The following is a 72,089-nucleotide window of genomic DNA, read 5'->3' as shown; positions in this document are numbered from 1 at the left end:
TAGATGCATGCTGGATAGCGGTCGACATGTGGAGTAATAGTAGTAGATGCAGAAAGTATCGGTCTACTTGTTTTGGACGTGATGCCTATATGTATGATCATTGCCATAGATAACGTCATGACTTTGCGCGGTTCTATCAATTGCTCGACAGTAATTCGTTCACCCACCGTCTACTTGCTTTCATGAGAGAAGGCATTAGTGAACACTACGCCCCCCGGGTCTATTCACAATTATCATCTCCGCTTTTACTTTTACTTTGCTTTGTTTACTTTTTGCTTTCAGTTCTCACTTTGCAAACAATATATAAGGGATTGACAACCCCTTCATAGCGTTGGGTGCACGCTCTTTGTGTTTGTGCAGGTACTTGTGACTTGACGCGATCCTCCTACTGGATTGATACGTTGGTTCTCAAACTGAGGTAAATACTTACCGCCGCTGTGCTACATCACCCTTTCCTCTTCAAGGGAACACCAACGCAAGGCTCCAAGGCCGCGGGGGAATCCTTTGCATATTTGACAAGGAAATCCCTATAGGCGTAGCCAGCAGTAAATACCTTGTGTCCAGTTCTATCTCCCGCCTGGTGTCCTCCGTAGGCCTCGGAGTGACACTTCTTTAGGATCCGTCCTTGTTCATGTTCAGGTACACAACGTCTAATAACACCATATACTCCTTCCTTATAAAGGTGAGGATCATCCCAAAAGTAGTGTCTCAAGTCAAAGAAGAATTTCTTCTTTTGTTGGTACGTGAAACTAGGTGGTATGTATTTGGCAACGATATAGTTTGCATAATCAGCACACCACGGTGCACTACGTGAAGCATTGATGTCATTGAGTTGCTCATCGGGAAAGCTATCATCAATAGGTTGTGGGTCATCAAGAACGTTCTCGAGTCTAGACAAGTTATCTGCTACGGGGTTATCAGCACGCTTTTTGTCGACAACGTGCAAATCAAATTCTTGTAGCAAGAGAACCCATCTGATAAGTCTAGGTTTAGCATCCTTCTTCTCCATAAGGTACTTAATAGCAGCATGATCGGTGTGAATAGTGACTTTGGAATCAACTATGTAAGACATGAACTTTTCACATGCAAACACGACTGCTAAAAATTCCTTTTCCGCAATGGCATAGTTTCTCTAGGCACTGTCTAGAGTTTTACTAGCGTAGTGAATAACATTCAACTTCTTGTCAACTCTTTGCCCTAGAACAGCACCAACACCATAATCACTAGCGTCACACATGATCTCAAAAGGCAGGTTCCAATCAGGTGGTTGAACAATAGGTGCAGTTATTAAAGCCCTCTTAAGTATTTCGAAGGCTTCCTCACAATCATCGTCAAAGACAAAAGGAATATCGTTTTGCAAGAGATTGGTAAGAGGCCTAGAAATCTTAGAGAAGTCTTTAATGAACCTTCTATCGAAACCAGCATGACCAAGGAAACCTCTTATTCCTCTGATATCTATGGGGTATGGCATTTTCTCGATTGCATCAACCTTAGCCTTATCGACCTCAATACCTCTTTCAGAAATTTTATGTCCTAAGACGATGGCTTCATTAACCATAAAGTGTCACTTCTCCCAATTCAAGACAAGATTGGTGTATTTACATCTCTGCAAGACTCGATCAAGGTTGTTGAGGCAATCATCAAAGGAAGATCCGTAAACGGAGAAGTCATCCATGAAAACCTCGACAATCTTTTCACAGAAGTCAGAGAATATAGCCATCATACATCTTTGAAAGGTGGCAGGTGCATTACATAAGCCAAAAGGCATACGTCTATAGGCAAAGGTACCGAAAGGGCAGGTGAAAGTGGTTTTCTCCTGATCAGATTGTGCAACTGGTATTTGGGAGAAACCAGAATAACCGTCTAGAAAGCAGAAGTGTGTGTGTTTTGATCTTCTTTCTAGCATTTGGTCGATAAAAGGCAAAGGGTAATGATCTTTCCTAGTGGCCTTATTCAACTTCCTAAAATCAATCACCATCCTATAGCCAGTGATAATCCTCTGTGGGATCAACTCATCCTTATCATTAGGGACAACAGTGATGCCTCCCTTCTTAGGAACGCAATGCACCGGACTCACCCAATCGCTATGAGCAACAGGATAGATAATACCCGCTTCGAGGAGCTTTAGTATTTCTTTTCTTACTACTTCTTTCATCTTAGGATTCAATCTCCTTTGATGATCAGCAACTGGTTTGAATTCAGGATCAGTTTTGATCTTGTGTTGGCATAGAGTGGGACTAATGCCCTTAAAATCATCAAGAGTATATCCTATAGCAGCACGATGCTTCCTCAGAGTCTTTAGTAACTTCTTTTCTTCCTGCTCTGAGAGGCTAGCACTAATAATAACAGGATATATCTCCTTTTCATCAAGAGAGGTGATATGTCTCAAACGTATCTATAATTTTTGATGATTTCATGCTGTTATCTTGTCATCTTTGGATGTTTTATGTACCTTTTATATCTTTTCTCGGACTAACTTATTAATTTAGTGCCAAGTGCCAGTTCCTGTTTTTCTGTGTTTTTGGCTCTTTTCAGATCTGATTTTGGAACAGTGTCCAAACGAAATAAAATCCCCGATTTTTTCCCGAACGGAAGAAGATCAGGGGGCCTCTGGGCCAAGCGAGGAGGGCTGCAGGGAGCCCACAAGCCCCCACTCCGCCAACAGGGGGAGGCGGCGGTGGGTAGGCTTGTGGCCTCCCTGAGTGCCCCCTGACCTAGATCTTGCGCCTATATATTCCCTAAATATCAGGAAAAAAATCAGGGGAGCCTCGAAAATACTTTTCCGCCGCCGCAAGCTTCCGTTTCCGCGAGACCTCATCTGGAGACCCTTCCCGGCACCCTGCCGGAGGGGACTTTGGAGTTGGAGGGATTCTTCATCATCATCATCGCCCCTCCAATGACTCGTGAGTAGTTCACTTCAGACCTACGGGTCCGTAGTTAGTAGCTAGATGGCTTCTTCTCTCTCTTGGATCTTCAATAAAAAGTTCTCCATGATCTTCATGGAGATCTATCCGATGTAATCTTCTTTGGCGGTGTGTTTGTCGAGATCCAATGAATTGTGGATTTGTGATTAGATTATCTATGATATATATTTGAGTCTTTGCTGATTTCTTATATGCATGATTTGATATCCTTGTAAGTCTCTCCGAGTCTTGGGTTTTGTTTGGCCAACTAAATCTATGATTCTTGCAATGGGAGAAGTGCTTGGTTTTGGGTTCTACCATGTGGTCAGCTTTCCCAGTGACAGTAGGGGCAGCAAGGCACACATCAAGTAGTTGCCATCAAGGGTAAAAAGATGGGGTTTTTATCATTGGTTTGAGATTATCCCTCTACATCATGTCATCTTGCTTAAGGCATTACTCTATTCTTATGGACTTAATACACTAGATGCATGCTGGATAGCGGTCGACGTGTGGAGTAATAGTAGTAGATGCAGAAAGTATCGGTCTACTTGTTTCGGGCGTGATGCCTGTAGAAATAATCATTGCATATGTATCGTCACGACTTTTGCGCGGTTCTATCAATTGCTCGATAGTAATTTGTTCACCCACCGTCTACTTGCTTTTATGAGAGAAGCCACTAGTGAACACTATGGCCCCCGGGTCTATTCACATCCATCGTTTACACCTCCACTTTTACTTTGCTTTGTTACTTAGTTGCTTTCAGTTCTCAATTGGCAAACAATCTATAAGGGATTGACAACCCCTTCATAGCGTTGGGTGCAAGCTTTTGTGTTTGTGCAGGATCTTGAGATACTCTTCCGCCGGATTGATACCTTGGTTCTCAAACTGAGGGAAATACTTACCGTCGCTGTGCTACATCACCCTTTCCGCTTTGAGGGAACACCAATAAAAGGCTCCAAGGCCACGGGGAAATCCTTTGATACTTTCCTAGGAAGTCCCTTAAGGCGTAGTCGTAGCTGAAGGATTCCTGGTGCCGTCGACACAACTATTTCCTGGCGCCGTTGCAAGGGATACACAACAAACATCAGAAGCATTTCTCGCGCCGTTGCCGGGGAGGAGAAATCAAGATCTATCGAAGTAGGTCCCACAAACTCTTCTCTTGCATTTACTTTTGTTGCCAGTTGCCTCTCGTTTTCCTCTCCCCCACTTCACATTTGCCGTTTTCATTCGCCTTTCTCCTTCGCCGTTTTCTCTTGCCCTTGCCGTTTTCCTTTGCTGGTTTCTTGCTTGCTTGTGTGCTTGTTTGTTTGTTGAAGACATCATGTCTGAAAACACCAAATTCTACGACTTCTCGAGCACTAATAATAATGATTTTATTAGTACTCCGATTGCTCCCGCCACTAGTGCGGAATCGTATGAAATCAACGCAGCTTTGCTGAATCTTGTTATAAAAGAGCAATTCTCTGGCCTTCCTAGTGAAGATGCCGCATCCCATCTCAATACCTTCATTGAGCGTTGCGATATGCAAAAGAAAAGAGATGTGGATAATGACGTCATTAAGTTGAAACTTTTTCCTTTCTTGTTGCGAGATCGCGCAACAAACTTGGTTTTCTTCTTTGCCTAAAAATAGTATTGATTCTTGGGATAAGTGCAAAGATGCTTACATATCCAAGTATTTTCCGCCGGCTAAGATCATCTCCTTACGTAACGATATCATGAATTTCAAGCAACTTGATCATGAACACGTTGCACAATCTTGGGAGAGGATGAAGCTTATGATTAGAAATTGTCCCGCTCATGGCTTGAGTTTGTGGATGATTATACAAATCTTTTACGCTGGCTTGAATTTCGCTTCTCGCAATATCTTGGACTCCGCCTCAGGTGTAACGTTCATGGAAATCACGTTAGGATACGCTACAAAACTCCTAGACAATATCATGACCAACTACTCTGAGTGGCACACTGAAAGGTCGCCTGCTAGCAAAAAGGTGCACGCTATAGAAGAGATTAACTCGCTTAGTGCTAAGATGGAGGAGTTGATGAATTTGTTTGCTAGTAGAAACGCTACCATAGATCCTAATGACATGCCACTATCTTCTTTGATTGAGAGTAGCAACACTAGTTTGGACGTGAATTTTGTTGGTAGGAACAATTTTGGCAACAACAATGCTTTTAGAGGAAACTATGTTCCTAGGCCTTTTCCTAGTAACTCCTCTAACAGTTATGGCAATTCCTACGGCAACACTTATGGAAATCACAAAAAATTACCCTATGATCTAGAGAGTAATATCAAAGAGTTCATCAACTCTCAAAAGATTTTCAATGCGTCCATAGAGGAAAAACTACTAAAAATAGACGATTTGGCTAAGAGCGTTGATAGGATGTCTTGTGATATTGATGCTTTGAAAGTTAAATGCGCTCCTCCCAAGATCAACTTGGATGAAACTTTGAAAGCTATGCGTATCTCCATGAATGAGAGCAAAGAAAGAGCCGCCCAAATTCGCGCTAGACATGAATGGTTTAAAAGGGTGCATTCTAGTGATGCAAATCACGAAGATCTTAAAGTGCTTGGTGTGTCTCCTCTTGAATCTTTGTATTCGCGTGTCAAACCTACTTATGGAGGGGCTGGATATGAATCACTTTGGTTGAAAAATGCCCCAATAATTCGGAGTCCACCTATCTTGATGATAAAGGTGTGGAGAGTGGAGTAGAAGAAGTCAAAATTTTGGGTAGTAATGAAACTCCCACTTTGGATTTCAAGGAATTCAATTATGATAATTGCTCCTTGTTTGAATGCATTTCTTTGATGCAATCCATTGCAAACTCTCCACATGCTTATAGCCAAAGCAAAGCCTTTATCGCACATATCGTAGATGCTATGATGAAATCTCTTGAAGAGAAGCTCGAACTAGAAGTCTCTATACCTAGAAAACTTCATGATGAGTGGGAACCTACTATCAAAATCAAGATAAAAAACTATGAGTGCAATGCTTTGTGTGATTTGGGTGCTAGTGTTTCCGCGATTCCAAAGTCTTTATGTGATATTCTTGGTTTTCATGAGATTGAAGAGTGTTCTCTTAATTTGCATCTTGCGGATTCTACTGTCAAGAAACCCATGGGGAGGATCGATGATGTTCTTATTGTTGCAAATAAGAACTATGTACCCGTGGATTTTATTGTACTTGACATAGATTGCAATCCTTCATGTCCCATTATTCTTGGTAGACCTTTCCTAAGGACTATTGGTGCTATCATCGATATGAAGGAAGGGAATATTAGATTTCAATTTCCTTTAAATAAGGGCATGGAGCACTTTCCTAGAAATAAAATAAGATTGCCTTATGAATCTATGATGAGGGCTACTTATGGTTTGAGCACCAAAGATGACTATACGTGATTCCATCACTTTCGCCTAGCTAAGGGGGTTAAACAAAAGCGCTTGTTGGGAGGCAACCCAACGAATCTATTATTTTTCTTTATGTTTTGTGTTTTTCACACTTTCATAATTCTGTTATGATTGTGTTTTTTGTGTTTCTTTTTGCGGTTGTGCCAAGCAAAACCGTTATGATTAGTCTTGGGGATGATCGTTTGGTCATGCTGGAAAAGACAGAAACTTTCTGCTCACGAAAATAATTTTTATTTTTTTTATGTAAGAGATTTTGAGTTGATTCTTTTTGCTGCTGATTGCTACGCAAATTATTCAGACTGTCGTAATTTGTCAGAATTTTTGAAGTACCAGAGGTATATGAAACATACAGATTTCTACAGACTGGTATCTTGTTAATAGATTCTGTTTTTGTTGTGTTGGTTGCTTATTTTGATGAAACTATGGATAGTATCGGGGGTATTAGCCATGGAAGATTGAAAGTACAGTAACCCAACATCAGCACAAGTAGAATTTAAGTTTGCTACAGTACCTAAGGAAGTGGTGGTTTGCTTTCTTGTACTAATGTTATCACGAGTTTCTGTTTAAATTTCGTGTTGTGAAGTTTTCAAGTTTTGGGTGAAGTTCTTATGGACAAAAAGATAAAGAGTGGCAAGAGCTCAAGCTTGGGGATTCCCAAGGCACCCCAAGAGATTCAAGGATGTCGTAAAAGCCTAAGCTTGGGGATGCCCCGGGAAGGCATCCCCTCTCTCGTCTTCAATCCATCGGTAACGTTACTTGGGGCTATATTTTTATTCACCACATGTTATGTGTTTTTGCTTGGAGCGTCTTGTATCGTAGGAGTCTTTTTTTTTGTCACAATCATCCTTGCTGCACACCTAGAGAGAGAGACATGCACTCACCATGATTTTGTCGAGCTTCACTCATATCTTTTGGTAGACAATTCAGCTCACATGTGCTTCACTTATATCTTTTGAGCTAGATAATTTTGCTCTATGTGCTTCACTTATATCTTTTAGAGCGCAGCGGTACGTGGCTTGGTAGTTGATCTATGCTTTGAAAGTAGTCTCAAAAGGGGTAGTTATCCAAAGGGATACGAAAAGTTCCACCTTCAGGTGCATTGAATAGTTAGAGAAGTTTGATTCATCTCAATTAGTTTTGAGTTGTGCTTATGGTAATATTGAAGTCATGCTAGTAAGGTGTTGTGGATCTAGAAATACTTGTGTTGAAGTTAGTGATTCCCGTAGCATGCACGTATGGTGAATCGCTATGTGATGAAATCTGAGCATGATTAGTCTATTGATTGTCATCCTTTGTGTGGCGGTCGGGATCGCACGATGGTTTATACCTACCAACCCTTCCCCTAGGAGTATGCGTTGAATGCTTTGTTTAGATTACTAATAGAACTTTTGCAACAAGTATATGAGTTCTTCATGACTAATGTTGAGTCCATGGTTTAGATGCACTTTCACCTTCCACCATCACTATCTTCTTAGTACGGTGCAACTTGCGCCGGTGCGCAAAACCCACCATTAGCCTCCCTCAAAACAGCCACCATACCTACCTACTATGGCTTTTTCAAAGTCATTCCAAGATATATTGCCATGCAACTACCACCATGACATGTGCCACCACGTCTACATTGCCATTGCATGATCGTAAGATAGCTAGCATGATGTTTCCATTGATGTCTATGCCATGCTAGATCATTGCCACGGTACACTACCGAAGGCATTCCATATAGAGTCATAGTTGCTCTAAGTTTTGAGCTGAAAGTGTGATGATCATCATTAATGGAGCATTGTCCCATGTGAGGAAATAAAAGAGGCCAAAGAAGCCCACAAAAAAATAAGAGGCCAAAGAGCCCACCAAATAAAAAAATGAGAGAAAAAGATAGAAGGGACAATGCTACCACTTTTTCCACACTTGTGCATATTGAGCACCATGATCTTCATGATTGAGAGTCTCTCGTTTTGTCACCACCATATAGCTAGTGGGAAATTTTCATTATATAACTTGGCTTGTATATTACAATGATAGGCTTCCTTAAAATTGCCTTAGGTCTTCATGAGCAAGCAAGTTGGATGCATAGCCAGACTATATGCTTTTGTAGGGATAACTTTCTTTTGGCCTTGTTATTTTGAAAGTTCATGATTACCTTTGCTAGTTTGCTTGAATTATTATTGTTTCCACGTCAATAGCAAACTATTGTTTTGAATCTAATGGATCTGAACATTCACGTCACATAAGAGGAATTACAAATGACACCCATGCTAGGTAGCATGAAAGCATCAAAAATTCATTCTTATCACTTCCCTACTCGAGGACGAGCAGGAGTTAAGCTTGGGGATGCTTGATACGTCTCAAACGTATCTATAATTTTTGATGGTTTCACGCTCTTATCTTGTCTTCTTTGGTTGTTTTATGTATATTTTTATTGTTGGGGAACGTCGCATGGGAAACAAAAAATTTCCTACGCGCACGAAGACCTATCATGGTGATGTCCATCTACGAGAGGGGATGAGTGATCTACGTACCCTTGTAGATCGTACAGCAGAAGCGTTAGAGAACGCGGTTGATGTAGTGGAACGTCCTCACGTCCCTCGATCCGCCCCGCGAACAATCCCGCGATCAGTCCCACGATCTAGCACCGAACGGACGGCACCTCCGCGTTCAGCACACGTACAGCTCGACGATGATCTCGGCCTTCTTGATCCAGCAAGAGAGACGGAGAGGTAGAAGAGTTCTCCGGCAGCGTGACGGCGCTCCGGAGGTTGGTGATGATCTCGTCTCAGCAGGGCTCCGCCCAAGCTCCGCAGAAACGCGATCTAGAGGAAAAACTATGGAGATATGTGGTCGGGCAGCCGTGAGAAAGTCGTCTCAAATCTGTCCTAAAAGCCCCATATATATAGGAGGAGGGAGGGGGACCTTTCCTTGGGGTCCAAGGGACTCCCAAGGGGTCGGCCGAGCCAAGGGGGGGAGGACTCCCCCCCCCCCAAACCGAGTTGGACTTGGTTTGGTGGGAGGAGTCCCCCTCCCTTCCCACTTCTTCCCTCTTTTTTTTTCTTTTCCTTTGATTTCTTTCTCTTGGCGCATAGGCCCCCTTGGGGCTGTCCCACCAGCCCACTAAGGGCTGGTGTGCCTCCCCAAAGCCTATGGGCTTCCCCGGGGTGGGTTGCCCCCCCCCCCCCCCGGTGAACTCCCGGAACCCATTCGTCATTCCCGGTACATTCCCGGTAACTCCGAAAACCTTCCGGTAATCAAATGAGATCATCCTATATATCAATCTTCGTTTCCGGACCATTCCGGAAACCCTCGTGACGTCCGTGATCTCATCCGGGACTCCGAACAACATTTGGTAACCAACCATATAACTCAAATACGCATAAAACAACGTCGAACCTTAAGTGTGCAAACCCTGCGGGTTCGGGAACTATGTAGACATGACCCGAGAGACTCCTCGGTCAATATACAATAGCGGGACCTGGATGCCCATATTGGATCCTACATATTCCACGAAGATCTTTATCGTTTGAACCTCAGTGCCAAGGATTCGTATAATCCCGTATGTCATTCCCTTTGTCCTTCGGTATGTTACTTGCCCGAGATTCGATCGTCAGTATCCGTATACCTATTTCAATCTCGTTTACTGGCAAGTCTCTTTACTCGTTCCGTAATACAAGATCCCGCAACTTACACTAAGTTACATTGCTTGCAAGGCTAGTGTGTGATGTTGTATTACCGAGTGGGCCCCGAGATACCTCTCCGTCACACGGAGTGACAAATCCCAGTCTTGATCCATACTAACTCAACTAACACCTTCGGAGATACCTGTAGAGCATCTTTATAGTCACCCAGTTACGTTGCGACGTTTGATACACACAAAACATTCCTCCGGTGCCAGTGAGTTATATGATCTCATGGTCATAGGAATAAATACTTGACACGCAGAAAACAGTAGCAACAAAATGACACGATCAACATGCTACGTCTATTAGTTTGGGTCTAGTCCATCACGTGATTCTCCCAATGACGTGATCCAGTTATCAAGCAACAACACCTTGTTCATAATCAGAAGACACTGACTATCATCGATCAACTGGCTAGCCAACTAGAGGCATGCTAGGGACGGTGTTTTGTCTATGTATCCACACATGTAAATGAGTCTTCATTCAATACAATTATAGCATGGATAATAAACTATTATCTTGATACAGGAATTATAATAATAACTATACATGTATTATTGCCTCTAGGGCATAATTCCAACAGTCTCCCACTTGCACTAGAGTCAATAATCTAGCCCTCACATCACCATGTTAATTACATTGTAATAAATCTAACACCCATACAGTTCTGGTGTCGATCATGTTTTGGCCGTGGAAGAAGTTTAGTCAGCGGGTCTGCTACATTCAGATCCGTGTGCACTTTGCATATATTTACGTCCTCCTCCTCGACGTAGTCGCGGATGAGGTTGAAGCGTCGTTTGATGTGTCTGGTCTTCTTGTGAAACCTTGGTTCCTTTGCTAAGGCAATGGCACCAGTGTTGTCACAGAACAAGGTTATTGGATCCAGTGCACTTGGCACCACTCCAAGATCCGCCATGAACTACTTCATCCAGACACCCTCCTTAGCCGCCTCCGAGGCAGCCATGTACTCCGCTTCACATGTAGAATCTGCTACGACGCTTTGCTTGGAACTGCACCAGCTTACTGCACCCCCATTAAGAATAAATACGTATCCGGTTTGCGACTTAGAGTCGTCCGGATCTGTGTCAAAGCTTGCATCGACGTAACCTTTTACGGCGAGCTCTTCGTCACCTCCATACACGAGAAACATCTCCTTAGTCCTTTTCAGGTACTTCAGGATATTCTTGACCGCCGTCCAGTGATCCACTCCTGGATTACTCTGGAACCTGCCTGCCATACTTATGGCCAGGCTAACATCCGGTCTAGTGCACAGCATCGCATACATGATAGAGCCTATGGCTGTAGCATAGGGGACGGAGCGCATATGCTCTCTATCTTCATCAGTTGCTGGGCACTGAGTCTTGCTCAATCTCGTACCTTGTAACACTCGCAAGAACCCTTTCTTGGACTGTTCCATTTTGAACTTTTTCAAAACTTTATCAAGGTATGTGCTTTGTGAAAGTCCTATCAGGCGTTTTGATCTATCCCTATAGATCTTAATGCCTAGAATGTAAGCAGCTTCTCCTAGGTCCTTCATAGAGAAACTTTTATTCAAGTAACCTTTTATGCTCTCCAGAAGCTCTACGTTGTTTCCGATCAATAATATGTCATCCACATATAATATTAGAAACGCCACAGAGCTCCCACTCACTTTCTTGTAAATACAAGATTCTCCAACCACTTGTATAAACCCAAATGCTTTGATCACCTCATCAAAGCGTTTGTTCCAACTACGAGACGCTTACACCAGTCCATAAATGGATCGCTGGAGCTTGCACACCTTGTCAGCATTTTTAGGATCGACAAAACCTTCGGGTTGCATCATATACAACTCTTCCTTAAGGAAACCATTAAGGAATGCCGTTTTGACATCCATCTGCCAGATTTCATAATCGAAAAATGCAGCTATTGCTAACATGATTCTGATGGACTTAAGCATCGCTACGGGTGAGAAGGTCTCATCCTAGTCAACTCCTGGAACTTGTGAAAAACCCTTTGCCACAAGTCGAGCTTTATAAACGGTCACATTACCGTCAGCGTTCGTCTTCTTCTTAAAGATCCATTTGTTCTGAATAGCCTTGCGGCCCTCAGGTAGTATCTCCAAAGTCCACACTTTGTTCTCATACATGGATCCTATCTCGGATTTCATGGCTTCTAGCCATTTGTTGGAATCTGGGCCCACCATTGCTTCTTCATAATTTGCAGGTTCATTGTTGTCTAACAACATGATTGACAAGACGGGATTACCGTACCACTCTAGAGCAGCGCGTGATCTGGTCGACCTGCGTGGTTCAACAGAAACTTGAACTGGAGTTTCATGATCATCATCATTAACTTCCTCCTCAACCGGCGTTGCAATGACAGAGGTTTCCCCTTGCCCTGCGCCACCATCCAGAGGGATGAGAGGTTCGACAACCTCGTCAAGTTCTATCTTCCTCCCACTCAATTATCTCGAGAGAAACTCCTTCTCGAGAAAAGTTCCGTTTTTAGCAACAAACACTTTGCCCTCGGATTTGAGATAGAAGGTGTACCCAACTGTCTCCTTTGGGTAACCTATGAAGACGCACTTTTCCGCTTTGGGTTCCAGCTTTTCAGGCTGAAGCTTTTTGACATAAGCATCACATCCCCAAACTTTAAGAAACGACAACTTTGGTCTTTTGCCATACCACAGTTCGTATGGTGTCGTCTCAACGGATTTTGATGGTGCCCTATTTAAAGTGAATGCAGCTGTTTCTAATGCATAACCCCAAAATGATAACGGCAAATCAGTAAGAGACATCATAGATCGCACCATCTCTAACAAAGTACGATTACGACGTTCGGACACACCATTACGCTGTGGTGTTCCAGGCGGTGTTAACTGCGAAACAATTCCACATTGTCTTAAGTGAGTACCAAACTCGAAACTCAGATATTCACCCCCACGATCAGACCGTAGGAACTTGATCTTCTTGTTACGATGATTTTCTACTTCACTCTGAAATTGCTTGAACTTTTCAAATGTTTCAGACTTGTGCTTCATCAAGTAGACATAACCATATCTACTTAAATCGTGAGTGAAGGTGAGAAAATAACGATATCCGCCGCGTGCCTCCACGCTCATTGGACCACACACATCGGTATGTATGATTTCCAACAAGTCACTTGCACGTTCCATTGTTCCGGAGAACGGAGTTTTAGTCATCTTGCCCATGAGGCATGGTTCGCACGTGTCAAGTGAATCAAAGTCAAGTGACTCCAAAAGTCCATCAGCATGGAGTTTCTTCATGCGCTTTACACCAATATGACCCAAGCGGCAGTGCCATAAAAATATGGCGCTATCATTGTTTACTCTAACTCTTTTGGTCTCAATGTTATGTATATGTGTATCGCTATCGAGATTCAATATGAACAATCCTCTCACATTCGGTGCATGACCATAAAAGATGTTACTCCTAGAAATAGAACAACCATTATTCTCAGACTTAAAAGAGTAACCGTCTCGCAATAAACAAGATCCAGATATAATGTTCATGCTCAACGCAGGCACTAAATAACAATGATTTAAGTTCATCACTAATCCCGATGGTAGTTGAAGTGACACTGTGCCGACGGCGATTGCATCAACCTTGGAACCGTTTCCTACGCGCATCGTCACTTCGTCTTTCGCCAGCCTTCGTCTATTCCGCAGTTCCTGCTTCGAGTTGCAAATGTGAGCAACAGAACCGGTATCGAATACCCAGGCACTACTACGAGAGCCGGTTAAGTACACATCAATAACATGTATATCAAATATACCTGATTTTTCTTTGCCCGCCTTCTTATCTGCCAGATACTTGGGGCAATTGCGCTTCCAGTGACCCATACCCTTGCAATAGAAGCACTATGTTTCAGGCTTAGGTCCAGCCTTGGGTTTCTTCGGCGGATTGGCAACAGGCTTGCCGTTCTTCTTCGAATTGCCCTTCTTGCCTTTGCCGTTTCTCTTGAAACTAGTGGTCTTGCTCACCATCAACACTTGATGCTCTTTACGGAGTTCAGACTTTGCGACTTTCAGCATCGCAAACAACTCGCCGGGAGACTTGCTCATCCCTTGCATGTTGTAGTTCAACACAAAGCCTTTATAGCTTGGCGGCAGTGATTGAAGGATTCTGTCAGTGATAGCTTCTTGCGGGAGTTCAATCCCCAGTTCAGCTAGACGGTTTGAGTACCCAGACATTTTGAGCACATGTTCACTGACAGACGAGTTTTCCTCCATCTTGCAAGCATAGAATTTATCGGAGGTCTCATACCTCTCGATCCGGGCGTTCTTCTGAAAGATAAACTTCAACTCCTGGAACATCTCAAATGCTCCATGACGCTCAAAGCGACGTTGAAGTCCCGGTTCTAAGCCATACAAGACTGCACATTGAACTATTGAGTAGTCCTCCTTACGCGCTAACCAAGCGTTCTTAACATCCTGATCAGCCGTAGCGGGTGGTTCATCTCCTAGCGCAGCATTAAGGACATAATCCTTCTTTCCAGCTTGTAAGATTAGCTTAAGATTACGAGCCCAGTCTACAAAGTTGCTTCCATCATCTTTCAACTTAGCTTTCTCTAGGAACGTATTAAAAATCAGGATGACACTTGCGTGAGCCATGATCTACAACACAAATATATTCAAAGTGGACTTAGACTATGTTCAAGATAATTAGAGTTCAACTTAATCAAATTATATGCTAAACTCCCACTCAAAAAGTACATCTCTCTAGTCATTTGAGTGGTTCATGATCCACTTACACTATCCCAAGTCCGATCATCACGTGAGTCGAGAGTAGTTTCAGCGGTAAGCATCCCTATGCTAATCATATCAACTATATGATTCATGATCGACCTTTCGGTCTCATGTGTTCCGAGGCCATGTCTGCACATGCTAGGCTCGTCAAGCTTAACCCGAGTGTTCCGCGTGCGCAACTGTTTTGCACCCGTTGTATGTGAACGTTGAGTCTATCACACCCGATCATCACGTGGTGTCTCGAAACGACGAACTGTAGCAACGGTGCACAGTCGGGGAGAACACAATTTCGTCTTGAAATTTCAGTGAGAGATCACCTCATAATGCTACCGTCGTTCTAAGCAAAATAAGGTGCATAAAAGGATTAACATCACATGCAATTCATAAGTGACATGATATGGCCATCATCACGTGCTTCTTGATCTCCATCACCAAAGCACCGGCACGATCTTCTTGTCACCGGCGCCACACCATGATCATCCATCAATGTGTTGCCATCGGGGTTGTCGTGCTACTTATGCTATTACTACTAAAGCTACATCCTAGCAAAATAGTAAACGCATCTGCAAGCACAAACGTTAGTATAAAGACAACCCTATGGATCCTGCCGGTTGGCGTACCATCGACGTGCAAGTCGATATTTCTATTACAACATGATCATCTCATACATCCAATATATCACATCACATCATTGGCCATATCACATCACAATCATACCCTGCAAAAACAAGTTAGACGTCCTCTAATTTAGTTGTTGCATGTTTTACGTGGTGACCAAGGGTATCTAGTAGGATCGCATCTTACTTACGCAAACACCACAACGGAGATCTATGAGTTGCTATTTAACCTCATCCAAGGACCTCCTCGGTCAAATCCGATTCAACTAAAGTTGGAGAAACCGTCACTTGCCAGTCATCTTTGAGCAAAGGGGGTTACTCGTAACGATGAAACCAGACTCTCGTAAGCGTACGAGTAATGTCGGTCCAAGCCGCTTCAATCCAACAATACCGCGGAATCAAGAAAAGACTAAGGAGGGCAGCAAAACACACATCACCGCCCACAAAACCTTTTGTGTTCTACTCGAGAAGACATCTACGCATGAACCTAACTCATGATGCCACTGTTGGGGAACGTCGCATGGGAAACAAAAATTTTCCTACGCGCACGAAGACCTATCATGGTGATGTCCATCTACGAGAGGGGATGAGTGATCTACCTACCCTTGTAGATCGTACAGCAGAAGCGTTAGAGAACGCGGTTGATGTAGTGGAACGTCCTCACGTCCCTCGATCCGCCCCGCGAACAATCCCACGATCAGTCCCACGATCTAGCACCGAGCGGACGGCACCTCCGCGTTCAGCACACGTACAGCTCGACGATGATCTCGGCCTTCTTGATCCAGCAAGAGAGACGGAGAGGTAGAAGAGTTATCCGGCAGCGTGACGGCGCTCCGGAGATTGGTGATGATCTCGTCTCAGCAGGGCTCCGCCCGAGCTCCGCAGAAACGCGATCTAGAGGAAAAACTATGGAGATATGTGGTCGGGCAGCCGTGAGAAAGTCGTCTCAAATCTGTCCTAAAAGCCCCATATATATAGGAGGAGGGAGGGGGACCTTGCCTTGGGGTCCAAGGGACTCCCAAGGGGTCGGCCGAGCCAACGGGGGGAGGACTCCCCCCCCCCAAACCGAGTTGGACTTGGTTTGGTGGGAGGAGTCCCCCTCCCTTCCCACTTCTTCCCTCTTTTTTTTTCTTTTCCTTTGATTTCTTTCTCTTGGCGCATAGGCCCCCATGGGGCTGTCCCACCAGCCCACTAAGGGCTGGTGTGCCTCCCCAAAGCCTATGGGCTTCCCCGGGGTGGGTTGCCCCCCCCCCCCCCGGTGAACTCCCGGAACCCATTCGTCATTCCCGGTACATTCCCGGTAACTCCGAAAACCTTCCGGTAATCAAATGAGATCATCCTATATATCAATCTTCGTTTCCGGACCATTCCGGAAACCCTCGTGACGTCCGTGATCTCATCCGGGACTCCGAACAACATTCGTAACCAACCATATAACTCAAATACGCATAAAACAACGTCGAACCTTAAGTGTGCAGACCCTGCGGGTTCGAGAACTATGTAGACATGACCCGAGAGACTCCTCGGTCAATATCCAATAGCGGGACCTGGATGCCCATATTGGATCCTACATATTCTACGAAGATCTTTATCGTTTGAACCTCAGTGCCAAGGATTCGTATAATCCCGTATGTCATTCCCTTTGTCCTTCGGTATGTTACTTGCCCGAGATTCGATCGTCAGTATCCGTATACCTATTTCAATCTCGTTTACTAGCAAGTCTCTTTACTCGTTCCGTAATACAAGATCCCGCAACTTACACTAAGTTACATTGCTTGCAAGGCTTGTGTGTGATGTTGTATTACCGAGTGGGCCCCGAGATACCTCTCCGTCACACGGAGTGACAAATCCCAGTCTTGATCCATACTAACTCAACTAACACCTTCGGAGATACCTGTAGAGCATCTTTATAGTCACCCAGTTACGTTGCGACGTTTGATACACACAAAACATTCCTCCGGTGCCAGTGAGTTATATGATCTCATGGTCATAGGAATAAATACTTGACACGCAGAAAACAGTAGCAACAAAATAACACGATCAACATGCTACGTCTATTAGTTTGGGTCTAGTCCATCACGTGATTCTCCCAGTGACGTGATCCAGTTATCAAGCAACAACACCTTGTTCATAATCAGAAGACACTGACTATCATCGATCAACTGGCTAGCCAACTAGAGGCATGCTAGGGACGGTGTTTTGTCTATGTATCCACACATGTAAATGAGTCTTCATTCAATACAATTATAGCATGGATAATAAACTATTATCTTGATACAGGAATTATAATAATAACTATACATGTATTATTGCCTCTAGGGCATAATTCCAACATTTATATCTTTTTGGGACTAACTTATTAATTTAGTGCCAAGTGCCAGTTCCTGTTTTTCCGTGTTTTTGACTCTTTTCAGATATGATTTTGGAACGGAGTCCAAACGCAAGAAAAACCCCGAAATGATTTTTTCCCGAACGGAAGAAGACCAGGGGGATTTTGGGCCAAGCCAGGTTGGCTCCACGGAGCCCACAAGCCCCCACTCCGCCACCAGGGAGAGGCGGCAATGGGCAGGCTTGTGGTCTCCCTGGCCGCCCCCTGACCTAGATCTTTGTCCTATAAATTCCCAAATATTTCGCAAAAAATCAGGGGAGCCTCGAAAATACTTTTCTGCCGCCGCAAGCTTCCGTTTTCGCAAGATCTCATCTGGAGACCCTTCCCGGCGCCCTGCCGGAGGGGACTTTGGAGTTGGAGGGCTTCTTCATCATCATCATCGCCCCTCCAATGACTCGTGAGTAGTTCACTTCAGACCTACGGGTCCATAGCTAGTAGCTAGATGGCTTCTTCTCTCTCTTGGATCTTCAATACAAAGTTCTCCATGATCTTCATGGAGATTTATCCGATGTAATCTTGTTTGGCGGTGTGTTTGTCGAGATCCGATGAATTGTGTATTTGTCATCAGATTATATATGATATATATTTGAGTCTTTGTTGATTTCTTATATGCATGATTTGATATCCTTGTAAGTATCTCCGAGTCTTGGGTTTTGTTTGGCCAACTAGATCTATGATTCTTGCAATGGGAGAAGTGCTTGGTTTTGGGTTCTACCATGTGGTGACATTTCCAAGTGACAGTAGGGGCAGCAAGGCACACATCAAGTAGTTGCCATCAAGGGTAAAAAGATGGGGTTTTTATCATTGGTTTGAGATTATCCCTCTACATCATGTCATCTTGCTTAAGGCGTTACTCTGTTCTTATGGACTTAATACACTAGATGCATGCTGGATAGCGGTCGACGTGTGGAGTAATAGTAGTAGATGGAGAAAGTATCGGTCTACTTGTTTCGGACGTGATGCCTATAGAAATAATCATTGCATATGTATCGTCACGACTTTTGCGCGGTTCTATCAATTGCTCGACGGTCATTTGTTCACCCACCGTCTACTTGCTTTTATGAGAGAAGCCACTAGTAAACACTACGGCCCCCGGGTCTATTCACATCCATCGTTTACACCTCCGCTTTTACTTTGCTTTGTTACTTTATTGCTTTCAGTTGTCACTTGGCAAACAATCTATAAGGGATTGACAACCCCTTCATAGCGTTGGGTGCAAGCTTTTGTGTTTGTGCAGGATCTTGAGATACTCTTCCGCCGGATTGATACCTTGGTTCTCAAACTGAGGGAAATACTTACCGTCGTTGTGCTGCATCACCCTTTCCGCTTCGAGGGGACACCAACGCAAGGCTCCAAGGCCACGGGGGAAATCCTTTGCATACTTGCCTAGGAAGTCCCTTAAGGCATAGCCGTAGCTGAAGGATTCCTGGTGCCGTCGACACAACTATTTCATGGCGCCGTTGCAAGGGATACACAGCAAACATCAGGCACGTTCTGGTGCCCTGCCGGAGGGGGTATTCGGATACGGAGGGCTTCTTCATCAACACCATGACCTCTCCGATGATGCGTGAGTAGTTCACCATAGACCTGCAGATCCATAGCTAGTAGCTAGATGGCTTCTTCTCTCTCTTGGATCTTCAATACAAAGTTCTCCATGATCTTCATGGAGATCTATCCGATGTAATCTTCTTTTGCGGTGTGTTTGTCGAGATCCGATGAATTGTGGATTTATGATCAGATAATCTATGAATCTTATTTGAGTTTTTCTGATCTTTCTTATGCATGATTTCATATCCTTGTAATTCTCTTCGAGTTGTGGGTTTTGTTTGGCCAACTAGATCTATGATTCTTGCAATGGGAGAAGTGCTTGGTTTTGGGTTCATATCGTGCGGTGACCTCACCCAGTGACAGAAGGGGTAGCGAGGCACGCATCGTGTTGTTGCCATCAAGGGTAAAAAGATGGGGTTTTCATCATTGGTTTGAGATTATCCCTCTACATCAAGTCATCTTGCTTAAGGCGTTACTCTGTTCGTCATGAACTCAATACACTAAATGCATGTTGGATAGCGGTCGATGTGTGGAGTAATAGTAGTAGATGCAGAAAGTATCGGTCTACTTGTCTCAGACATGATGCCTATATGTATGATCATTGCCTTAGATATCGTCATGACTTTGCGCGGTTCTATCAATTGCTCGACAGTAATTTGTTTACCCACCGTGATATTTGCTATTTTGGGAGAAGCCTCTAGTGAACACTATGGCCCCCAGGTCTACTCCACACCATATTTTCAGCCTTCCACTTTTTCTTCGTTTCACTTTCCGCCTTCAGATCTCACTTTGCAATCAATCTTGAAGGGATTGACAACCCCTTTATAGCGTTGGGTGCAAGCTCTTTGTGTTTGTGCAGGTACTCTGGACTTGACGAGATTCTCCTACTGGATTGATACCTTGGTTCTCAAACTGAGGTAAATACTTACTTCTCCTGTGCTGCATCACCCTTTCCTCTTCAAGGGAAAAACCAACGCAAGCAAGTCTCCGTCAACGTGTCAAATTCTGGCGCTGTTGTTTGAGAAGTAGCAGGGAGGAGGGAGGAGGGAGAAGGAGGGCGACTGAAGGAGGGAGGAGGAAGGAGGACGGAGGAGGAAGGCGGAGCGAGGAGGGGCCGGCAGTGTCAGGGAGGAGTGAGGGACCGGGAGTGAGGAAAAGAGAGGGAGCGCACAGGGTGGATAAGGCAGGTTGGCGACGACGACGTGCTCGGGGGCGGCAGCGACGGCGAGGAGGAGGACGGGCTCGGGGGCGGCGGCGACGAGGAGGAGGAGGAAGGGCTCGGGGCGGCAGCGACGATGACGAGGAGGACGACGGCCTCGGGACGGCTCCGACGACAACGAGGACGGGCTCAGGGGGCAAATGGGAGAGTTTGGGGAAAATTTTGACAACTCCTTCCTATATGCGAAAACGTGTGGTCCCGGTTCGAGGCAAAAACCGGGACCGATGCACCCCTGTCGTCCCGGTTGGTGCCGCAAACCGGGACTAAAGGCCAATTTCCAGCAGCCCAAAGGGCGGGAAGAAGAGACCTTTAGTCCCGATTGGTGTCAATAACTGACATGAAAGGGCGTCTTTCGTGTCAGTTGGTGGCACAAACCGGGACTAAAGGCATGTGCATGCCTTAGCCGCGGTGCAGCTCGATGTTTAGTCCCACCTCGCTATCCGAGAGAGCCCGAGAGTGGTTTATAAGCGTTAGTGCGCAAACCCTGTTAAGCTCCTCTCAACTGCACGCTTCCGGACCTAATTTGTCACTGCTTGTGGACCTATTGGGCCTTCTGCGGGACTGAATCCTGGCCCTACTCTCTGGTTGGGTTTCTAGTCGTATTCACGTCGTAGTGGCCTAGTAGGTGGCATTTAAAAAAAAAATATTTTTTGTTTCATTTTTTACTTTATTTATTTTATTTTGTGAATAACTTTACTAAAAAATAGATTTTTGAGTGATTCTTTTTCTTGTTATTTAATATTAGTGTGTTTTATCATTATATTCAATTTGATAGGTTTTAGGATATTTGAAATGACTATTTCAATAAAATCAGATCTATTACAAAAGAGATTTCATTTTTGAACTTATTTGAACTCAAGACTTTTTGTGTGTTCAAAATGCACCATTCAAGGCCACATCATCAATTTTCAACACTTTCTGAGTTCATTTGGTATTTTTCATGCATTTATTGATTTTTTTTGAGCTAAATGACCCAAAAATTAAAAAGCACTACAAATGAACTCTTAATAGGTTGAAAGTTGGCATGCTTTCATCATTTCACCCACATAGCATGTGCTAAAAATTTGAGAGGGTTGCGACAAAAACTAGATGCACTTCGTGTACAAATTGGACAATCTCTTTCGAAGTATCAGGGTTTCTTACGAAAACTCGTATATTACAAAAGGGATTTTATTTTTTAACTTATTTGAACTCAAGACTTTTTATGTGTTCAAAATGCATCATTCAAGGCCACATCATCAATTTTCAATGCTTTCTGAGTTCATTTGGTATTTTTCATGCATTTACTGATTCTTTGAGCTAAAGGACCCAGAAATTGGAAAGCACTACAAATAAACTCTGAATAGGTTGAAAGTTGGCATGGTATCATAATTTCACCCACATAGCATGTGCTAAAATGTTGAGAGGGTTGCGGCAAAAATTGGATGCACTTCGTGTACAAATCGGACAATCTCTTTCGAAGTATCACGGTTTCTTACAAAAACTCATCTGTTACAAAAGGGGTTTCATTTTTTTAAACTTATTTGAACTCAAGACTTTTGTGTGTTCAAAATGCACCATTCAAGGCCACATCATCAATTTTCAACACTTTCTAAGTTCATTTGGTATTCTTCATGCATTTATTTATTTTTTTGAGCTAAATGACCCAGAAATTGAAAAGCACTACAAATGAACTCTCAATAGGTTGAAAGTTGGCATGGTACCATCATTTCACCCACATAGCATGTGCTAAAAAGTTGAGAGGGTTGCAACAAACATTGGCTGCACTTCGTGTATAAATTGGACAATCTCTTTCGAAGTATGAGGGTTTCTTATGAAAACTCACCTCTTACAAAAGGGATTTCATTTTTTTAACTTATTTGAACTTAATACTTTTTGTGTGTTCAAAATTCACCATTAAAGGCCACATCATCAATATTCAACACTTTTCAAGTTCATTTGGTATTTTTCATGCATTTACTGAATATTTTTTTTACCTAAATGACCCAGAAATTGAAAAGCACTACAAATGAACTGTGAATAGGTTGAAAGTTGGCATGGTATCATCATTTCACTCACATAGCATGTGCTAAAAAGTTGAGAGAGTTGCAGCAAAAACTGAATGCACTTCGTGTACAAATCGGACAATCTCTTTCAAAGTATCACAGTTTCTTACGAAAACTCATCTGTTACAAAAGGGATTTCATTTTTTTAACTTATTTAAACTCAAGACTTTTTGTGTGTTCAAAATGCATTTACTGATTTTTTAGCTAAATGGCCCAAACCGGGACTAAAGGCATGTGCTTGCCCGCGGTGCGGTTGGATGTTTAGTCCCACCTTGCTAGCCGAGAGAGCCCAGGAGTGGTTTATAAGCGCTGGTGCGCTGACCCTCTCGAGCTCCTCTCAACTGCAGGCTTTCGGGCCTAATTTGTCACTGCCTGCATGCCTATTGGGCCTTCTGCGGGCCTGAATCCTGGCCCAACTCCCTGGTTGTGTTTCTAGTCATATTCTGGCCGTGGTGGCCGAGTAGGTGGCATTTAAAAAAACTAGTTTTTTGTTTCTTTTTCACTTTATTTATTTTATTTTGTGAATAAATTTACTAAAAAATAGATTATTGAGTGATTCTTTTCCCGCTATTTAATATTACTGTGTTTTTATCATTATATTCAATTTGGTAGGTTTATGTTATTTTAAATGATTGTTTTAATCAAAAACAGATCTGTTACAAAAGGGATTTCATTTTTTAAAACTTATTTGAACTCAAGACTTTTTGTATATATATGTGGTCGAAATGCATGATATCATGAAGTTTGAAAGGGCTAAACCATTCAAAAGTAGCAAATGAAGTTAGAAAGAGCTAAACCATTCAAATTCGGAACTATAATGACACAAACAGAAACTAGACATATATAAATTGGTCCAAGCAGTACATAATAATACTAGTACAAACACTACAGAATAATAGCTAGCATTGATATATATACAAAGTGTTCACAACGCCGTTGTGAACACTACTCGTCTGAATCATCTAAATCAGAATGTCCATCTGGTCTGAGGTGACGCTGGCCATAGTTGACGACTCGACTCTTGTGGTACAACTCGTATGAAACGTATGCATCTTTTGCTGCATACTGAATGTTGATAGGGTCAAGTGGGGTCCTCTCCCAAAGTATGTGCCGAGACTTTGGGAATTTGGTCTTCATATCACCATACTCCTCGTCAATCAAGGCGACTGCCATATGAGTCATCGAAGTCCTGTCATGTCGAAGCCTGAATTCTTGTTGGAGATCAATGAGGCAATCAGCTGGTATCTCAATACCGAAGCTATGCCTAATCTCGAGCTTGTCGTTCCTTATGTTAACGATAGCAAAACTTATGCCGCTGCGAAGGAAGTCCATGAGTTCTGGACAATGCTTGTCACTACTGCAACAACAACAAATTAAAATGCAATAAATGTTACGTATTGCTGCAACAAGGAAACATGTTTCACTACAACTAAAGAGAAAATCATCTTTAGGATTCAAATGGAACATATTGCTATCCTATGCAATTTTCATATCTTTTGAATTGATCAAGAAACCGTAAATTAACTATGGCATATATATATATATATATATATATATATATATATATATTCTCCCACGGTTTTGCAAATATGCAACAAGCTAGACATATTGCATATTGCTATCCAATGAAACCTAGAGAGATCACTAGCTATCCAATGAAACCTAGAGAGATCACTAGCTATATGCAATTTTCATAACTATGACATATCATATTGCTATCCAATGGAACCTAGAGAGATCACTAGCTATATGCAATTTTCATAACCTTGGATCAAAGAACGCCGCATAAAATCGTTTCACTACAACTAAAGAGAAATTGATCTTTATAGGATTCCAAAATAGAACATATTGCTATCGATCCTATGCATTTTTCATATTCTATGAATTGATCAAGAAGCTCTCAATTAACTATCCAATGGAACATATATAGAAACTGCATATTGCTATCCAATGGAACCTAAAGAAATCACTATATATATATATATATATATATATATATATATATATGCAATTTTCATAACCTTGGATCAAAGAAAGCCTCAAAACATACATCGCCCATTAGAAGATAAAGACATGGTGTTTGAAACATAGATGGATGACGGCAACACCTCGTTGATCGATCGTGTACTCCAGATCAAGCCCAAAGAACTTCTCATGATCCACCGCGGCGTCAAGCCATCGTCCCTTCAACTGTCTAAGAAAATGCGGCATGTCCCTGCTGTTGTTCGTGTACACGACATCGAGCTTGGTCTTGCCATGTGCGAGCACCTCTCCGTAGCGAGTTGTCATGGTGGAAGAAGAGAAGGGAAGAAGAGAGGAGAGGAGAACAGAGAAATGGTGACAGACTCTGCTTCGGTTGTGCTTTTACGAAGCGGGAGGCAAACCATTTGGGCATTTAGTCCCGGGTTGAGCTACCAACCGGGACTAAAGGGTGATACGAACGGTTGCAACCACCACTTCGTCCCGGTTTGATATACTAACCGGGACTAAAGGGGGATACGAACGGTCCACCTGGTCCCGGTTTGACCCACCAACCGGGACTAAAGGTGGATACGAAAGGTTTCGTCCTATTGGTCCCGGTGCGTGTCTGGAGCCGGGACCAAAGGGTTGACACGAACTGGGACCAATGGCCCATCATGCCCGGCTGGCGCCCTGGCCTCACGAACCGGAACCAATGACACCATAGGTCCCGGTTCGTGGATGAACCGGGACTAATGAGATTGCAGACCCTGGACCAAATTCCTTTTTTTCTACTAGTGTATGCATGATGACGCGCGTTCACGGAGTGTCATGTTGGCGCGTGCCACGGAGTGTCATGTTGGCGCGGCACGCGGGGCAGCGTCAAGTGGTGATTCTAGTAGGGGGTTCGATAGGCTCGAGCCCTCTCCCCGTTCAAAAATTTGAAAGAAAACTTAGTACTACTCCACATAAAATTTGATCTTATTTGGACTAAAGAATTGAGAGTTTTGACTTTTTATACACACATTTTACTTTAAGCCCCTTTCATTTACTTTCGAGATTCGTCACTCGCGACGTCGATCTAGGACGCGCGTGCTTGGTAGGCGCGTCCGGCCTGATCAATCAGTCGATCAGTGCAACTGCGCGGGCAGCTTCGCCGGGCCGGAGAAGCCGGGTGAAACAAGGAAGCAATGATACACAGCGGAGCTGATGCCCGACGAATGTACGGCCAGAAACCTATATATATACTGCGAAACGAGGCCTTGTTTCTGGCCGTACTGCGAGACGCAGGTTCATTAGGTTTAGACCTTGTGATGGCTCGTGAAAGGAATCGTGGCGGCTCCGGACCTGGCCATGTGTGCTCGATATGCATCCGCGTGTGGCCGGGGACCGGAGGCGGTGGCCGGCCGGCCGGCCGGGCGCGCGGCTCCCATCATATGGTGGCATCAACTTGTAGCGTGTACGTCCGATGGAATTGATCCCCGTCACAGGCTTTGCCGCTCTAGCGCTGCGGCTGATGGGCACGGCGTTATAGGCCTGTCGGGGCAGAGATCTCGAATCGGAGGGAACTCGATCATCGATCCCGATCTTCTTCCCACAGGACCACCCCGCGCGCTAGCTATACGTACGTACGTAGCTGCGAGCACAGCCGGCCCGGCGGCCCCGGCGAGCGTGGCGTAGCTCGCAGCCTATATACAAATGCAGCTAGCGATCGATCGGCATAGGGGGAGGTACGTACTACCAACGTACGGCTGCCGCTGCGATCGAGCTCGTCCGTGCCTGCCGAGCTGCTTCGACTGTCGCAGCTTGCATGCATGCATGCAAAGCCTGCCCGAATAATTACCGCAGGCCCTGCCGCTGCCGGCCCGATCGTTCCCGCGCGCGCGCCCATGTGTGGCAACAGGTCTCTGCGTACGTACGTTTGTAGGAACGCGCTGGATCCGTCTCGATCGACATCGACCGGCGCTTTTGGCGTGCGCGTGTGTGCAGTAGCTAGCTAGCTAAGCTAGCGACGGTGGGGTTTACAGGGTGGTACGTTTCGTGTACGCATTAACGCATGTGGTGACCATATGCACCGATGATCGATCCATCCAACAACACCAGCTAGCCTCCACTGCCTACGGTCTACACGCTATAGTAGGAGTACTAGGATGGACGTACGTACGTGACGGTGACGCCATGCATGGCCTTGACCTGCACCTCCATGCACCGATGCATGCAGAACATACAGTACAGGGTACTACGAACGAGTAGGACGACGCAGCACAGGGCATGCATGCATGGTGATGGTGTCACGGTCGACTGTACACATTTATCAATCCCCTCCCGTCTCGATCGAGATATCCATTAACTGTCGATCGGATTGATTAAGACGACTGTGTGTCAGCTAATACTATTTACTACTCTCTCCGTTCCTAAATATAAAACATTTTACAGATTACACTATGAACTACATACGGATGTATATAAACATATTTTATAGTATAAGTTTATTCATTTTGCTCCGTATGTAGTCCATAGTAGAATTTTTAAAAGGTCTTATATTTAAGAACGATGGAGTACAATCAAAAGTAACATGAGGTAGTAACATGCATATATTATTAGTCTAAGTTACTCCTCCATAATGAATTAATACTAGTTATATAGGAATAGTAATACCGAGCCATGTATTTATTACTCATCTTGCCTTTGATCCGTTAATATAGAAGTATCTTATAGACTCATCTTGCCTTCGTATCCGTTTTGTTATTCCTAGTATGAGTAACTAGCTAAGTTATTCAATTTTTCTCTTTTCTCATTAATTAATTGTCAAATTAGATTTTTTGTTCAGGTGACATCTATGTTATTTTCATTAGGCACCGCTAGGCATCAGACTACTGATGCCCTGCCTCCCATCAGACCTGTCATGAGCCCTCCAATTGATTCAATCTGATGTGTGTGCTGGCCCCTGGAAACAAGCTTGGACAGTTATTTCCTACGTACAAAATCCAGCATTAATTTCCTCCACAAATCATGTCGTTAAGTGGGCCGCTAATTACACGGAATTATTTGAGAATATGCATTTTTGGTCCTTGGATTTAGGATGCAACTTGCAGATTTTAAGGAACTTGCTTTTCAGGAAGCAAAACTTTTAACCAACATGGCAACGTCAAATTTGTATCAGATGCATGTGCTTGTACTTTTGTTTGTAATTAGTTATGTTTCCATTAGTTAGAAAATTTGCTTATCTGAATGTCTGCTCCAATATTTTTGATTTTTTTGTCATGTCGGCATATTATGCCTCAGAAGCATATTATGCCTCAGAAGCATCAAGATCTTGTCCCATCGACTAAACAAATAGAGAATTGCTTCAAATATCCTTCCATCCAAAATAAAAATATTTCGCATATTTCAGAAGAATCATGATCTTGCTTCTATATGCTTGAGAATTGCTTCAAACCATCTTTTGTCAAAACGGAAAAAAATATTCCACATGTTTCAAAACCATCATGATCTTGCTTCCATCGACAACTACTTCAAACCTTCTTTTGTAAAAAAAAAGAAATATGTTCCACATGTTTCAGAAGCATCGCGATCTTTGCTTGCATCGACTAGAGAATTGCTTTGAAACTTCTTTCGATAAAAAGGAAAAATATTCCACATATTTTGTAAGCATCACGATCTTGCTTCCTTCGACTAGACGACTGCTTCGAACCTTCTTATGTCAAAAAGGAAAATATTCCACGTGTTTTGAAAGCATCACAATCTTGCTTTCATTGACTGGACGACTGATTCGAGCCTTCTTCTCTCAAAAAATAAAAATATTCCACATGCTTCGGAAGCATCATCATCCTGCTTCCATCCACTAGACAATTGCTTTGAACCTTGTGTCGTCAAAAAGGAAAAATATTCCACATGTTTTAGAAGCACCACGATCTTGCTACCATCAACTAGACGACTGCTTGGAACCTTCTTTTTTCAAAAATGAAAAATATTAATTTCCCATGTTTAGGAAGCATCATAATCTTGTTTCCATCAACTAGCTAGAATTGCTTCCAAAAAGAATATTATTTCACTTCCATTAAAAAGAAAAATATTTCGTCATAGTTACACTAGTTCATATAAATTGCATCCATGGAAGGCGTGATCCATGGCGTTGACGGGTAGAAGCTGCAGTGCCCCTGCCCAAGCCCCTTGATCTTCTTCACTGTGTCGTCCTTGGGATGTATATACTCTACAACCTCAAGCGTCATGAGTCATGGAGGAGGTAAGAGAGTGATAAATATGCTTCCAAGAGTATCAACTGTTTTGCATTGTACAGTTGCAACCTCGTCGAACCGGTTTCACTTCCTTCGGCCATCTAGTGATCCTCCGACAGCATGGTTAGGCAACAACACCAACGGACTACGGACACCCGGTTGGAGATAGGCATGGCGCCACGTATAGAGGAGGGGCGCTCTTGCGCGGAGGAAAGAAAGGAACTGGTCGTGCTGCTCGAGGAGAGGAGGAGGCAGGTGCATGCGAGGCCATGAAAAAAGGGGATCTGGGCGCTGCATGCGAGATGGAAGAGATTGAAATCAACGGAAATATCGGGAGAGTGATTAGGGAGATGTTATGGGCAGAGATTTGTTTCTAGACGAGGGGGTGTTCTTTTTTTTTTTTAACGTGCATACATAATTTATGATCGTCCGATCCCAACTGAATCAAGGCCAGTCCATTGGTCTAACGTTGGTCTTCTATCAATCTATAGATAGGAAGTGTTTTCCTTTTCATTATGGGTAGTCTAAGCCAGGTATAGGAGAGATCCATTAATTAACTCGGTCCTCCTGCATGGGTACGTACTATGCGTGGTGTTTACCTTTTACAGTTAGTTCAGCTAAGAAGTTAGCTGCAGGCCTAGATACGGTGGGGGGGAGTGATCTACCACCTACTAGCTATTACCTGACACTAGTATCACCGGACGGAGTTCGCCAATAATTCAGCCCAGAGCCAGCAGCCACGGCACATGCATCCATGTGTAGATATTCATGTCCCTCGATCCTGTGCTCTGGCTGCAGACTGGGGGCCTCCTTTTGATGTACGTACTACGTGACGATCGAAGCTACTGACATAAACACGATGTGCACACCACCGGGTGCTGCCGGAGAAAGCCGGCCGGCCCGGCAATCGAACTATGTATAGCGCTAGCTGTATGATGCATGTCTCCGCGCCGCCGTACGGCCGTCCGGTCTGCCCCCCCGCGCGGCCATGTCGGCCGCGCCGGCAAATCGATCGACCTTCGTCCGACCCGACCCCTCCAAGGCTTTGCACAATGAATCTTCTCGACCGTGCGCGCTCGTGGCACATGAATGCTTCGTCCCGGGCGGCCCGGTCCGTATGTTGGGTGCAAAGCGCCACTAGGCCATGCATGCATGCATGCGTACGTGCATCGATTGGAACACATGCATTGTTGGTGCCGGCGATGCCCGTCGGAGGGGCGGTGGCGTTGGCATTTAGCTGCCGCGATGCTGCTACTATATATGGGGATGCAGCTTGCTTTGGAGCCACAGTGTAAGGGGCATTGATTGATTATTAAGCTAGCGAGTCAGTGTTTCCATGTCCTCTCTCTCTCTCTCTCTGAGACGTACTGCTTCTGCTTGGCAGTTGGAGTTGGATACCGCGCGGCCGGGCCGGCCGGGTTTACTAGTCCACGCATCTTCAAGTGATCATGGATCGATTAATTAGTTAATTATGTGCTCACGTGAGGCAATAACAAGCTTGTCGCGTGAGAAACAGAAAGCTATACACGACACAGTGACTTGCTAGGACAAAAGGTGCAACATACGCTTGATGACTTGAAAGCAGTTTTGTGTACAGAAAAAGCATGTTACGCTGGCCGAGGAGAATAGTTGTCGGACACGCCGCACTTGAAGTCAAAGCAACGTGTGTACAAAAACTCGCCTCACCTATATATACGTACGTACGTTAGCTAACGGGAAAAGTTGTCGGGCGACACACTTTGAGATCAAAACAGTGCTCCGTGCGTGTACAATAACTCGTGTTACGCTGGCTCAGGAGAATAGTTGTCGGACCACTTTATATACTTCTTCCGTCGTAAAATAAATGTTGATCTCAGTATAACTTTATTTACTAGGTCCATGCATTTGTTTTAAGAGGGAGGGAGTATAGAGCAACGAACCTCATACATCCGAATCATACAACGCGGCATCCAAAGTTCCAAACACACACACCTAGAGTGAGATAATAAACATCGAAGATCAGCTAAGCCAACTTGAAGCGAACAACGGATGTATAACAAGCATCACTACGAAGATGATGGAGCCCTCCATCGAGAACAAGTCATCGCGAAGAACGCAACTAACCGCCGATGAACCATGAGCCTCAAGGTAGTGCCATCAGGAAGGGCACGACATCATAATGCCGTCACCATCTGATCCAAATGTGACGCCCTTGATTTGATCGTACACTAATCATACACGCAAATGCGTACGACCAAGCTCAAGGGCTTACTGGAAGATATCACAATATAACTATAGACACAAATAAAAACATACAAGCTTCATATTACAAGCCAGGGGGCTCGAGGGCCAGAATACAGAATCTCGATAAACACACGAGTCAGCGAAAGCAACAAATATCTTAGTACAGACATGAAATGTGATAATGTCTTAGAGAAGGCTAGCACAAAAGATACAGCGATCGAACGAGGCGAGGCCTCCTGCCTGGGAACCTCCTAAACCACTCCTGGTCTTCAGCAACCTCCACGTAGTAGTAGGCACCGTCGGGGTAGTAGTCGTCATCGGCGGGATACGCCATCTCCTGGGCTCCATCATCTGGTCGCAGCAACGTATCAAGGGGAAAAGGGGAACCAAAGCAACGGTGAGTACTCATCCAAAGTACTCGCAAGACTGGCATCAGAAGTATACTAAGTTATGCATCGGTATCAAAGGAAGGGGTTATATGTGGACTGACTGCATCAATGCGAGAATAGAGAGAGAAGGTCCAGTCCTATCGAAGACTAGCGTCTTCAGTGTCTTGCAGCAATAGACGAGAGTATAGTCATATTGTTGCAGCAATTATAATATGAGGTCACGTCCAGAGATCCATCCTCGACTCCTTGCGAGGAAGCAATCCGGAGCAAACATTCCAGTAAAATAACAGATCAAGTTGTATAAGATCGGAGCACAACTCGAAATCGTCCTATAACCGTGGACACGACTATTCGAATAGTTAATTTCATCCCTGCAGGGATGCACCACAGTACCCAACACGCTTGATAAACTCTGGTCGGACACACTTTCGTGGGTCATGCCCGGCCTCGAAACATTAACACGTCGCAGCCCTACCTATGCTCAACAGAGAGGCCAGCCCACTGGTCTAAATCCTAAGCGCATAGGGATCATGGGCCCATCACCCTTTGCGGTCCTGAATGATGCGAGGGCGGCCGACGTCAGTCCTCGCACCTCTTATACAAGAATGATGCTTATCCGGGCCACTCGGGGTGCGCGGCGCTCCATTGCTGACATCTAAAGAGCTTCGGTTGACACCACGACGTCGAGTACCCATAAGTTCTCCCACGTGAAGGTTAGTTCGAAAAGGTCTCCCGACCAACTCAGATCAAATATTCAAATCCATTAGCATTTTAATTAACTCATCGTCACATCCACGCGGGAATCCACCCGCAACACAGCATTCATCAAGTTTTAGTAACAAGGTCGAGTAGCTGTGCGGCTGTAACATCAGAGGGATCTGAGGTATCACCCTCGATGTATTCCGAACGATGTAACCGTCAAGGTGGCCAAGAAGGAATCACCCTCGATGGGCCACACTTGATGGGAGGTGGTGAAGGAGGAATCACCCTTCGAGAACCACCGCCGGTCAAGTACACCACCACGCTAACATCGGAGCACGTAATGAGGTGTCACCCTCGGTACTCGATAGTAGCTATACAACTTTGTACAACCGACGGGGGGTGTGAGTGCTGTGACGGGTTATGGCTCGTAGATCAGGTGATCGAGGCTTGATGAAAAAGCAGGGGCAACTGGACTAAGGGTCAAAAGGGATGACTGCTCCACCTATACTAAACAGTTTTAAGGTGCATTAGAATCAAGTAGCAGTTTATCAAAAGCAGGCTATGCATCAGATATAGGACCTAACTATAATAGTAGCAAAATTAATTTCTCTTGCACGCTAACACGTCCTTACCAGTTTTAGCATAAAGGTCATCCCGAAAGATCTTGTCTAATTTAATTTGTCAGGCTTCACAAAGGAGAGTTGGACTAGTTTTTTCTTCTCAGTGCCTAATTGCATGTGCGTTGCAACGGGGGTAAATATATTTTGTTGATTCAACATCAATCATGTACGGTATATACCTTACACCCATCATATTATGGATTTTAGTAATATTTGATTTAATTTTAGTATGGCTAGAGTAGGGAAGGCAAGAAAAGTTCTGATTTGCATGTCTGAGGTTTTGGTAAGATTTGATTTTATTTGGATATAGGTAGGAAAGGCAAGATAAGTTTTTTTTTATTTCGTTGAGGTTTTGATAAATTTGATTTGATTTGATTGAATTAATACATGACATGATTTTGGATGGAAGCAAACCAACAACCCCCCTTCAATTATTTAAGAAAAAACTTTTGTAGTAGACTCTTTTACTTGTGTGTAAGTGTTATGCCAAAACGTCAGGGTGGGACGCCTCACCCTGCACCCGCTAGATTTGACTCTACTTAAAAATGAAAAGTGATAAGAAAAATAAATAACATATGGGGTGCTATAGTGGGGGAAGCCCGCTTGTCAAATGCAACATGCAGCAGAAACCTTCTACGACTACCAATTTGTGTCGAGTCATCAGTTTAAAATATATATACTGAGTCATGACGACTTGTGCATAAAAGAACATCATCCATTAAAAATAGATTACAAGTTTAAAATTACCATTAAGGTGTGTAAGTTTACAGGCAAATTGGAATACATCCTCATGGTTTGAATGCTTGACCAACATTTTATATACGTGATTTACATTTTTTTCAAATATTTGTTCAAAATTATTCAAATCCTTGTTCAACATTTTTAAAATGCTTGTTCAATATTTTTTTAAACGCTTGATTAACATTTTATATACAACATCAATATTTTTTAAAATATTTCTTCAATATTTTTCAAATACCTATTCAACAATTTTCAAATATTTGTTCAAACTATTTTTCAATTTATTAAAATGATTGCATAGAGTTTTTCGTAATAATATATACTTAGAATATTTAAAAGTTTAAACAAAAGTAAAATAAGAAAATAAAAAATAAAAAAAACGAAGAAAGGAAGTTGTGGCCTCCCATGCTGGTGGGTCGGCTCATCTGGGTCCACCCTTTCAACAAGGGGTTCCTCCCCCTCTCGTTGAAGGCGCCCTTTCTCCGGTGACCTTCGGAGTGGACGGAGCCTCTTTGATGTATTTTTCGATAAAAACAAAACACAAACAAGAGCAACTAGTTGGTGAGTGCTCCTTCGAAAACGTCTCGACGATCACTTTCACGCATCGTCACTTGATGCGTTCTCAGACGTCACCACATGTCACGTTTTGAATGTTTTTTTGGATTTTATTTTTTTATATTTTTGCACGCCTTTTCGTTTTTTAGACAGTTTCTTTTTCGGGTTTTTTATTCCGGTTTTCACCGTTATTTCTTAGCTTTTGGATAAAAATTATCTTTTTACGTGAAAAACATGTTTTGTGAGAGGCACTTTTTTTTTCTTTCGCAAGGAAACGGTCGCGCCTCTCGAAAACGAAAAAACATGTTTTCTGTTTTTTTGTGAGAGACATGATTTTCTTTTCACGACTCTCGAAAAACGAAAAAAACACGTTTTTATTACTTACTTTTTGTGAGAGGCACAATTTTACTTTTGTGAGAGGTGTGGTTTTGCCTTCGGGAAAGGATGATCGTGCCTCTCGGAAACGACAAAAAACGTTCTCTTTTTTCTACCACGAGAGGCATGTTTTACTTTCACGAGAGGTATTATTTTGCTTTCGCGAGAGGCACGGTTGTGCCTCTCGAAAATAAAAAATATGCTTTTTGTTTTTTCACAAGCGGAACGGTTTTGCCTTTGCAAGACCGTGCCTCTCGAAAATGAAAAAAAAAATCTTTTAAAAGAAATTCTATCATGAGATGGATGAATTTTCATCTGGTTTTCCCATAAAAAATGCGGTTCATCAAAACCTATCAACATAAGATCTAGGTTTAAAGAAGAAACCCAACGATGAAAACGGTTTGAAATTTGGATACACTGTTTAAGAGATATTTTTTTAAAAAATACAGATCTATAAAAAAACAAAAACTTTTAAATTACGACAAATGACACACATGCATGTTACTTGTCGCAACCTAGGAAGGTGGGTGGGAGTGATCTTTAAAATGATACTTTTTAATTAGTGATTTCGAACACAAACTCGATTCAGACCGAAACCAAAGCTATCCAGTATTCATCAGGACGGCCCAGCATGTGACTGGCCCAGTCCGATTTTTTCCCCCCAAAACCAGAACCAGCAAAATGGCCCAAAACCCTACTAAAACCCTGGCGACCCGACCACACCTCTCCGCCCGCCGCCGGCGCCTCCTATGCCCTTCCGCCCCACCTTCCCCCGCCGCTGCCTCGACGACCGCAAGCTCTCCTCCTTCCTCTCCGCCCTCGCCTCCTTCTCCGCCAACCCCTCCCCGTCGCCTCCCGCAGGATCGGTTCCTGCAGCCCGCACCCCCGCCGCCTACAATGCTCTCATGTCCGCCTACTCCCGCGCCGGCCGCCCAGACGAGGTGCTCCGCCTCTTCCGCTCCCTCCCATTCCCGCCCACCGCGCCCCTCTTCACAACCCTCATATCCTCCCTCGCCGTCTCCGGCCGCCCCCGCGCCGCGCGCGCCGCCTTCTCCTCCCTGCTCGTCTCCGGCCTCACGCCCACCGCGTCCGCCTTCACCGCACTGCTCAAGTGCCATGATTGCTCGCTCGACTCTATGCACCACATTTTCCTTGCGATGGCCTCCGCCAGCTGCTCACCTGATGCCGCCGTGTACAACTGCTACATTTCCATGCTCTGCGACTCCGGGCGGCTGGAGGAGGCGTGGGGCATCCTTGACCACATGATGGATGGAGGAGTCCGCCCCACTGTCCGCTCCTACACCGCGATTCTACGTGGATACTGCGAGCAGGGTAAGATTCTCGAAGCAGAGAGGTTATTCGATGCCATGGTCGATGCCGGCTGCCCCCCGGATGTCGTATCCTACAGCGTGCTTATTGAGGGACTTTGCGGCATCAGGGAATTTCATAAGGTGGAGAGGATATTAGAAAGAAGTGAAGAGAAGGGGTGGACGCCCAATGCTGTCACCTACAATATTTACATGTCTGCTCTGTGCAGGATGGGGTTCTTGGATGAGGCATGTCATCAAGTAGATAAAATGCGCAGCAGAGGGCTCTCGCCAACGGTTGAGACACTGAGTATTCTGTTTGATTGCTTGTGTCGAGACTCGAGGTTTTCGGAGGCAGTTTGCTTGCTGGAACACAGTGAAGAATTAGGCTGGCATGCTGATGTGTTCTGCTATAACACTCTGATGGGTAGGCTCTGCGATGCTGGTGATTTTGCAAGAGTCTTCAAGCTGCTGGTTGATCTGTTGAAAAAGGGGATTGGGCCAGATTTGTTTAGTTTTACAATTGCAATACGTGGCCTCTGTGGACTTGGGAAATTCCGTCTGGCAAAGTGTCTAATAGATAACGAGTGGATTGGATATGATGTTGTGGCTTTCAATACTTTGATTCATGGATTCTACAATGCTGGGGATTTACGTGGAGTCAAGCGAACTTATATCAATATGTGCAGTAGGCAAATTTCTCCAAATAACTTTACTAATGCTACATTGATTGATAGCTTATGTAAAGATCAAAAATTTGTCGAGGCAATAAACTCTCTTGCATCTTTGAGAGATGGGTCGGTGCCTGATCATGTTGTTCACCTGAACAATCGGTTGGTCAAAGGAGTAAGATATACAAAGGTGCTCAACCTACTTGATGAAATACACTGTAGAGGATTTGAGCTAGATACTTGCATCTTCATCCCATTAGTTAGGGTATTATGCTGGGAAGGCTATTACAAGCGTGAGAATATCAATGAAGTTTCTCTTATACTGACCAGTCTAGGAATTAGATGATAATCTCAAGATTGACTGATTGAGTACCTGAAATGAGAGTCTGAGTTAGCATAATCATGCAAATCATCTTTTGGTGGTGGTCCTCTCTTCCTTCACACACCGGCAATCTCTCATCTTTCATCAGGTCAGTTGGCACCTAAAATTATGCCATGGTTTGATTTCATTTTCTTTATGTGGTGTTAATCCCAGCTAGTTTTTCAGGGGAGAAGTGCCTTATTTTACGAGCACCCCAGCTAGCTGGACCTGGACAAGATGATCAACCTTAAATGCGTTCTAGAAAAAATATTGGGTATAAAGGTATGGATTTGTGCTTCATGTTATGGTTCCTTCCCACGAGGACAATCCCGTGTACGAATTCATTGTTCATCATTGTGTTGTCTGTTATTGTGACTCCCTTCTGCATTTTGGTGAAAGAGATTGTTTGTGGATGCAGTTGAAGATTGCACTTCTTATTTTGTCTTGCTTTCCTCCAGAAGGAAATTTGTTATGTAATAATGTTGATCAGTTGTGCCAAAGTCATTTAGTTTTGACTCGTAAAGTAGATATTTAGTATTTTGAAGTGCTCCACTGCCTCTTAAACTCAAAGTCATCTTTTTTTTAACCAGTGATGCCCACCAAAATGGTTCAAATTGCCTCCATTGCATATTGCCTGTGATGATTAAACACAAAAATGGAAAGTATATTCGGATGATGCACTTGTTTGTCAAGTATGAAATTAAGCTGGTAAGAAAAAACTTATTTTCCTGCTTTAATAGTCCGAGCTCTCAGTAAACTGTAAGGATACTGCCATAAGAATATCCAGATTAAGATGAAGATACATAATTCTTTGAATCATCTTCTGCTAAAGTTTTATCTGGTGAATCTCAAATAGATTTTATCACTTTATCACTACTAAGGGTAGAGGAATAAGACATTCAAAGTTCAAATATTGATGCGAAAGTTGTATTGTATCGAAATATTTGATGAAATAATTTCTTTTTTATGAAATTCATTTTGGTTATTTTGGGGTTTCAGTCAGGAAGTGGAAGCAAAAAGGTTGTTGCAGCAGACAATGCATTTGAGGGACCAAGCTGTTAATGCCAGATTTTTCTTAGATCATCAGGGACTGGCTCCCCGGTTCCATTTCATAGAAACGAAACCAATGTTCAAACAACGTTACTTAATATGGATATTGGATGGATCACAATACGCCTTGGGCCCAGCAAGACGCTTCTCCATTTTGCAACGTTGTAAAGGTGACACAAGATGCATAATTATTGTAAGAAATCACCTCACAAATATGCAAATATGAAATATTTTTAGTCGTATCCAAGGTAGCCATGTCCTCATCAAAAGGTCCATCGCATTCACGTCAACTTTTGATATAGAGGAGCCATGTCCGTCGATGATTGAAGTTTCCTTAACCTGTCTATTTTCAATTTGTCAAAGCATTGGCATGTGTATCTAGTTGGTAAAATTGGTGCTCTATGGAATGACATTTGGTGCATGCTATTGTGATTTGCCAAATGTGATGATTTCCTTTAGTTTTTAGCTCATTGTTAGTGTTCCTTTTATTTAATTTATTTCTATGGTAAGTGAGGTGTTGGTTTCTCATTTTGTTATGAACAAACAATTAGTGGTAGTGGGCAGTAAGCGATAATACTTAGTTACCAGCGACAATAATGTGTTTCTGGTCCTCTTTTTTATATCTGGTCCATAAGTGTGGTACTAATGTTATTTCCCCTGTTTGAATTTTTAGGGTTAAATAGCACAGTTGGCTTCTTTGGCGATGCAACAGCAGTTATGGTGATGCTGCAACATTTTCCTGGTTCCAAGCTAAGTTTCTATTTAGGTTAGCTTAAGTGAAGTCGGTTGATGTGTTGGTACATCCGGCTTGTATATTAGTCGATGGCACCATCAAGCTAGTGTACATTTTTACGGGGATGGCTATGGTAGAAACAAAAAATATCTATATATAGAACTTTTATACATTTTCCTTAACACATGTTCCTCTCCCCACCACTCCAAGTTGTATAAATGGATGGTAGAATAGCTATCCCCATATATTGTGTGATCTAGAGTTCTAGAATAGGAACAGTTCATACTTCATAGGTCTATATGTGGCATCAGAGTATATTGCCTTTGTTATTTCTGAAATCGACACTGTAACTAGCACAGCAGAGAGCAGAGTGATGCATGGTTCTCACGAGCCTAAACAGTTCAGTTCTTGTATTTATGCCAGATGAGCATCAATTTTTCACACTATTCCATTACTTGTAACATATTCCGCGCAGTTATTTTCCCCCTCGGGTACATACGATTTACAAGGAATTTTCTGATAGTTTGCACCGTTCATTTGTTTTACCTTGTTGAACTTTCACCTTGTTGAATGGTGATGTGATCAATGATGCTACACTTGAATCCAAGTGCAAGCAGCAGTCTTGTCGATCCTTGTCGCAGCAGCCCTCTCCCTGGCAGAACAAACATCGTCCCACCGCCCTGCATCAGCCAGCGACTTGGACATGAGCACGTACGCGTCCCGCTCGGCGGCCACTTCTCCGGCGAGAAACCTCTTCCAGAGGAACCGCTCGCCGGCAACAACGCCGTTTGCTTTACTCGCACTTGCATGGGAGCAGTAAGCTCCAAGTGCCTGCTGATCGCATTCCATGGGCATCCGCCTGAAGATTTCTCCAACTCCGTCCAGCCGCCCAGCTCGGCCGCAAGCGTCGAGGGCGCAGGTGTAGTGCTCCTTCTGCGGCGCGATCCCGTAGATCCTTCCCATGGCGTCCAAGAGGTGCAGCGTCTGGTCTACCTGCCCGGCATGGCAGCAGGCATAGAGCAACGACAGGAACACGGCGTCGTCCGGTCGAACACCTTGGCGCAGCATCATGGAGAAGAGCTGCAGCGCCTCCCGGCAGCGGCCGTGCACGGCCATGGCCCTCATGACGGTGGCCCAGGACACCAGGTCCTTGTCCGGGAGCAGGTCGAACACCTGGAACGCCAGCCGCGCCTCCCCGCACTTGGCGTAGGCGTCGACCAGCGCGTTGCCGACGACCTGCTCACCGCCGAGCCCTCGCTTCAGCGCATACGAGTGCAGCAGCTTGCCGCACGCCAGAGCGCCGGTGGACGCCACGGCGTGCAGGACGCTGACCAAGGTGGCCTCGTTCGGGCGGGCGCCGCCGTCGGAGAGCATCGCCCTGAACACGGCGACGGCGTCCTGCGGGCTGCCGCCCCTCGCGAGCCCCCACGCCATCGCGGTCCAGGCGAAGACGTCCCGCTCGGGCATTCCGTCGAACAGGCGGCGCGCGCTGCGGAGGGCCCCGCACTTGGCGTACACGTCCAGCACGGCGTTGTCCACGATAGGGTTCGCGCCGGGGCCGCCCCCTCGCCGGAGCCAGAACCCGTGGATGGCCCGCCCCAGGCCGAGGCTCCGCAGCCTGGCGCACGCCGGGAGGACGCTCGCCAGCGTGAGCGCGTTCGGCGCCGCGTCCATCCTGGAGAACTCCGCCACCGCCTCCGCCGCGCGCCCGCCCCTCGCCAGCGCCGAGATGCGCTTCGTCCACCGCACCACGTCTGCCGACGAGCGGGCCATTCATGGCAGCGCGCGGTCGAGCGCGAACTGCCCACTCTCGCACTTACGATACGACGAGTGCTTAAGCGCTTATTATCTTCATGGGATTTCAAGGAAGATTTTTGCACAAATTTCAGATCATACTTTCATATACTCGGTAGACGATTTGCACAAGTCAAATTAATCTTTATATATTATGATGATTATAATCACACCCGGTTTCCAATTCCACACGTAAAAACTGAACTGCAACCTCTCTGGTGAAGTGGCAAATGAAACCCTCGAATCTAGACTTGGAGATGTACTACAAGGTGGCCAAAATGAATACTGTATGTTTTCATAGAGTTGCCGCGGAGCAGGTGGCGCGGCCGCCGGCGGCGAGGGCGTTGTCCCGCCGCGGCGTCCTCCTCCTGAGGTACAGCACGCACTGGGAGTCGTGGCGGTACGTGAGCCGGACCAGGCTGCCCACCACGCGGTACCGAGACCGCGACCGCACCGTGATGGCGACCGGCACGCCCTTGCCGGACTCGAGCAGGTCCTGCATGCCGCGCCCCGCCGCGTACATCGGCTTCTCCTGCGCCGCCACGAAGAGCCTCACCGTCGTAGCGCCTCGCGGCCTGACGACGACGTACGGCCGGCCCTCTCCCTGCATCCATCAGGCAATGTGATAAGCAGCTGCAAGGCGGGCGTGTCGGTGTCGCTGCAATGCACGTACAGCATGGTTGGTGATGCGTGCGTACCTGCTGTGAGGTTGCGAATGTGAAGTGGCCGAAGGACATGTCGAGCCGCGGAGGGAGGAGGTGCAGGCTGAAGACCTTGGAGTGGTTCTCCACGGCCATCTCCACGGAGCAGTTGCAGTTGAGGAAGCTGGTGATCACGCCGGAGCCGTCGAGCCCTTCCCCGAGGCTGAACCGCTCCACCTTGCCGACCCTGAAGGAGACGCCGGGGCGCGCGGGCCTTGTGGCGACCACGAAGACGAGCAGCGCGATCGCCACGCTGACGGCCACCCTCCACGCCACCTGGAGCGCGATGCAGCAGCAGGGCGCCTCCGGGTCCAGCTTCACGTACCTCCACGCCCCGCTCCTCTTCTCGGCGCCGTCGCCGTCGCCGTCGTCGGAGGAGCGCCCGGAGACCACCCTCAGCACCTGCCGCGCCCCCCTGCCGCCGCCGCCGCCGCTGGGCTTCTTGTCGGTGAGGAAGGAGTTGTTGGAGCCGCGGGAGGAGGAGTAGCGGGACAGGGCGAGGCGGGAGGCCTCCTGGTCGTGCTCGTGGCGGCCGGCGCCAGCGTCGTCGCTGCGGCGCGGGGTGGCGTAGGCGGCCTCGGGGAACGGGGAGAGGATGAGCGCCGTGGACTCGGACGCCGGGTGGCTCAGGGTGTGCGACGCCGCGGAGGGGCTCTGCACGTAGTAGGCGCACGGGGACGGGTGGAAGAGCGGCACGTCCTGCTCCTCGGCGCCGGCGGCTGGTGCCATGACGACGTGCTCGATCGATCAGTCACAGCTGCCTCCTTTTCAGCTGCGCGCTCAGTTCATTCGCTCAGGAGTCAGGATCCAATTAGGCGTGCAGAATTCGCTTGCTCTGCTGCCCCTGTCGAACTGTGAATCTGTGATCGCTTTATGTAGGAGCAGAAGAGGTCGAGGTTTGGACTCTCCGACGGCACGCGAAATGATAGTCCGCAGCGGGTTGCGGCTAACTTTTTCGCGGGAAAATGGGCGAAGAAAGGCTAGCATGGGATTACAAAACTGGCTTGACAGGCAGGATTTCATCAAGTGCCGGGGTTGGCATTATGGCAAATGTCCATGATGGTTAGCACTTCAGTAGCTTGCTATAGCAGTGAGTGAGTGTGAGACAGGCCAAGGTGATGAGTACACGTGCCCCAATTTGTGTATGCTGCATGGATGGGCCTCTGCTCACTCTGATTAATAAGCGAGTGGCTATATGAGAGTGGCTGAGGATGCCACCATCGACGGCGGCGCCGCCGTCGATGGGTGCTGTTTTCCTCGTTGAATACAATGGTGGAGACGTCTCTTGCTTCAGTGTTTTCAGGGGAAACGTCAGATCTGGAGGAGGTTATCATTGACGATGGCGCGTGTGAGGATCGTAGCCCTCGTTGGAGGTGTTAAAGGGCCCTCCTGGATCGAATGATCGCGATGTCTTCGTGGTCATCTCCGTAAGGACATCATAGTTGAAGACATTCATTGGGTGGACGGACATGTGAATGGCTTGGTGGCTGGGCATCGGTCTTCACATGATTGTCGGATGGGGACCACGGTGGGACGGCGTGGCATCTAACATCTATGACAATGAGTCTCGATGGCATGGTGTAGAGGAGTCTCGACGACATACGCGGGATGATGTACGCGCGCAGGACGGTGATACCGTCCGGCGTCATCTGATGGCAGGCCTTGCAAGGTCATTACACTGATTTTCCATGAAAATGGGTATGCGGAAGACGACGACGAAGAAGACTTCAACCGGTTGTGCCACTTGCTCGCTGCTCGGCGACTTGTCAAGGCCTTAGGTTTTTAGATGATGCACGTTGGTGTGATGTCATGGTGTTGGCCTTGTTCATCGACTTCCCCCTTCATCAGTGTTGTAGGATTAGCGAGTTGTCGCTAGTTTTAGTGGCTTCGTTTTGATCTTTGTAATTCCTTTTGTCGGTTATTGTGAATAATTTAACAAAAAGGATGTATGCATGTCTTGGATGCACAAGCCAGGGTGATCTTCCCCATTTTGAAAAAATATGATAGTGGCCCAAAAAATGATTTGGGTCAGTCGATTTGTTTTAGGTCATTGGATGGAAAATGAACATACATATATCTTTCTTCAACCTCCAGCCCAAATATCTTTCCCGAACCGTCTAACATGGATGGGCCTCTGCTCACTCTGATAAATAAGTGAGGGCAAAATTAACAAATTTAACCCAAAAGCCAAAGTATTTCACAAACTGAACTACATTTGAAAAAAATCCACCCAGTTGATCCTTTTGTGTGGCGCCTGACAGTCAGCGCCACACTATACTGTATGACGCCTTTGTCTTAGGCGCCACACAGTGTAGTGTGGCGTCTATGCCTTAGACGTCACGCTAGGTCTCAGGCGTCACATAACATAGTGTCGGGCGCCGCACAGTGTAGTATGGCGTCTAAGACAAAGGCATCACATAAAAGGGTCAGCTGGGTGATTTTTTTTAAAATGTAGTTCAGTTTGTGAATTAGTTTGGCTTTTGGGTCAAATTTTTCCACTTTGCCATAAGCGAGTGGCTATATGACAGTGGGTGAGGATGCCACCATCGACGGCTGCGTCTGTGGGTGTCGTTTTCCTCGTTGGAGGCGATGGTGGGGACGTCTCTCGCTTCATTGTTTCGACGGAAAACCTCAAACTTGGAGGAGGTCATCACTGACGACGGCGCCCGTGAGCGTCGTAGCCTTCGTTGGAGGCGTTGAAGGGCTCTCCTAGATCAAATGGTGGCGATGTCTTCATCGTCATTCCTGTGAGGACATCATATTTGGAGACATTCGTTGGCTGGACGGACATGCGGACGGCTTGGTGGATAGGGATCGGTCTCCGCATGATTGTTGGGTGGGGACCACGGTGGGACGGCGTGGCATCTAACATCTACGACGACGAGTCTCGGTTGCATGGTGTAGATGAGTCTCGACGACGGACGCGGGATGTTGTATGCGCGTAGAGCCGTGGGGCAGTCTGACATCATGATGGCGTTGATGGCAGGCCTCGCAAGATCATTACATTGATTTCTCGTGAAGATGGGTATGCGAAAGACGACGGCGACGAAGACTTCAATCAGTTGTGCCACTTTCTTGCTGCTCAGCGACTTGTTGAGGTCTTCGGTTTTTAGATGATGCGCGTTGGTGTGATGTGAGGGTGTTGGCCTTGTTCATCGACTTCCTCCTTCATCGGTGTTGTAGGATTTGCGAGTCGTCGCTAGTTTTGGTGGCTTCGTTCAGATCTTTGTAATTCTTTTTGTAAGGTGTTGTGGATAATTTAATAAAAAGAACGTATGCATGTCTTGAATGCAGAGGCCGGGATGATCTTCCTCATTTAAAAATATATATAATAGTGGCCAAAAAAAGAATTTGGGTCAGTTGATTTGTTTTACGCCGTTGGATGAAAAATGAACGTGCAGATATCTTTCTTCAACCTCCAGCCCAAATATCTTTCCCAAACCGTCTGATGTACCATCAGGCCCAACCGCCTACTGCCGTCGCCACCCCGCCCTCCCCTAACCTTGGCGAGGACGGAATTTTTGGGAGACACACGCATCCCTAAGATAAATCGTGAGCAAGCCTGTCGCCCTAAGATAGATTGTCAGCAAGCCTGTCGTCCTAAGATAGATCGCCGACGACTTCTCCTTCCTTCCTTTCTTCCCTCGGACGAACTTCTTCTTGTTTCAAAAATTGATTCAAATTGCAAATTCCAGGCTATTTATATAGAGCTATTGTGGATGAGTAATGCATCGGAGCTTCAAATTAAGTAGAGTAAAACGACGGTGCTCTGAACATCTCGGCCTGATTAACGAGGAGCCGATGCTCTCGGGCAAGAATGAATGATGCAACTAGCATACGCAAAAGGTACCCCGAACATACTTGCAGTGTAACGTTTCACTTAGGATGATCGTACGATGACAGGATGAGGTTAATCATAAGGCCTGGCAATTATCAAATGCAACACCCCGTGCGGCACGGCATTATCATGTATCATCATGGACGGCAACTATGCTACATGTGCTCCGTTTTACCGGAGACCGGTGACTTAGCTTGCAAGGTAGATGCAACTGCTACTCATGCGCGGCAGAAAAGTGTAGGCTTTTCTTGTGTGTGTGTGTGTGTGTTATAGGATTTGAACGGTGAAATTCTGAAAACGAACCACTGATGCCGGAGGACCCATCAGACTAAATGAATGTGTTTCACTATAAGAGTTTAGTGAAATCAAGGCGTAGGCTTTCACATACATACAGGTACACTCACCCTATGATACACGGCATCTACCATTCTTAAGAAGTTGCTCCTCGTTTCTTTCTAATTTTTCATCATGCATACTGTCCACATCAGCATGTTGCCACGTCAATATTCTCTTAATTAACATGCAGCCTTGACATTAGCGAAAAAAAAAATCAATGGATCGTTAGGTACCCATCTGAGTGGGTCATCAATATTGTTTTAGGCGTTTGATTTATTACTAGTAAAAAGGTCCGTGTGTTGTAAAGGAGAAAAAATATCACACACTTTTATAGTTTATAATGGATGATTTAGAATTTGATAATATGTAGTTGCAGCCAAAACGAAGATGTTCTTAGCCTATACATTTGCATACCATATATGGTACATGCATCGTGGGTGGTTAGGCGGATCTCCTTATCACAAAGTTGCCTCTTTACTCCTATTATAGCGCAACATGTTTCATCTTTACTCGGGCATCTTCTAATTTCTTGTCAGGTTTGTTCCTTCTCTACTTGCAGACCTATATAAGCTGATGTAGTTTCGTGTAAAACAGCGATGTGATACTATTAGTTAATAGAAGCGAACACAAACTTTTGGCACAATGAAATCACACGCTAGCTAGTTCCCTTATACCAATATAATAAAGCGGAGCCATGGGTTCGATTCCCTGCACCATGCATTTATTTATTTTGCCTGATTTGAGTGATGCATGCCGGCCCATGTGAAAGAAATGACGAATCACGCATCATTGATTTAGATTGCACCTTAAATATATTATTTTTAAATAGTTAATAGATAGAAAATACTTCATATTCAGATTCTACGCATTTTTAAATCAAATTTCATATATAATATGTTGAAATTGAAGTTAAGGTTTAAAAAGTATGATTGTTTTTAAAAATCTATTCCACATGGACTGTTTAATGTAAATATCAAGGGGTTTTATGTAAAAATGCAGAAAAGGGTCGCCGTGACTCAAAATTGAACCGCGGGTTGATTACCTAAAAGTGTGATGGCTTTTCTGCAAAATGACCAACAACGGATCACAGAAACACTCCGTACTTTATTATTAGGAAAAGATAGCCCAACTATCTGCAGCCCTAAAAGGCTCATCCCACTTATCCTTTTATCTTAAATGCAACATATCCACCTCAGAAACATTGCCACGTTAGCATCTCTCAACAACGTTTTACCTCAGAAAAAATGGCACATGCAAGCTACTCTTTCCGTTTCTAAATATAAGACCTTTTAGAGATTTCATTGTATACTACATATGGATGTATGTAGTTACATTTTAAAGTGTAGGTTCACTCATTTTACTTCATATATAGTCTATAATCAAATCTTTAAAATGTCTTATATTTTAAAACAGAGGAAGTACTAAAGAAAAAACTGAACACAATGGAGTAACCGAACCAGGTTTATAACTAGCAAGCACATGCAGCTCATTACTCTAGCCCACATGTGTCCCATTACTAAATGCTCATCAAATCCACGAGAGATGACACAGAAAACTAACTGATGGAAGCAGTACTGGATGGAAGCATAAGGGACTAATTTGTTGGAAAACACTTATATACAACAGTCTCATAGAAAACTTTTCTCAGACGAGTCATGTGCCGTCGATGCTTTATCAACCCCACGTCTTATATTTCTAGGCCGCTGTTACAAAATCAATCGGATGATTTTCTAGAAAAATCATCCGCCTGCCCAGCCGTCAGATTAACCCGCTGGTGGCCACTCATTCAGCAATGCCACGACAACAAATCAGCTCCAATGCAATGGGGTGCCAGCTTCATTGCAGCACGGTGCACCACAACCACAGCTCCAATGCGACGTCGACAAACATCTGGTGAAGCTTCATTGTAGCTCCGACAAAGCTCCAACGCAGCAGGTGCGGCTTCTGGCGATGCTCCATTAAGACTCCAATGAAGCTCCATTGCAGCACCACCTACTGCATCGCACCTTCGGGCCGTCTGTGAAAGCTTCATTGGAGCCGTCGATGAAGCTCCGTTGCAGCTGCCAGCGTAGCATCATTGCACCAACTTCGCAGCTCCGGGCCGCCGATGATCGTTGCATCACGTCACCGGGGAGCCGTCGACAAAGCTCCATTGCAACGTCGCCGTGCGGCCGTCACCCGTTGCAGCACCGCCGCGCGACCACCATTGCAGCGCCGGTGACCCCCTGCACCAGCGTCCATGGACGGCTTGCAACAGGCATTGTCTCCTAAGCTGGCCATGGTAACACACGACGACGTTGCTCAGGAAGGGAAGGAGAGGAATCAGGCTGGCCATGGCTAGAGTTGGGAGTGACGACGAGAACGAAGGGAAAAGGAGGAATATGTGGACACAAGTTGCTTGGAAGGGATAAGGTGGGAGAAAGCGGTGTGTGGACCAGGGGCACGTGGCAGGAGGAGGAGACGGTTTAGAAGAGAGAGAGATCATCCGGCTGATTAAAAGTGTTTTCCGTATTTCTAACTTCTAAGCGGACTGTCCAATTAACCGAGAAAATCTCGCCTGCCTCGTCTCAACCAGCTCATTACGTGATCAATGCGAGTTAATCTCGTTTGCCCATCTCCCTCGCCGCTCCGCCATGACTATCTCCGCCACCACCACAGTCAGCCCTAAAAATCCACACGTCAACAACTGCTCCAGGTAGGCGGTGCAGCGACCCGTCCCCTGTCCGCTGCTCCGCCACCAATGTTGATCTCTCCGATGACCTCGCATCCCTCTTACATTCTTGCATAGCCATGCCTTGCTACCCTCATCCCCATCACGCAGGTAAATCGTTTCAGTTTGGCAAAGAAGCCAGTGCCAGCCCAGAACAGCCCGGCTAATCGCCCTGGTATATACTCTACAACTTAAATCTGAAGCACTTGAGTTGATTTGTGTTACTTATATGTTCATATCTTGATTCGACGAATTTTCACAGGTGTCAATATGCTTTGTCCGTTGGGTACGCCATATCCTTCTCTAAATTGGTTAATTGTGGTACACAAATCTCAAACTATTAATCCCTATCAATGGTGGTAATTATTCCAAATTTTCATGCTTCCATGGAAGACTAGTTCAGTTCCAAAGTATAATGTTCGTGCTGCTTTGTATGTACCATCTAAATCGCTTCAATAGGCAAAAAAAATTGTATCAGTTTGACCATTTGTATGTTAGTGACACAAATCATCGATACCCATTTTACCCACAATATTAGTTGGCTTCATGTTTCATTGTTGTGTGTTTCCGTTCGAGCTCCTGTAACATATGTTCTACTTAGTGTTCTATAGTTCCAGTTAAGATGATCCATATCTATATAGCATATTTTTCACGCTTCCTGTGAGTTTCCAAATCATGGTTCAAGTGCTTCTTTGGTATATGCAGTTTGCTTCCATACTCGCCGCAACTTATAAAATATTATATAAATTTTGGTCTTATCCTCGTTATCAAATATGTGTCTTCATTCTAGGTAGTTTTCTTCCATAGTTCTCGCTTATAGATCTTTTAATTTTTCACATTTGACCGCACCCTTCATATGTAAACATTGCCCTCATGCTACATTCATGTTTCCATTGTCTATCATGAATGTTTTGATAGATCAAATTATTGCTTCATGTACGACATGCTTCCTACCTTTCATGTTTTGCATATGCCCCTATAGCAATGAATGTTTTTTCTCCCAATTATCAAATTGTTGCTTCTCATAAGCCATGCTTCCTACTTCTATGTTTTTTAGCGGTCATTTTCTTCTTCATCTCATTTTCTATGGCTCCATTGCATATCATGTATGTTGTGATAGATAAAAAATAGCTTACGTTCTCACATGTATTCATGCTGGACAAATGTTTTGTGCCACTCGATGCCAACCATGCATCAATGTTTTCTCAACTAGATCATCGAGGGCGCGCATTGCCGCGCCCGTCTAGTATGGAGATAGAATGCTAATAAATCAGTAAATATATCAAAGCATAAAAATGAACATAAATAGATGTTTTTATCAAAAGTAACCATAAATCTAAAGTATTAGGCTCTAGCAAATGGTATTTTAACGAATCATGATAAGAATATGGCTTCTTCATTTCCAAAATAATAACATAGCATCCCCACTAAAGAATTACTCATACAAAGTTACAATGTATTATCTTGTAGACAGCTTTTTTCACAAAGATATGAACTAACGGTTCTTTCATAAACTCCACATTGACTCAAAAGGTTTTTTTGGACTTCCTGATGGTTCTTAGAAGCCGGTATCTTAACCACACACATCAGGAAAAACCAAACTAAAAGATGAGAAGCATCGTTGCGTGGGACACATCTGTAAGCAAGATCAAGTGCAAAGAATATTTTCACTAAAGAAGATGACATCTTTAGATGAATTGCATTAGAAAGTACTATAATGTTAAGACAAGATATATACAAAATTTAGTGTTCAAAAAACAAAATGTAGGCAATATCAAAATGGTTATGTTTTTTTAATGTAAAATGGTTATGGTTTATCCCTCATACTTACATGACAACACGCACTATATATAGCTGGTCTCTTCCTCCTAGACTACATCACTTTGATGTCATCCTTCACATGAGGAATGTAAATGTGCTAAAAGCATGCATAGAGAAGTATTGTTCATACAAGGTTTTTCATTTGGCACACCGCTAAAAGGGGGGTGATATGTCATCCCACAATGTGGTTAAATAATCAAGTAAAATCTCCTTTTTCACGAGCAGTTAGACAGTCAAACAGTTTAACTTTCTGCACAACACATTTTCAGAAAATAGGGATGGTGTATAGAGTTGAGAAAACAAAGGGTAATAAACAATGGAAATGGAAGAAAGAACGTTATTTAATCAGTGAAAATATAAGGATAATCTTTACTAATCCCAGCATAGGCTTTAATGAAGTCCCACTCATACTCATATGCTTAGTGTGTTTTTGAAGCAAACAGTGCAGCTGCCATTGGCTAATCAACTCAAATGTTAAGTAAATCTAACAAATTATGTCGATAGCTACCCCTACGTTGTGATGTGAGCATTTCATTTGCAAAGATATAATGGCTTTTATGCCTGCCTTAGTTTATTGAAGTGATATGCTAGTAAGCAGCCCCAAAACTTTTTTTCTTTAAACTTAACTCATTACCTGCACAAAGTGTGAGATGAAGCCAGATAAGATTAGAATATTTGGTGTGGAAGATTGAAGATCGGGTAGAGTAACGGTACCTAATTTCCAACCCATTTATTTCTTCATGGAGATCATTGGGGGAAGTTTCATCTATATTAATATGCTCGACATCGTTGAGTCTTTACCATCGCCTCATGCCATCATGATAAGAGGGGTTCATCGCTATTGCCTGATGCAGTGATGCCTTCACGGAAGTAAACTGTCGCATACAACACAAACAATACCATGGCCTGAATAATAGGAAACACAAAGTAAGCAATTGTATATCCTTAATGCATATATTGATACTAAAACATGAAGGTATGGGGTATGCCAGTCCACGTGAATTAATTACCTGGCCCGTAGTCAGCATCTCAAGCATAATGTCTTGGTGGCACATGTATGTAGGAGTAACAAAACAAAGAAGAACATCTAAAGAAACGAAATAAGCATACACCTATCTCTTCCGAGAAAATGTACCCGCTATCACATAACATGATCATGCTTATGAATTGAAAATCAGGAAGTAAGAAAATACCATATGCGAGTGCAGATATAAGGGCCACAACACACGACAAACCACCGGGCGGACACATAGCGAGCCAGGCGAGGCACTCTTCCTCGAGTCCTAGTGGTCTACCGGAGGCACACGACGAACAACCGACGTCGGTGTGAGGAACAACACCTTGGGCGGCTTGCCATATGGCGCATATTTGGAAGCTGGCCAAGGTGTTGTTCCTCACACCGGCATCGGGGATGGTGCTGGCTTGAAAAGCTCTGTCGACCACCTTGTGGAAGGCATAGATGGTGACGGGATTCATCTAGCAGGGTGGACTTGATCAGTGTGATGGCATCAAAACCAGAACTCCCAGCCCATATGTCTCTCCACTGTGCTACAATTGGCAGAATAATAAGTGTATCGATCAATTCTATGGACATAGCTGCATGAGGGCACAACAAGGAACAACTGAAAAACACATCAATCAGGATGCTTGTTCAGTACACACACCTTTGCAAACATTATCTTTTCCTTGATATTTGATCTCTACCATCCATCTTTCAACGTCCTGGTTGTTAATTTTGCCTCATGTGGCAATTTGGTTTCATCAAAACTCTGAATTCTTTACTGATAATCTCAGTGTTATCATAGAAGAATAATAATTCTTTGAAATAACCTGGCAGAAAAAAGGTTGCCACGGGACAAATCAAGAAGCCAATTGTCCCAGTTTTAAATCAAGCAACAACCAACTGATGTTATTGAGTATGCAACCGGAACAATCCTCGGTTGCACGTACAGGAGAATGACATCGTAAGCAAAAAGGAGTGTGTGTTGGCGTCTGGATAACGATTCCTTTGATTTGTCATCAGTCATGTCTGGGCTTCGACTGCATACAATAAAGCGTTACATGGGGTGGGCGCTGCTCCCTCAACAAATTCATCGATCTGCTATTCATTTAGCCTGACTTAGGGTTTAATGGGTTGCTAGCTCTCACCCTTACTATATATCTTACTGGTCGCACAACAACTTTCCGTTCACTGGTTTGCAGATCAAATTAATAGTAAGGGAGTGCATAATCTTCCCTTGTAAAAACTTGAAATCAAAAGAAAAGGAAAAAGGTACATAGTGGTGATTCTCACCTTGACGCTGAAGGGGGCAAGCGACTGCTTGCAGCAGAATTGGTGGAGGACCAACCCCCATGACATGGAGGAAGTTTGAAGTAAATTCGTTGTCGTGGGTATAAGTCTGGCAGTAGATGTATAGGGTATGAAAGGATGGGCAGAGCCTTAGCTACGGCGAGGTTGTATGAGTTCAGGCCCCTCTGCGGTGGAGGTAAAAGCCCTACGTCTCAGTGCTCTTGGGAGCTTAGTATCTAGTGGAATATAGGATTACAGTAAAAGCCAACCCCTGCACCAGTGGGGAAGGTCGGCTTATATAGAGTGCGCTGCCCTTCACAACGGTTCGGTGGACCGGGGTGGAGTAGTGGCGAATAAATGCCTACGTTACAGGTAACGTATGTCTTAAATGCTAATAATGGTGTATGAAAACGTACGACCATTGCCCTCCCGGAAGGTTACGATGTACAGAGTGGAATTCAGTCGGTACGATAAATACGCTTCGAATGCTCGTCACCGACTGGATGATGGGGGGTCCTTAGTTCAGTCGGAACTGTCTAAGGGCCTTGCCCTCTGTGAAGGGTAGTCCTTGGGTAGGACCTATAGGGCAGGCCTATGACCCTACCCTGGGACTATAACCCCATCATTAGTCCCCGAATGGATCGGGGTTGGAGCGACGAAGTGGTACCTGGAGTACGGATCCGACTGGTATGGACGTGACTTTGGCGTTGTTAGCCTCGGTCCATTTTATCCTTTCGACCAGTGATCCGAGTGAATATACCAGTGAAACGAACCGTCAGGGACCGAGTGCTTCCGCGGAATCTTTCGATGTGACCGGTCAAACTGACAGCGGCGGATTTTCTGGGATCTTCAAATTTCGGTTGCCGCGCGCTCAGCGGGGATGTCGACATCGTCATCGAGTAGTTTCTGTCGCCTCGATTACCGCGCCTTTATCTTCTCCACTAATATCGCAGCAGCCGGTCGGGGGATAAGATTTCGGGGCCACCTGTTAGTGACCCAGTCGGAACCTTATTTAAGCCTCTCCGGCGGGGGTTTCTTGTTGCGCTGCCCTTGTTACTCGCACTCGCCCCGCTTCTCCCGTAGCTCGCTGCGCGTTCCAAGCCTCCTCCTTCCTCTCCTCCTCTGCGGATCTGCTGCCTCCACCATGACGAAGGGGCAGACGAGCAAGCTCGAGTCGTAGAAGAAGAAGAAGAAGGCGACAGCTCCTGCTCAGCGACGACAGCGAGCACTACCGGCGGGTTGTATCCAGGGGGATTTCCTCCCCTCCTCAGTGACGGCGAACGACCTGCTGGAGCTCGTGGAGCAAGGCATGATTGCCAAGAAGTCGTGGAGGTTGCCGGCGGAGGGCGAGACGGAGCCGGCGCCGCAGGAGGGAGAGCGCGTCTTGCTGCTCAGCCACCTGTACAGGGGCTTCTCCTTGCCTCCCCACCCCTTCTTTAGAGGTATTATGAATCACTTCGGGGCGCAGCTCCATCATTTTCCTCCCAACGCGATAGCCCATCTCGCCGCATTCGTCACTCTATGCAAGTGCTTTATTGGATGCCCTCCCATCGGGGGCTCTTTAAGTATATCTTCTCCGCTAGGTCTCAGACTGTCAAAAATCTTAGCCAGTCGGACGACAAAACCCATCTCCTCCAGCTCTGCGGGGGCTTAGGCTTCCAAAAGAAAACGAAGAGTAGCTATTCCCTCTCCAGTTGTCCGAGTCAGTTAGGAACTGGCAGTCGACCTGGTTCTACTGCCAGGATGTAGCTTGTCCGAATGCTGCGACTGGGTTGCCGCCCTTTAGCCTAGACCGTCCGGCTCCTCCCAGACAACTTGCGCTCTCCAAGTTGGAAAAGATTCAGATCCAGCCTCTAGTCGATGCGCTGATAACCGTCGTCCCCACGGGAGTCACCGACACGGACTTGCTGGAGACCTTTCTGGGTCGGCGCATCCAGCCGCTGCAAGCCCGACACCACTCCATGTGGCACTATGTGGGGCCTGAGGATTCCACTCGGACTCACCCAGAGTGCGTGACCGGGGAGACAGTGACGGCGTGGGTCCGCGACATCACAGGCGCATGTGACAACCCCCAAGGAGCCCGGCGAGTGAGGCCCTTCCGCATCGACAACCCTCCTCCGAATGAGGTGAGCGCATCTTGTCGAGTGCTTTCAATCTTCTTAGATTTGTCGCTTTTCTTATGTCGCCGCTTGGTGTCTGACGTTATCGACTGTATCTTGTGCAGGAGTGGACCAACTGGTATTCTCCCGTCTCGAACGGGAATCCCGCTGAGGAAGAGGAGGGCAGCCAGGAGGGCAGCGTGGATAGCGCCGAGTACGTCTCCGACAGTGGGGAGACGGAGGAGGAGTCTGAAGAGGAGGAGGAGGAGGCTGGGGAGCAGAGCTCGCCACCTCCACCAACAGAGCCTTGTACTAAGCGCCATCACGAACCCGCGGCTCCGCCGGCTCCTCCAGCAGCTCCGAGTGCTCTGCCTGCTTCTCCCGTGTCTCCGAGTGCTCCGCCAGCTCCTCCCGTGGCCCCGAGTGCTCGAAGCGTGAAGAGGACCAGGGACGCTGCTGCCGAGCCTACGGACCAACCGTCCAAGGTGGCCAAACCGAGTGGGCCCAAGCCTCGGAAAGCTTTGCCTCGGATGAGGATCGCTGTTCCAGTTGCCTCAACGTAAGTGTCTTGTTCTCCCATCTTCATTCGATATTTGACTGAACTCATGCTTATCGGACGAGTGGATTTTACTCGACAGAGCTGCCACCTCTGCCACCTCTCTGCCGCGCCAGGACGATGATCCCATGGATGCGGACAACGTTGCCACATCTCAGCAAGGTACGTTGTACGACTCCGAGAGTTTGCATTATTGTTTCGCGAGTGCTGTCTTTAATCTTGCCCTTTTTCTGCAACCTCATGTTGTTCAGTCGAGCTTCCTTCGGAGGTGATTCATCTGGAGGAGGACGACCAAAGGGGATCAGAGCCAACTTTGGCGCCTGTCCTTGAGGTTGTTCCATCTGTTGCTGCTCCCACCGTGGACGCGTCGCCGACCGAGCCGATGCCGTCGACTGAGGCGGTGTCCCTCGCGGCGGAACCGACTGGAGCGGGACTTGGGATGCCCAAGGAGTCTTTTGTTGTGCCAGGCTTGTCGATAGTCCAGTACGACGCCCGGCACCTCCCGGAAGACCAAGTGGGAGCCGCCAAGGAGGCCATGGTGCAGATGGAATTGATGGTGGGTGATGCCAAGGGAGCGTACGACTCCGTCGCGTCCTTGTACAAGAGAAGCTTGGAGCTCCGAGACGATATCCGAGTAAGTGCGCTAGTAAGTGTTTACTTCCCTCTTGTAACCCACTGGGGGTCCAAGTGATATACTCGGATACAGTAGGATTATTTTGTAGTGGGTTCACTCAGAGTGAACCCAGTGGGTGTAGTCCGTAGTCCCCGAGACTTCTGTCGAGTGCTTGCATCGGCAGTTGTCTTTATATATATTTCCTGTTATCTGAGCAGAACCGAGCTGGTCTGCCCGAATGTTGCCAGTGGGGGCACTCGGAGTGCATCCACTGGATGTAGTCCCCGAGAGTAGTGTTACTCAGGTCGGGTAATAGCATTCGCGTAGAATTGTCTGTTTGTCATGTAGCTCAATAGGGTCGGCCTGTTCGAGCTTCATGCCAGTGGGGTCACTCTCAGTGAACCCACTGGGTGTAGTCCCCGAGACCGCTGTCGAGTGCTTGCATCGGCAGGGGTCTGAAGAACTTTGAGCTATGTTTGTTTTCCTTGTGGAATGTGTCTGAGCTTCCCTTTGCGCTGATTTGGCAGAAGACTTGCGAAATGGGATCCGCGTACAATACTCTGAAGGCTGAAAAGGTTCAGCTTGCTGCAGAATTGGAGGCAGCTGTGAATGACTTGGCTGGTGTGAAGGGGGCTCTTGCCAATTGAGAGAAGTCTTTGGAGGAGTCCCGGGAGACCAACAAGGCATTGGTGGCCGAAATTGAGAAAATGGGCAAGCAAAGAAGTGAACTGATGGGTCAAATGAAGGTGATGAACCATTGATGCATTTCGCAAGAGAAGTATGTGAACGACTGGGCAAGGAAGATGATTGCACTACTCGGTGGTAAGCTTCTTGCCGAGTGCTTCTTGACTTTGTAATTCATTCTGCGCTTACTTTCTGCTCTTCTTTTCTTTGCAGATTTTTGTCTGGACGCTGAGGCTGAAGCGGCCGACGTTGAACGGTCGGTCGTTCCGAACGTTCCACTCGGCGACGAAGCCAATCAGGACATGCTCCAAGCACATATTCGCCTTGGCAGAGTGGGACCTTTCATCGGCTGTCTTAGAGAAGTCATCGGCCGGATCGACAAGGAGCTGTGGCCCGAAGACGATTCCCGGCAGGAAATAGAAGGGTTGATGACTCGGCTGGAGGACGTCCCGAACAGAGTGCAGGCATGGAAGAAGTCTGCCGCGCGTTGTGGTGCGGACGTGGCGCTATCGCTGGTCCGAGTGCACTGTAAGGAAGCTCGCGAAGAAAAGCTGAAGGCGTTGCAGGTCGCCAACACCAAGAAGCTTCGATTCGAAGATTTCATGGAGACCTTCCTCGAGACAGCCACTCGTATCGCGGACGGGATCGATCTTGAGACCTTTGTGGAGCCTGTCAGTCCTGGTGCCAGTCCTGATGACGCTTGAAAAACTTTACCTCGGTATGCCGAGTGGTACCTGTATCAAACTTGGGCCACTGCTGTTGGCCATCACATTCGTGGTTCGGTGTGGGTAAGCTTGATCCACACCGAGCCGACTATCATAGATCCAACATTGAATTTGAATCGAATCTTTTGCTGTTATTTCGCCGAGTTTATTTTCTGACACGATTTGAGCTCGTGGTTTTTGTTTGGCGTTTCTTGGTGAAGCCAATGGCAAACATGCGGAGCATGTAATTGTCAGTTGTCTTCACATCCACATGAGCCTCAATGAGGGTCTTTTGAGCCTTGGAGTGGATCTCGAGGATACACTCGAAGGAAGCTTTTTACTTAGGTGATTCTGGATCGCAGCTAAGTCCTCGAGTGCGGCATCTCGTGCGCACTCGGAGCGAGTTGATACTCATGTAGTTGTCAGTTGTCTTGACATCCACATGAGCCTCAATGAGGGTCTGCTAAGCCTCCGAGTGGATCTCGAGGATACACTCGAAGGAAGCTTTTTTACTTAGGCGATTCTGGATCGCAGCTAAGTCCTCGAGTGCGGCATCTCGTGCGCACTCGGAGCGAGTTGATACTCATGTAGTTGTCAGTTGTCTTGACATCCACATGAGCCTCAATGAGGGTCTGCTAAGCCTCCGAGTGGATCTCGAGGATACACTCGAAGGAAGCTTTTTACTTAGGCGATTCTGGATCGCAGCTAAGTCCCCGAGTGCGGCATCTCGTGCGCACTCGGAGCGAGCTGATACTCATGTAGTTGTCAGTTGTCTTGACATCCACATGAGCCTCAATGAGGGTCTGCTAAGCCTCCGAGTGGATCTCGAGGATACACCCGAAGGAAGCTTTTTACTTAGGCGATTCTGGATCGCAGCTAAGTCCCCGAGTGCGGCATCTCGTGCGCACTCAGAGCGAGTTGATACTCATGAAGTTGTCAGTTGTCTTGACATCCACATGAGCCTCGATGAGGGTCTGCTAAGCCTCCGAGTGGATCTCGAGGATACACTCGAAGGAAGCTTTTTTACTTAGGCGATTCTGGATCGCAGCTAAGTCCCCGAGTGCGGCATCTCATGCGCACTCGGAGCGAGTTGATACTCATGTAGTTGTCAGTTGTCTTGACATCCACATGAGCCTCAATGAGGGTCTGCTAAGCCTCCGAGTGGATCTCGAGGATACACTCGAAGGAAGCTTTTTTACTTAGGCGGTTCTGGATCACAGCTAAGTCCTCGAGTGCGGCTTTTAGGGCGCACTCGGAGAGAGATTTTTTACTTAGGCGACTCTCGGTCGCAGCTAAGTCCCCGAGTGCGGCTGTTAGCGCACACTCAGAGATAATTTTTTACTTAGGCGATTCTGGATCGCAGCTAAGTCCCCGAGTGCGGCTGTTAGCGAACACTCGGAGATAATTTTTTACTTAGGCGACTCTGGGTCGCAGCTAAGTCCCCGAGTACGTCTGTTAGCGCACACTCGGAGAGAATTTTTACTTAGGCGATTCTGGATCGTAGCTAAGTCCCCGAGTGCGGCTGTTAGCGCACACTCGGAGAGAATTTTTACTTAGGTGATTCTGGATCGCAGCTAAGTCCCCGAGTGCGGTTGTTAGCACACACTTGGAGTTTTTTTTAGACCGGAGTCTGCAAACGCGGAAGAATTTTGGATCTGCAAAAAATCAGTCTGCTTTGTATTACTTCAATGATACTTGTTCTTTACATTGCTTCCGTCGGCGGTCATGTGTAGAAGCGCCTCAGGAGATCTCCGTTCCATGCTCGCGGCTCGTCCGTTTCTCTGTCGAGGTTGTAGAGTCGATATGCTCCGTTGTTCAGCACCTTAGAGATGATGAAGGGTCCTTCCCAGGCGGGAGCCAACTTGTGAGGCCTCTGCTGGTCCACTCGGAGCACCAAGTCACCTGCTTGGAATGTGCGACTCCTGACATGCCGCGCGTGAAAGCACGGCAGATCTTGTTGATAAATTGTTGAGCGAGTCAGTGCCATCTCGTGCTCTTCTTCTAGTAGATCCACTCCGTCTTGCCTGTCCTGTTCCGCTTCGGCTTCGGAGAAGAGTTCGACTCGTGGAGAGTTGTGAAGCAAGTCGCTCGGAAGGACTGCCTCTGCTCCATAAACGAGCAAGAACGGGGATCACCCTGTAGATCTATTCGGAGTTGTGCGGAGGCCCCACAACACCGAAGGCAGCTCGGTGACCCATGCGCCGGCGGCATGTCCAACTTCTCGCAGGAGTCGAGGCTTCAACCCTTGAAGAATAAGTCCGTTCGCCCGCTCTGCTTGCCCGTTGGTTTGAGGGTGCGCCACAGATGCAAAATCCACTCGGATACCTTGGCCTGTGCAAAAACCTTTGAATCTGTCCGAGTCAAAGTTAGTGCCATTGTCAGTGATTATGCTGTTCGGGACTCCGAATCTGGAGATGATGTCTCTGACAAATTTGATGGCCGTTTGGGCGTCGAGCTTCTTGATGGGCTTGGCTTCAATCCACTTGGTGAACTTGTCGACTGCCACCAACAGATGAGTGAACCCCCCTTGGCCAGTTCTGAATGGACCGACTGTATCTAATCCCCACAATGCGAATGGCCAAACAAGAGGGATTGTCTTCAGCGCAGACGTTGGCTTGTGAGACTTGGTCGAATATAACTGACAGCCTTCGCATCGGTCGACCATATCCTTTTCCATTTCATTCGCCTGCAACCAGAAGAAGCCAACTCTGAATGCTTTGGTGACGATTGCTCTTGAGGAGGCATGATGACCGAAGTTCCCGAGTGAATTTCTTCCAGGATTAACTGTCCCTCCTCAGGGGAGATGCATCGCTGAAGGACCCCTGAAACACTTTCCTTGTACAACTGACCATCAATGACGGTGAAGGACTTCGACCTGCGGACGATCTGCCTCGCTTGGACTTCGTCCTCTGGTAATTCTTGCCTCAGGATGTATGCAATGAACGGCACAGTCCAATCGAGGATGATAGCAAGAATCTCCATGATCAAATCAACCACAGCGGGGACGTCGACCTCAGTCGCATCTGTTAAGCTCTTCGGTTGTACCGGTTCCTCTGTAAAGGGGTCTTCTTTCACCGAAGGGAGATGTAGGTGCTCGAGGCAGACATCACTCGGGACTGGTCTCTGAGTGTATCCGAGCTTTGCCAACTCATCAGCTGCTTGGTTCTTCAGTCGCGGAACATGGTGAAGTTCCAGACCTTCAAACTTCTTCTCGAGCTTCCTTACTGCGTTGCAGTATGCAGTCATGGTGGGGTTCCTGACATCCCACTCCTTCATCACTTGATTAACAACCAAATCTGAATCGCCATAGACCATCAGGCGACGGACGCGGAGTGTGATGGCCATGCGCAATCCGTAAAGGAGAGCTTCATACTCTGCCTCATTGTTGGAAGAATCAAAATGTATCTGCAACATATACTTAAGCTTATCACCTTTCGGCGATATGGTCACTACGCCAGCGCCGGAGCCATTCAGCATCTTGGACCCATCGAAGAACATAGTCCAATGAGCCGAGTAGATGTGAGTCGGTTGCTGTTGTTCTACCCATTCTGCTATGAAGTCAGCCAGAGCTTGAGACTTTATAGCCTTCTTGGCTTCAAACTTGATGTCGCAGTATAACATCTCCATAGCCCACTTCGCCACTCGGCCTGATGCGTCTCGATTGTGGAGGATTTCCGACAACGGAGCATCAGAAACGACAAACACCGAGTGGTCTTGGAAATAGTGAGCCACCTTCTTGGCAGTCATGTAGATCCCATAAATAAGCTTTTGATAATGGGGATACCTCTGCTTGGAAGGAGTCAGGACTTCGGAGACATAATATACTGGCCGCTGAACCTTGTACGCTTTGCCTTCTTCTTCATGTTTGACTGTGAGAACAGTGCTGACGACTTGATTTGTAGCCGCGATGTACAGAAGAAGGGGTTCTTTACTTAGCGGGGCAGTAAGAACCGGCTGGGTGGAAAGCAGGGCTTTGAGGTCGTCGAATGCAATCTGGGCTTCGTCTGTCCACTCGAAAGTATCTGATTTCTTCATGAGTCGGTACAGAGGTAACGCCTTCTCGCCAAGTCGAGCGATAAACCTGCTCAAAGCCGCTAGGCAACCTGTGAGCCTTTGAACATCATGTATTCAGACCGGCCGCTCCATTCTGACGATGGTCCCGATCTTTTCGGGGTTGACATCGATTCCTCGTTCGGAAACGAAGAAACCGAGTAACTTTCCGCTGGGAACACCGAATGAACACTTGGCAGGGTTGAGTTTGATATCGTACCTACGAAGGTTGGCGAATGTTTCTGCCAAGTCAGTCAGCAGGTCAGAACCTTTGCGTGACTTGACTAGGATATCGTCCATATATGCCTCCACGTTTCGACCGATCTGGTCAAGGTGGCATTTCTGGATCATGCGCATAAAAGTTGCTCCTGCATTCTTCAAACCGAATGGCATAGTGATGTAGCAGAAACACCCGAATGGGGTGATGAAGGCTGTTTTTATTTCATCGGGACCATACAGACGGATCTGATGATAGCCCGAATAGGCATCAAGGAATGATAAATGCTCGCAACCCGCAGTGAATCGACAATTTGATCAATGCGGGGGGGGGGGGGGGAGGGGCGGGAAATGATCTTTCGGGCAGACCTTATTGAGATGCTTGAAGTTGATGCACATACGGAGGGACTTGTCCTTCTTGGGCACCATGACAACATTGGCGAGCCACTCGGAGTGGTGTACCTCGCGAATGAAGTTGGCTGCCCAAAGTTTAGCCACCTCCTCTCTGATTGCCTTCCTTTTGTGCGCGGCGGACCGACGCAGGCGTTCTCGGACGGGCCGAGCGGTAGGATCCACATGCAGTCGGTGCGCAGCCAACTCCCTGGGTACACCTGGCATGTCAGCGGGCTTCCATGCGAAGATGTCCCAGTTCTCACGGAGGAATTGGATGAGCTCGGATTCCTATTTTGGATCAAGGGTGGTGGAGATGTTCGTCGGGGCGGCAGTGTCGTCCGCCGGGTGCATGCTGACTTTCTTCGTGTCGCCCGCCGACTGGAATGCGGACTCCGAAGATGGCTTCTTCGAACGCATCAAGTCGGCGGGGTCGGCCGTCTTCTTGTACTCATCTAGCTCGAGGATAGCCATCTGCTGATCGGCAATCCGCGACCCCTGCTGCAAACACTCTTCGGCCCGCTGCCGATTGCATGTGATGGTGATCACACCTTTGGGACCCGGCATCTTCAGCTTCAAATACGCGTAACATGGACGGGCCATGAAACGCGCATACGCCGGACGGCCCAGAATTGCATGGTATGCACTCTGGAAGTCCACCACCTCGAATGTCAACTTTTCCTTGCGGAAGTTCTTGTCGGAGCCGAAAACAACGTCCAACGCGATCTGACCGAGTGACTTGGCCTTTCGTCCTGGGACAACTCCGTGGAACTGCATGCTGCTCTCGCTAAGTTTGGACATCGGAATGCCCATCCCCTTGAGAGTGTCAGCGTACATGATGTTCAAGCCGCTGCCGCCATCCATGAGGACTTTGCGCAGTCGGACTCCTTCCACCACTGGGTCGACTACCGGAGCCTGCCTCCCCGGGGTGGGTACGTGTGCTGGATGATCCGACTGATCAAATGTGATCGCAGTCTGAGACCATTTGAGGAACGTGGGGTTGGTCGGGGTGGCCATGTTCACCTCCCTGTTCACTAGCTTCAGTCGACTCTTGCTTTCCACGTCAGCAAAAATCATTAATGTTGCATGGACTTGGGGGAACGGATCCTCCTTGTCCTCAAGGTCTTGCTCGTTGTCCTTTTCACTCGGCTGCCCTTCGCCGAACCCTTGGACCAGGAGGCGACATTGCCGAGTGGTGTGCTTCGGGAATATGGCGTTGCCCTCTTCATCCATCTTCGTGTGGATCGGACATGGCTGATCCAGGATGGAGTTCCCGAACTTCTTCTTCTTGGGGGTATACTGAGCTTTCCCTTGCCCTTGAACTTGGCATTTGTAACGGCAGCTGCCTCTGCCTGCGGAGTGGACGGAGCTTTCTGCTTTTGCTTCCGATTGCTGTTCCCATCTCCGTCGGCGATTGCCTTGTGCTTGCCGCTACGTATGCGGTCTTCTTCTTCGCCATTTGCATAGCGCGTGGCTATCTCCATCATCTTGCTCATGGAGATGTCGCCTCTCCGACCGAACTTCAGGTACAGATCTCTGTACCGCACGCCTGCCTTGAATGCGCAGACTGCTTGATGCTCAGTGACGTTCTCCACCGTGTGGTAGAGGGTCGTCCAACGCTGGATGAAATCGCGCAGGGGCTCATTCTGCTTCTGGACGCAGTGCTGGAGCTCCACGAGACCAGCAGGGCGTTTGCACGTGCCCTCGAAGGTCCTGATGAGCACTCGGGATAGATCTGCCCAGCTGTAGATGCTTGATGGAGCCAACTGATTCAGCCATGCTCGTGCCGAGCCGTCGAGCATCAGGGGGAGATGTTTCATGGCAACCTGGTCATCTCCGCCACCGATCTGGACCGCCACTCGGTAGTCGTCCAGCCACGTTTCTGGCTTGGATTCTCCTGTGAACTTGCTGATCCCCGTCGCCAATCGGAAGTTGGGAGGGATGTCAGTTGAACGGATGGGCCGACTGAAGCACTCGGGGCCAGAGACGATGGTCCTGCTTCCACTCGGACGGTCTCTATCGTGACCATCACAGTGGGCTCGACTCCTGTTGACCTTCCTCTGGGCGATGTGCCCTCTTGCGTCGGGCCTTGGATCATACTGTCACCGACTGAACGCCGATCATCATGATGTCGAGGCCCGTAAGGCCCACCCCGCGGAGGGGTGCGTGAACGGCGACGATCTTCGGGATTCGTGGAACGGCTGCCCCCTCCGCGTCGCTGATGAGAGTGGGGGCTGTAAACCGACCGATGCGTGTTCGCATGAACATAACTGTTGTGGATCCTGTTGTGCGACTAGGAGATCGCCGAATTCTGCTGATGCGCCGTGTGCAACAGGGCACGGATCTGCTCGATTCCTCTGCCAGCCTCCGAATCAGTCGGTTGGAGGGAATCGGCTATCTTGGCAGCGGCAACCAGGTTGAGGACGGGTGTACGGAACACCTCGATGTTGCTCTGACGAGTGCGTCGACTGGCAGAACGGTGGTGTTGACGGCGAGCGCCGGACGATTCGCCGACCTCGTGCTCGTTCCGGCCAGTCCGGTGAGGACTTTCATGGGAATTTGCCATGAGAACTTTGGGTGCAGGCCCACGACCCAATTGCTCGGAAGGCAACTCAGTCGGAACTGAGTCCAAGCACTGGGACGGTGGCGCGACCACAACCGACTCGAGGACCGCCACTTGAGAGGACGCGTTCTGGCGCGCCTAGGCGTGTCGCACCCAACGCTGGAGCCGCGGACGGCGGGACCGCTTGTTGCGGCGCGTGACGGGGGCGAAGGTCGACACTCGGGCCGATTGCTGGAGAAGAAGGACGCCGCGGGAACCGGCACGAAAGTGCGTAGCCCCGCGACTGGGGAGCGCCTTGACGTCGAGAGACGCATCCCGAAGCCATGCCGAATCATCGACGATGAAGGAGAGTGCGCCGAAGAGGATCTCCCGACCCATGCACAAATCTCCGGCGGACGACATGATGAAAAGATGAAGCTGCAAACTCGCCGGAAGTCGCTTAGACGCCTGGCCCACGGTGGGCGCCAACTGTCGTGGGTATAAGTCTGGCAGTAGATGTATAGGGTACGAAAGGATGGGCAGAGCCTTAGCTACGGCGAGGTTGTATGAGTTCAGGCCCTCTGCGGTGGAGGTAAAAGCCCTACGTCTCAGTGCTCTTGGGAGCTTAGTGTCGAGTGGAATATAGGATTACAGTAAAAGCCAACCCCTGCACGAGTGGGGAAGGTCGGCTTATATAGAGTGCGCTGCCATTCACAACGGTTCGGTGGACCGGGGTGGAGTAGTGGCGAATAAATGCCTACGTTACAGGTAACGTATGTCTTAAATGCTAATAATGGTGTATGAAAACGTACGGCCGTTGCCCTCCCGGAAGGTTACGATGTACAGAGTGGAATTCAGCCGGTATGATAAATACGCTCTGAATGCTCGTCACCGACTGGATGATGGGGGGTCCTTAGTTCAGTCGGAACTGTCTAAGGGCCTTGCCTTCTGTGAAGGGTAGTCCTTGGGTAGGACCTATAGGGCATGCCTATGACCCTACCCTGGGACTATAACCCCATCATTCGTCGTCCCCCGTTTGGTGCTCTCGCCGCCCGTCGCCGCATTGCTGCTAGGAGAAGGGAGAAGAGGACTTTGGTGGCCGGCGTGTTCAACTATTCATGATCCCATTATTGAACTTTAGTTCCTCGGTGAGTAGCACACTGACACACCCTGAAACAACAACAATGATGCCTCACATATAGGTTTCTGAAGTGAAGTAAATCAAACCAGACCATCGCTCATTGGGGAGAGGGGTGGGTTGGGATCAATCCTTGGACTCGACCACTATGTTGAGGTCGTCACAAAGGTGAGTTCGAGGAGGACACCTGGGGTACGGTGGTGGGAGGGGCCGAACAGGGCTTGCGGTGGCCGCCGCCACTTAGGGTCAAGATCGAGAGATTGAGTCGTGGCTTGATCTTCGCGCCGGTAGTGGCTGGGGGCGGCGGCGCACTAGGGTGTGGGCAACGTACAACCAGGTCGGAGAAGAGGAGAGGTCGACGAGAGATAAATGAAGGAACGGGGCCGAGAGACAGAGAGAGAGGAGATGCTCATGGAGACATGGACTTCGTGGATTGAATACTTGTGCGCGAAACTGGCCCAATTAATCAGAGGCCACCGAAACGGCTCCCGGAGTAGCAGCCCTAAGGACAGGCGGCCCAGTTAGCATTAAACAATAATCTAACGACCAGAAATACTTCAAACACACAATCTGACGACTAACATTGTAAGTGCGCTGAGAGGACAGGGATTAGGTGCAGTTTTACTGTTCTTAATTACCATGATGTCGACAGTATTGATATGAAGGCAACGGAGCTGGTCGAGAGACCCGTGAGAGAAAACATGTTCACTGTTGCGACGCCACGGCTCAAGACAATACCCTCGCTTCCCGGTTATCTTACGTGTGAACTTCGTACCTGATTTTGATGTGATGTAATTGATAAGTGTCTTTGTAATAGGGTTAGACTTTTATTTCATGGAAGCAGATTACTTTTTCTTTGGAAGCAAATTTCCGTCTCTAGTGAAAACAATGTATATCTACAATGGAAACATTTTTATATTTTGGAAGCAGATATACTATTTTTGGTAACAGCAAATTTAAGTTGTAGTGGAAACAAATTATGAGTCTATGGAAATATGTTCTTGCTTCGATGCAAACGAAATATTTATAATCACAGATTTTCCTTAGGTTGAAACTAATTTGATTGTACGCACTTGAAGCAGATTGTTGGATTAATGGAAGCAAATATGTGTTACGATCAAAATAGAATAATTGACATGGAGAAATAAACTGTATGGGGAAGATCGTTGCATCAATCTTGGAAGCAAATATTTTTTGGAATCTTGGAAGCGTGTAATTGGAAGCAAACCTAATTAGTCTGCATTTGTTGGGTACCAGCAGTACATACAAACTAATAAATACCACCAGGCCCATCCCGTAAAAGAAGGAACTACCATCTGGTCTTACAGACATAACAGTTAAGACGAAGCAGTCAATTAATGCTTCAATTCAGCAAATCTCGCGTCAGTTTTAATAGCAAATTAGACGATGGATGTGATTCTAATCGGATGGCGGACTAGTCTGATGAAAGCAAAAAATCAGCACTCTGATGCCTAATGGTTTCCTTTAATTTGTTCCGTCCTCTCCCCTTCTTACAGTGGGACACATATCGTTTCCGCTTCCTTGCATCTTCTTTTTCCCTTCATATATATACTCCATAGGATGGATCCTTCTCCCATCGATTCCTCCCGATTCCTTGCTTAGCATGTACTTCCTCCGTTCCTAAATATAAGTCTTTTTAAATAAAGGTTTTACTAGGAGACTACATACGAATGTATATAGACACACTTTAAAGTGTAGATTCATTCGTTTTGCTTTCAATGTAGCCTTCTAGTGTAATCTCTAAAAAGACTTATATTTAGGAACGGAGGGAGTACAAGCCATGGATACACGTCACTGTCGCCATGGCTCAACAAGATGATCTTCTGGCCACCTCTCCTCGCCCTGGATACACGCTACCGTCACCTGCCGGACGACATTGATGGCGCGGTGAGTTAGAAGGTTCATTTCCTCCCATAATTTGGTTTATCTTTTTTTTAGGAGTGAATTTCGGTTTTTATCCTATGCTTTGACATTTTTAACAGTAATTACCACATTTAGCGGGATTTCATCGGTTTTATTTTATTTAGCAAAAGTTTTGCCATAATTTACATTGTTTAAAATTTTGTGAGCGTCTTGATGGAAAAGTCCCAATTGTCAGGTTTAGATGGATGCCAAATCGACGGATTTTTTCTGCCTATTTTGCTTCATGTTGAACTGGTCCTCATAGCTTGTCCCGACCCGGCCGGCCCGATATAATCGCACCAATACAGTTCGTTCACATTACCGGCCAACGCATAACTCGGTTTTAGAATGGTGACAAGTATAGACGTGAACTTCTAATGAGCATCTTAATTCCATCCAAATCAAACGCCTCATCGGCCAATGCATGAGTCACGAAATTTTAGAATATACAAATTGCTATGATAATGATGATCAAAATCATGTGGAATAGGATATGAATGAGAGGGCCATTGACCCGACATCTATTGAACACAACATGATGGGGTCAGCTATGTCACCAAACTAGAAAGAAAAAATGAGCATATCATGATGGTGTCACGTACATGTACATGCACACGCCCATGCCGATGTCGGTGAGCTTGACAGAGTCGTCACACTCTATGGGGTTGTATCTTGTCTTGATGTTGCGGCCATACAACCCCACTCGAGGAGATGAAATCACGCCGCCATCACCGTCGCCGCTGGCTGACAATCCCTAACCCTATGTCCGAGCGAGCCTGATGGGTGCGTGCAATCAGAAGCCTGAACGGGCGATGCAATCGATTAGGGGCGAGTGTGGCACGCGGCTGACTCAGACATTGTAAGTTGTACGTGATGCAAGCGACCTCCATCAGGTCGGGCCTGATCGGGAAAAGTTGTGATGACAGGTTCAACAAAGAGAAAAATAGACAGGAAAAAATATTTATGTGATAGAACGCTCGCAAAGTTTTAAAAAGGATAAATTGTGACAGAACTTTTATTAAATGGGGTAAAACGAATGAAATCTTACTAAACGGGCTAATTAGTGTCATAATTGTTAAAATAGGGGATAAAAACCGGAATTCACTCTTTTTGGGGGGTGGTTTATCTGTATTTTCATTTGTAAAGATTGAGGATTTGCAAGATTGGATACAACTCTCCATGTCGCTATATTTGTTTTTGTTTCATTGTGAAAACAAAGAGTTGGGCTCTGAATTCATGGAAATCAAATGCGGTGTATACCACTACAAGTCCTCCTAGAGCACTCACGCTTCTCCCATGTTCTTTAGAAGTTTGGAATATGGCAACTACTCTTGGCTTTCTAATTTTTCTTTTGCCAGTTTGATTTGTTCTCTTAAATTTAAGACTGAATTATACCTAAGAAAATGGATTGTCCATTTTGAAGTCACTTTCAGCTGGTACAGTGTCTGCCCCTCAATATATACGAATTCATAATTGTTTTAATGGTCTAGCTTGCATCGGTATCCTCCTAGATATAATGTGTTTATTTATTTTTACCGATTAGATATCATAAAGCCAAGGCGGCATATTCAGATTTTGATGAACATTGGATACTCATCACAAACATGAGAGTTGCGAACTATGAGAATGTTCATGTAGATCGTGGGGAGCAAGGTCGGTAAATTATCTTTTATCTATTTGAAGAAACATATATCTACATATAGAATGCCATCGACTCTACTATAGAATGTCGTCCACTCTACTATAGAGTGCTTTCATACGGTGACAAAAAAATGTTAGTTTTTCGTCGGCTATGATTGGCAAACACACCATACTAGTTCCAATGGTATGTACATGTTATTCTGTATCATTGCCAGCTGACATGTTTTTTTTAAACATAGGCAAAATCTTTGTCTCATATACTAACTAAGGAGAGAATAGAGTTTAAACAACACACACCCTTAGATCGACATGGCAATTGCTCTCGCAAAATAAAAGAGCCTAACTTTCTTGCTCTAGCGGCCACCCACAAGTTAGCATCGCCCACAATAATGTTGAGCAGGATCGTTGGTGGAGCGCTCTTTTGTCGAAAAACTCTTGCGTTTCTCTCATTCCATAATACCCAAGACACGATCATGGTGATCGATGCCTTGGCCTTCCTATCGGTGGTGCCGATGTCACAAGTGCTCGCCCACCACTCCTCAACAGAGCCCATCACAAGCCAAGCTCTCGTGTCAAGGTCGTCAATATTGAACCTTTGGATGACCATCTTCCAAAGCCCCAGGGAATAGCGACACTTGAATAGCACGTGCGACCCACATTCCTACACAAGCTTGCAGAAGGGACACAACCCGCAGTTTGGCCACCCGAGCTTGGCCAGTCTATTAGTCGTCCAAATTCCGTCCTGAATCGCAAGCCAAGAAAATAAAACTTCACTTCTGGTGCCGCCCATGTCTTTGAGATCATTTGGTCCACGGAAGAGAAAACCAAGCCCAAAAATTGTTCCTTGTATGCCAAGGCCGCCGTGTAATGCGCACAGATAGTGTGCTTCCATAGGATGTCATCCACAGCTAGCTCATCTAGTTGCACCTCGTCTAGGAGCATCCAAAGGGAGAAGAACTGCCACACATGTTTTGTCAAAACCCCATTAGGTGGGGTTTTGATCTTCAGGATCCAAGCGTTATTCTTGAGGGCCTCCCGCACCTTCCAATTCTTCCGCCTGGATGCCTCGAAGATGAGTGGAGCAATGTCCTTGGGCTTGCGGCCAAAAAGCCAAGGGGAATCCCATAAAGGTGTACGCGCGCCATAGCCCACCGTGATGGTGATAGAGGCATAGAAGAGACCTCGATCTCCCGCATCGCATGGGTTCCCGCCCCCAACCCACAGCTTAACAGGGTCCTTCCACTCAAACCAAGGCCACCGCAGCTGCAAAGCGCGAGCGAACTTCTGCATGTTAAGCACCCCAAGCCCACCGTAGGAGTGCGGCCGCGTCACCATCTGCCAATTCACCTTGCACTTTAGCCAGACCAAAGGAACACCCTCTCTATCTTGTCGACCGAGTTGAGGATGCTTGCCGGGATGACAAGAGGCGTGATGAAGTATACCAGCTAGGAAGCCAGAACCGACTCGAGGAGAGCCGCCCGCCCTATGATGGTGATGTTCTGACCATCGTATGTTCCCATCCTTTTTGCCACCTTGTCCACCAGAAATTGTAGGTCAACCAACCTCAGACAGATAGGGGGAGCCCCAGATATCGCAGCGGGATGGAAGCCCTCACCGCTGGTAAACTGCTACTTCTTGAGCTTGCGTTGGTTTTTCCTTAAAGAGGAATGGGTGATGCAACAAAGTACATAAATATTTCCATCAGTTTTTTGAGAACCAAGGTTTCAATCCAGTAGGAGGAACAAGCAAGGCCCCAATCGTAGTACCTACACAAACAATCAAACAATTGCACCCAACGCTAAAAAGGGGTTGTCAATCCCTTCAGAGTTATTTGCAAGGATGAGATCTGATAGAGATAGATATAAAAGATTGCGGAAACAATAGCAACAAAATGACACGATCACATGCTACGTTTATAGTTTGGGTCTTGTCCATCACATCATTCTCTCAATGATGTGATCCAGTCATCAAGTGACAACACTTGCATATGGTCAGAAAACCTTAACCATCCTTGATCAACTGGCTAGTCAACTAGAGGCTTACTAGGGACATAGTTTTGTCTACATATCCACACATGCATTTATGTTTTCATTCAATACAATTATAGCATGGATAATAAACGATTATCTTGAAACATGAAATATAATAACAACTATTTTATCATTGCCTCTAGGGCATATTTCCAACAGTCTCCCACTTGCACTAGAGTCAATAATCTAGTCTCACGTCGCTATGCGATTTACATTGGAATGAATCTAACACCCATACAATTCTGGTGTTGATCATGCTTTGCTCGTGGAAGAGGTTTAGTCAGCGGATCTGCAACATTTACGTCCTCTCCTTCGACATAGTCGTGGATGAGGTTGAAGCAAATATTTACGTCCTCTCCTTCGACATAGTCGTGGATGAGGTTGAAGCAAATATTTACGTCCTCTCCTTCGACATAGTCGTGGATGAGGTTGAAGCATCGTTTGATGTGTGTGGTCTTCTTGTGAAACCTTGGTTCCTTGGCTAGAGCAATGGCACCAGTGTTGTCACAGAACAGAGTTATTGGATTTAGTGTGCTCGGTACAACTCCAAGATCCGTCATGAACTGCTTCGTCGAGACACCCTCCTTAGCTGCCTCCGAGGCAGCCATGTACTCCGCTTCACATGTAGAACCTGCTACGACGCTTTGCTTGGAACTGCACCAGCTTACCGCACCCCCATTAAGAATAAATACGTATCCGGTTTGATACTTAGAGTCATCCGGATCGGTGTCAAAGCTTGCATCGACGTAACCCTTTAGGTTTGATGTGTCTGGTCTTCTTGTGAAACATTGGTTCCTTGGCTAGAGCAATGGCACCAGTGTTGTCACAGAACAGAGTTATTGGATTTAGTGTGCTCGGCACAAATCCAAGATTCATCATGAACTGCTTCATCGAGACACCCTCCTTAGCCGCCTCCGAGGCAGCCATGTACTCCGCTTCACATGTAGAATCTGCTACGACGCTTTGCTTGGAACTGCACCAGCTTACCGCACCCCCATTAAGAATAAATACGTATCCGGTTTGAGACTTAGAGTCATCCGGATCGGTGTCAAAGCTTGCATCGACGTAACCCTTTACGACGAGCTCTTCGTCACCTCCATAAATGAGAAACATTTCCTTAGTCCTTTTCAGGTACTTCAGAATATTCTTGACCGCCGCCCAGTGTTCCACTCTTGGATCACTTTGAAACCTTCCTGCCATACTTATGGCCAGGCCAACGTTCGGTCTAGTGCACATCATTGCATACAGGATAGACCCTATGGATGAAGCATAGGGGACGATACTCATATTTTCTCTATCTTCCGCAGTTACTGGACACTGAGTCTTACTCAACTTTATACCTTGTAACACTGGCAAGAACCCCTTCTTGGACTGTTCCATTTTGAACTTCTTCAAAACTTTATCAAGGTATGTGCTTTGTGAAAGTCCTATTAGGCGCCTCGATCTATCTCTATAGATCTTAATGCCTAATATGTAAGCAGCTTCTCCTAGGTCTTTCATTGAAAAACATTTGTTCAAGTAATCCTTTACGCTCTTTAAAAACT

At 46.3% G+C, this 72,089-nt stretch overlaps 3 protein-coding genes across 6 annotated transcripts; 1 reads left to right on the top strand and 2 right to left on the bottom strand.

The window, feature by feature from the left end:
• The first annotated feature begins 35,060 nt into the window (after positions 1–35,060).
• LOC123449302 (pentatricopeptide repeat-containing protein At5g65560-like) lies at positions 35,061–38,932 on the top strand. 4 transcript variants are annotated; one of them, XM_045126466.1, is made up of 5 exons: positions 35,061–36,795; positions 36,873–36,968; positions 37,277–37,394; positions 37,686–37,929; positions 38,410–38,932. In XM_045126466.1, exon 1 carries the CDS (start codon positions 35,097–35,099, stop codon positions 36,669–36,671), a length of 1,575 nt encoding a protein of 524 aa, XP_044982401.1. In that variant the 5' UTR covers positions 35,061–35,096; the 3' UTR covers positions 36,672–36,795; positions 36,873–36,968; positions 37,277–37,394; positions 37,686–37,929; positions 38,410–38,932. The 4 variants fall into 4 exon arrangements, with proteins under 4 accessions (XP_044982401.1, XP_044982399.1, XP_044982398.1 ...); XM_045126464.1 differs by lacking the exon at positions 37,277–37,394 and having other exon boundaries at positions 37,686–37,906; XM_045126463.1 differs by lacking the exon at positions 37,277–37,394.
• On the bottom strand, positions 38,854–40,252 carry LOC123449303 (pentatricopeptide repeat-containing protein At1g08070, chloroplastic-like). The gene has a single exon (XM_045126468.1). It carries the CDS (start codon positions 40,240–40,242, stop codon positions 39,061–39,063), a length of 1,182 nt encoding a protein of 393 aa, XP_044982403.1. The 5' UTR covers positions 40,243–40,252; the 3' UTR covers positions 38,854–39,060.
• Positions 40,253–40,368: 116 nt separating this feature from the next.
• LOC123446785 lies at positions 40,369–41,855 on the bottom strand. The gene is made up of 2 exons (XM_045123327.1): positions 40,962–41,855; positions 40,369–40,867 (listed from the first exon to the last, which is right to left on the bottom strand). The coding sequence occupies exons 1-2, from the start codon at positions 41,691–41,693 to the stop codon at positions 40,559–40,561; spliced, it is 1,041 nt and encodes a 346-aa protein (XP_044979262.1). The 5' UTR covers positions 41,694–41,855; the 3' UTR covers positions 40,369–40,558.
• Positions 41,856–72,089: the final 30,234 nt, after the last annotated feature.

This window comes from Hordeum vulgare, chromosome 4H (assembly GCF_904849725.1).
Source record: "Hordeum vulgare subsp. vulgare chromosome 4H, MorexV3_pseudomolecules_assembly, whole genome shotgun sequence".
In the NCBI taxonomy this organism is placed as follows: domain Eukaryota; kingdom Viridiplantae; phylum Streptophyta; class Magnoliopsida; order Poales; family Poaceae; genus Hordeum; species Hordeum vulgare.
This window is presented reverse-complemented; position numbering and strand designations above follow the sequence as displayed.

Excerpts from the sequence above, each read along its gene's own strand:
- LOC123449302 (XM_045126467.1), top strand. The coding sequence starts at position 35,097 with ATGCCCTTCCGCCCCACCTTCCCCCGCCGCTGCCTCGACGACCGCAAG.
- LOC123449303 (XM_045126468.1), bottom strand. The coding sequence starts at position 40,242 with ATGGCCCGCTCGTCGGCAGACGTGGTGCGGTGGACGAAGCGCATCTCG.
- LOC123446785 (XM_045123327.1), bottom strand. The coding sequence starts at position 41,693 with ATGGCACCAGCCGCCGGCGCCGAGGAGCAGGACGTGCCGCTCTTCCAC. Across the intron at positions 40,868-40,961 it reads CATTCGCAACCTCACAGCAG|GGAGAGGGCCGGCCGTACGT; the intron begins GTACGCACGCAT and ends TGATGGATGCAG.